This window comes from Ranitomeya variabilis, chromosome 4 (assembly GCF_051348905.1).
Source record: "Ranitomeya variabilis isolate aRanVar5 chromosome 4, aRanVar5.hap1, whole genome shotgun sequence".
In the NCBI taxonomy this organism is placed as follows: Eukaryota; Metazoa; Chordata; class Amphibia; order Anura; family Dendrobatidae; genus Ranitomeya; species Ranitomeya variabilis.
The window spans coordinates 768,119,692-768,180,639 of record NC_135235.1 but is presented as its reverse complement, the minus strand read 5'-3'; the positions used below and the strand labels follow the sequence as shown (position 1 = coordinate 768,180,639).

The window sequence follows — 60,948 nt, the reverse complement described above, 5'->3', positions numbered from 1 at the left end:
TAGGTTGGATTGCCGGACTGCCCCCTGCGTGACACAGGGGCACTACAGTACAGAAGTCCGACAGTGAACCAGTGGGATCATTACAGTGCATCAGATTGGTGAATCACTGGTGGACTTTGTTATATACAGCAAGCTAAAGCTAAGTGGGCAGAAGGACCTGGTGTTTTAGCTTACTAAGTCTGGTATTAAACCACTCACAGGGACCTGGTCCTTTATCCCACTGGGATGTAGCTTTCTCACAGAGAGCAGGCTAAATCCAAGTTGGCAGAAGGACCTGGTCCATTTGGCCAATAATTATAGTATTAACCCCTTCACAACGCATGATGCAGTTACGTCATCATAGAAATATAAGAAAAAAAATATTGCTTTTGCTCAATTAAACAAATACACAAATTTGGAATTGATGTGTTCAGAAAGGTCTGACCAATCAAAATGTAAAATAATCTGATCAGTAAACGGTATAACGAGAAAAAACTCGAAACGCCATAATGACTTTTTTTTGGTCGCCGCAACATTGCAATAAAATGAAATAAGAGGTGATGAAAACATGGTATCCGCGCCAAAATGGTATCAATAAGAACGTCCTGCCAAAATAAAAAAATTCCCAACGGCGATGTGGATGGAAAAATAAGTTATGGGAAGGAAATTTAAAAAAAAAAAAAAACGGAAAATCGCCCGAGGGTTAAAACACTCCTAGGTGCATGCATGGAAAAAATCTGTGGTTGTGTGATCTACAAAAATGATCACCAGTAAATAAAACGGGACGCGGATGAGATTGGTGCAGAATATTGTACACACTGGGATTAAGGGGAAAATTCGTGTGTATAATTGTCACATATAAATAAATGTGTAATCAGATGTCATATCTAGTCTGCGGCTCAATATAACTGCAAAAAATCACATAACAGGATTCATATATATCTATATACAATGAGGGTCCTTCTATCTGCTGGGATTTAGCATTCTTATATAGAGCAGGCGAAATCCAAGTCACTAAAGGACCTGGTCCCTCTGCCGACTGGGAAATAGCCGACTCTGTGTGAGAAAGCGAAATCCCAGTGCACAGAGGGACCTGGGCCTACAGCCAGTGGCGTAGGAAGGGGGGAGCGGGCGGCACAATGCCGGGGGCGGCTCCGACCCAGAGAGGAGGAGGAGGAAGAAAAAAAAAAAAAAAAGAGACGTGGGCCCTTTGAATCTTCGGGCGGCGCCGACCGCTGCCACGACCAGGCTCCCCCCCCCCCCCCCCCGATACCAGCGATGGCATTGGGCCCCCCTTTAATACTCACCTCTCCTGGTTCCTGTGGCAGCTGCAGCGTCTTCGGCGCCCTCTGACTCTGCGACGTCTCAGGGCAGAGGGTGCGATGACGTCATCACTGCGCGCTCAGCCTCTCTGTTCTGAGCGTTGCAGAGCCGGAGTGACGCTGAATGCACCGGACCTGCGCTGGGAACGGGAGAGGTGAGGATTTTACTTTTTTTTTTTCTTTATGTCTGACTCAGACAGACTGGGGGTAATATGCTGGAGACAGACTGGGGGCAATATGCTGGAGACACACTGGGGGCAATATGCTGGAGACACACTGGGGGCAGATTGCTGGAGACACACTGGGGGCAATATGCTGGAGACACACTGGGGGCAGATTGCTGGAGACACACTGGGGGCAGATTGCTGGAGACACACTGGGGGCAGATTGCTGGAGACACACTGGGGGCAGATTGCTGGAGACACACTGGGGGCAGATTGCTGGAGACACACTGGGGGCAGATTGCTGGAGACACACTGGGGGCAGATTGCTGGAGACACACTGGGGGCAGATTGCTGGAGACACACTGGGGGCAGATTGCTGGAGACACACTGGGGGCAGATTGCTGGAGACACACTGGGGGCAGATTGCTGGAGACACACTGGGGGCAGATTGCTGGAGACACACTGGGGGCAGATTGCTGGAGACACACTGGGGGCAGATTGCTGGACACACTGGGGGCAGATTGCTGGACACACTGGGGGCAGATTGCTGGACACACTGGGGGCAGATTGCTGGACACACTGGGGGCAGATTGCTGGACACACTGGGGGCAGATTGCTGGACACACTGGGGGCAGATTGCTGGACACACTGGGGGCAGATTGCTGGACACACTGGGGGCAGATTGCTGGACACACGGGGGCAGATTGCTGGAGACACACTGGGGGCAGATTGCTGGAGACACACTGGGGGCAGATTGCTGGAGACACACTGGGGGCAGATTGCTGGAACCACTGGGGGCAGATTGCTGGACCCACTGGGGGCAGATTGCTGGACACACTGGGGGCAGATTGCTGGACACACTGGGGGCAGATTGCTGGACACACTGGGGGCAGAATGCTGGACACACTGGGGCAATGCTGGACACTGCGCCTGTGCGGCCGCCCTGCTTGTGAATCCCAGCCCCGCACTCTGCATAATGCATAACACACTGCGGGGCTGGGATTACCAAGGTGGGTGGCCGCACAGGCGCAGTCTGCAAGCCTGGCTGTGACGTCAGATGGCCTGAGCTCTCTGCGCCTGCACCAAACAGCGATACACAGCGCAGGCACTGGATTTCATAGGTAAACAGTGCTGAGGGGGAGGTGCGTGACGGCAAGGGGGGGGGGGCGCCAAACTCGGAAACAACCCCGGGCGGCAAAAGCTCTAGCTACACCAGTGCCTACAGCTGACTGGGATTTAGCCACAACTGATCTCATTCCCTGAGGCCCCTGATCACGTGACCCCTGACTCCTCCCCCTGTGACCTCATCACAGGTCCTGTGCGCACAGAGCAGCCATATCTGTGGAGTGCGGCTCTGCAGGTGGAGGTATGTGGAGATTCCCCAGTACTGAGCGCAGCCGGGGACATTAACCCCTTCTGCACGGAGGAGACTCTTTATAAGAACCATAACGTTGTTGTTCTGTTTCCTGTAATAGATACATACGAGCCAACTATGGAGGACAGGAAGTGAGGAGCGGAGTGTTCTCCTAGTACAGGGCCCCTTTCTTGGCCCCACACAGTGTAATGCCCCCATTATGCCCTGTAAGCAGGTTCTGCCCCACACCCAGCTGCCTCGGGCACTTTACCAGGAGCTGGTACCTCAGATTCTTCCCCGCACCCCTTTCCTTTGTTGGCGCCAAATCTGTTCTGCCTTTGGGTCTCCGGCCTTTATAATCTCAGTAACTGCGCCATCAAGGTCTCCTGACCAGGTGCACCCTCTAGACTCTTCCCTCCGGAAACCCTCCCTTTTCCCATTGGTGTCACATGGTCCCGTCTGGACGGCAGATAGCAGTCTGTACAAATGCAGCACAGCCCGGAGGAGTCTTTTTTACGACTCTCCTTATTACACCCCTTATGTAATATATATGATGGCGCTCACACAGTATAATGTTTCCACAGTACTGGCATCTCTCGTAACAAAGGGATTTTCACACTACCGCCATACCCCCCCACACAGTATAATGTTCTCATAGTACCGCCATACCCACACACAGTATAATGTTCTCATAGTACCGCCATACCCCCACACAGTATAATGTTCTCATAGTACCGCCATACTCCCACACACAGTATAATGTTCTCATAGTACCGCCATACCCCCACACAGTATAATGTTCTCATAGTACCGCCATACCCCCACACAGTATAATGTTCTCATAGTACCGCCATACCCCCCCACACAGTATAATGTTCTCATAGTACCGCCATACCCACACACAGTATAATGTTCTCATAGTACCGCCATACCCCCACACACAGTATAATGTTCTCATAGTACCGCCATACCCCCACACACAGTATAATGTTCTCATAGTACCGCCATACCCCCACACACAGTATAATGTTCTCATAGTACCGCCATACCACCCCACACAGTATAATGTTCCTACAGTACCTCCATCCCACCACACACAGTATAATGTTCTCATAGTACCGCCATACCCCCACACAGTATAATGTTCTCATAGTACTGCCATACCCCCACACACAGTATAATCTTCTCATAGTACCGCCATACCCCCACACACAGTATAATGTTCTCATAGTACCTGTTACGGGGAGACTAGGTAAGCTAAGGCAAATTTCCCGGGCCCCTGCAATATCCCTCAGGCTAGGGAAAAACCCTGTCTGTCCCTCTCCCAGAATTTACACTAATGGTGTGCTTGTCTGGGCCACCAGGCCTTACCCGGACTCCTGTTTCAGCCCTATCCTGGAACCACCACCCGCCACCCAATGAAAAGACCTAACACCAAACTCCAGAGACAAAACAGACAGGGAAAACTTAAAACGCACCACACTGCAGACGCACAGTAAAACACAATAATGTGCGCAGGGCAAAACCAAAATACAAATAAGAAGGAGAAATTTAAACAAAGGATAATACACCACCAGATAATATTTCTTCTCCAAGATCACCACTCCAGACCGGATTCACGAGGCACAAGCTATAATCGGCGACGCCCAACGTCCAGAATGACTATTTATAGTCCGTGGGTGTGACTCAGCCTCCAACCCGAGTACCAGCTAGATTAACCCTGGACAACCTGAAACAAGTCTCGCCGACGCCACTGAGCATATAGTGGCCGTAAATGGAATTACCGCTGTCTGTCGGACGCCCTGGTGTGAATATCGTCCGTCATGACAGTACCCCGCTTTCTACGAGGGACCCCAGGACCCTAACGATTTCCAGGACCCGGCTTGTCCGGATGGCGGCGGTGAAACATACTGACCAGCCGGTCCGCATGAATGTCCAAGGCTGGTACTCAAGACCTCTTTTCCGGCCCATAACCACGCCAGTGTACCAGGTACTGTAATGTGCGGCGCACTACATGAGAGTCAACCACCTTGGAGACTTCAAACTCCAAATTACCATCCACCAAGACTGGAAAAGGCCTCAGCGCCACATCCACGGAACCCACCACCTTTTTTAATTAAGATCTGTGGAACACATTGTGTATCTTATATACTGTAGGAAGCTCCAATCGGAAGGCTACTGGGTTAATGATGGCAGCGATCCTAAACGGACCAATAAATCTTGGACCCAATTTCAGGGATGGAATTTTGAGTCTTATGTTTTTAGTGGACAACCACACCCAATCACCCACACTCAGGTCCGGACCTGGCACACGTCTGTCAGCCACTCGTTTGTACCTTGCACCCACGCTCAACAAGCGCTGTTTCACTCTCCTCCAAACAGATGACAGTTGTGCTCCTAGTTGGTCCTCCTCCGGGACTCCAGCAGAGCCCCCCTGATGTAGAGTAGAAAATTGAGGATGGTGCCCGTAAACACAAAAGAACGGGGACTCCCCAGACGATTCCTGGCGGTGATTATTTATAGCAAACTCAGCCAACGGAAGGAACGTCGACCATTCCTCCTGGTTGTCAGAAACAAAGCAGCGTAAGTACTGCTCCAAATTCTGGTTCATCCGCTCGGCCTGACCATTAGACTGAGGATGAAATGCCGATGAATGCGACAACTTAATCCCTATCCGTGAGCAAAAAGCTTTTCAAAATTTAGCCACAAACTGAGTACCCCTATCAGACACGGTCAGACGGAACCCCGTGAAGTCTGACCACCTCCTGCACAAATACCTGAGCCAGAGTGTTCGCGTTAGACAACGAAGGCAAGGATACAAAATGTGACATCTTTGAGAACCGATCGACAACCACCAAAATGAACGTGTTCCCAGCTGAGGAAGGCAAGTCTGTGATAAAATCCATGGAGATCTCCGTCCATGGCCTACTGGGTACCCCGAGAGGATGTAGTGTGCCAGCAGGACAAGAGCGGGACGTTTTAGCCCTGGCGCACGTGGTGCATGCTGATACATACGAGACCATGTCCTGTCGGATTTTGGGCCACCAAAATCGACGCAACACCAAATCCAAGGTACCCCTGACCCCTGGGTGACCAGCCAGGACAGCATCATGATGCTCACCCAACACCTTTAGGCGAAGATGGAGCGGTACAAATGATTTGTTGATGGGAAGCTCAGATGGTACCTCCTCCTGTGCCTCGGCAATCTCAGCCTCAACCTCAGTCGTGGGAGCCGAGACCACTACACCCTTTTGGAGGATGGGTACCAGATCTTCCCGAGGTTCTCCCCCCGGAAAACACCTAGACAAAGCGTCCACCTTAGTGTTCTTAGACCCAGGTCGGTAAGTAACAAAAAAGTTGAATCGCGTGAAAAAAAATGCCCAGTGAGCCTGCCTAGGGGACAGACGCTTGGCTGACTCCAAATACAGCAGATTCTTATGGTCGGTGATAACCGTTACCTGATGTACCGACCCCTCCAAAAAGTGTCGCCATTCCTCAAAAGCCAACTTGATAGCCAACAACTCCCTATTGCCAATATCGTAATTACGTTCGGCGGGCAACAGCTTCTTGGAGAAGAAGGCGCACGGACGCAACTTGCCCAAGGATGAGCCTTGTGACAGCACCGCCCCCACTCCAACCTCAGACACATCAACTTCCACAATAAATGGTTTCGAAACGTCTGGTTGCACCAGAATGGGGGCCGAGGCAAAACTGTTCTTCAGGAACTCGAATGCGCGCACAGCAGCCTCAGGCCAGACGGAGAAATTGGTACCTTTTTTTGTCATGTCAGTGAGCGGTTTAGCAATGATAGAGAAATTCTTGATAAACTTTCTATAATAGTTAGAAAACCCAAGGAACCGCTGGAGCTCTTTTAGGTTATCAGGCCGTTCCCAACGCAGCACCGCTTGCACCTTAGTGGCGTCCATTTTAAACCCTGAAGCGGACACAATATAACCCAAGAAAGGCAACTCCTGAACCATAAATACACATTTCTCAAGTTTAGCATAGAGCTTATTCTCTCTGAGTAGCTGTAACACCTGCCTAACATGCTCTAAATGAGAATCACGGTCGCATGAATAAATGAGAATGTCATCTAGGTATACAATAACGAATTTCCCTAGGACATGCGAGAATACATAATTTATGAAATGTTGAAATACAGCAGGCGCGTTTGTCAAACCAAAAGACATCACCAGATTTTCAAAATGACCCTCAGGAGTATTAAAAGCCGTCTTCCACTCATCACCTTGACGGACTCTTATGAGGTTGTACGCACCCCTGAGGTCAAGCTTAGAGAACCAATTAGCACCAGCCACCTGGTCAACAAATCAGGTATCAGTGGCATCGGGTATGGATCACGAATGGTAATCTGGTTTAACTCCCTGAAATCCAGACACGGGCGTAATCCGCCATCTTTCTTCTTAACGAAGAAAAACCCCGCTGCCACCGGCGAGGACGAAGGCCTGATGTGCCCTTTGCTCAGACTCTCAGCAATGTAATCTTTTAGGGCTTGCCTTTCAGTACCAGAAATGTTAAACATCCTAGCTTTCGGCAATTTGGCCCCTGGTTTCAACCTAATAGAACAGTCATAAGGTCGATGTGGTGGCAATTCTGAGCAACCTTTCTCAGAGAACACATCCGTGAAATCCAGCAGTGACTCCGGAATGCTAGGAGTCACAGCGGACACACAAGTGGCCAGGCAATTCTCCTGGCAGAATCCGCTCCACTGAATTATGTCCTGGGTTTTCCAATCAATCACCGGGTTGTGCATAGCCAACCATGGAAAACCCAGAACCCTTTGTGCAGGAAGGTTACTGAGCACCCCACACGTAACCAGGTCAAAATGTAGAACCCCAATGTGAAGTTTAACCTCAGCTACAAACTCCGTAATCTCCCCCTGTGGGAGAGGAGCGGCATTGATGGTGACCACCCGGATAGGATGAGGCAGTTTTTCGATCCTGAAAACGGCTGTGCGCGCAAACTCCTCATCAATGAGATTAGTGGCGGAACCACTATCCACAAAAACTGTGATTGGCAGCTCTCTGCCAGCGACCATTACTTTGGCAGGAAGCATACATTGAGAAACCACCATGGAGGATATGCATAAGCTCAGATTGGCCTCCTCCAGACCCTCTGAGCTTAGTAGTTTTCCGCCGTTACGCTTCTCTTAGATAGCAGAGGACAAACGTTAACATAATGACCAACTTTACCACAGCAAAAACAGGCTCCCTGCTTCCTGAGCGAGGGGGCTCGATGATGTGACACCCCTGCGATTTGCATAGGCTCCGTGGGCTCACCTGCAGCAACCTCACGTGCACCTACGCCTTCCCCAAAAAGCGTCCCCTGACGCAAACGGCGATCAATGCGGACAACAAGACTCATAGCAGACTCTAGAGAAGTAATGACAACACCAGGCCCACACGCTGAGCCTCATTACCTGAGGAGATAGGACGCATACGAAAATATAATTTACAAGCTTCACGAAAAATAACAAATTTACTGCGTTCCCCAGCAAACTTTTCAGGTAAAGGGATCTTTGGCTCCTCAACTCTACCTGCAGTTTCAGGTAGATACAACTAGGCCCTGTTGCTGAACCGCCCCCTTCAACTCGGTGACCTGTAAGGACAGTGCCTCCAACTGGCGGGTTATGGAAGTCATGGGATCCATTGAAAAACAAAATTTGGGCCGATTATAATGTTACGGGGAGCCTAGAAGGCTAAGGCAAATTTCCCGGGCCCCTGCAATATCCCTCAGACTAGGGAAAAACCCTGTCTGTCCCTCTCCCAGAATTTACACTAATGGTGTGCTTGTCTGGGCCACCAGGCCTGGCCCTGACTCCTTTTTCAGCCCTATGCTGGAACCACCACCCGCCACCCAATGAAAAGACCTAACACCAAACTCCAGAGACAAAACAGACAGTGAAAACTTAAAACGCACCACACTGCAGACGCACAGGAAAACACAATAATGTGCGCAGGGCAAAACCAAAATACAAATAAGAAGGAGAAATATAAACAAAGGATAATACACCACCAGATAATATTTCTTCTCCAAGATCACCACTCCAGACCGGAATCACTAGGCACAAGCTATAATCGGCGACGCCCAAAGTCCAGCACGACTATTTAAAGGCCGTGGGTGTGACCCAGCCTCCAACCCGAGTACCACCTAGATTAACCCGGGACAACCTAAAACAAGTCTAGCCGACGCCACTGAGCATATAGTGGCCGTAAATGGAATTACCGCTGTCTGTCGGACACCCTAGTGTGAATATTGTCCGACATGACAGTACCTCCATACCCCCACAAACAGTATAATGTTCTCATAGTACCGCCATACCCAGACACACAGTATAATGTTCTCATAGTACCGCCATACCCAGACACACAGTATAATGTTCCTACAGTACCGCCATACCGCAACACAGAGTATAATGTTCTTAATGTTCTCATAGTACCGCCATACCCCCACACACAGTATAATCTTCTCATAGTACCGTCATACCCCCACACACAGTATAATGTTCTCATAGTACCGCCATACCCCCACACACAGTATAATCTTCTCATAGTACCGCTATACCCCCACACACAGTATAATGTTCTCATAGTACCGCCATACCCCCACACACAGTATAATGTTCCTACAATACCGCCATACCCCCACACACAGTATACTGTTCCCACAGTACTGCCATACCCCCACACACAGTATAATCTTCTCATAGTACTGCTATACCCCCACACACAGTATAATGTTCTCATAGTACCGCCATACCCCCACACACAGTATACTGTTCTCATAGTACCGCCATACCCCCACACACAGTATAATGTTCTCATAGTACCGCCATACCCCCACACACAGTATAATGTTCTCATAGTACCGCTATACCCCCACACACAGTATAATGTTCTCATAGTACCGCCATACCCCCACACACAGTATAATGTTCCTACAATACCGCCATACCCCCACACACAGTATACTGTTCCCACAGTACTGCCATACCCCCACACACAGTATAATCTTCTCATAGTACCGCTATACCCCCACACACAGTATAATGTTCTCATAGTACCGCCATACCCCCACACACAGTATACTGTTCCCACAGTACTGCCATACCCCCACACACAGTATACTGTTCCCACAGTACTGCCATACCCCCACACACAGTATAATCTTCTCATAGTACCGCCATACCCCCACACAGTATAATGTTCTCATAGTACCGCCATACCCCCACACACAGTATAATCTTCTCATAGTACCGCCATACCCCCACACACAGTATTTTGTTCCCACATTAGTGGCTTCCCACAGACACAGGATAATGTTTCCACAGGACTGGCACCCCCCTCACACACAGTATAATGTCCCCACAGTACTGCCATCCCCCCACTTTCTAATGTTCCCACAGTACTGCCCCCTACATGCACAATATGGTACCATCCACCTCACTGACTACCTCCGACCTCCGACAATTAATAAATACTCACTTAGCCTCTTTCTTGGTGCAGATACTAATGAACCCAGGATCTATGAGATATTTACCATACGATATTTGGATAGGCAGGAGTGTATCATCCATAAAGGTAGCCCACTCGGTTGCTATGATGCCTATGAAGTGACAGGGCTCGGTGGGGTGTGGTATTGGTCACCCTCTCCTTCCCATCATCACAATTTCAGCGATATCCACATTCCCATGACGGTGAAACCGCTGAATAGATTAGTGAATCAGGGAGTGGAAAGCTCCTGATCCACCATTCAGCCTTCACTTCTGAGTCTGAGACTCCGTGCACTGCAGGCACAATGACGTCACTACATCACACCTGTAGTACGGAGCCTCAGTACTCACACCGCACAGACCAGAGCAGCGCTCCTCAGGAACCGGGTTGGCTGAGTAGTGTGTGGTTTTATATCAGGAATTGTGGGGGCATCATATTAAGAGAAGAGCTGTTGGGACTCTCATACTGAATGTGTGGCTGGTAGGGGCCATTATACTGGGGTTGTGGTGGACTGTAAATGCCTCCATACTGAGTGGGGGTTATTATTTTGTGTAGCAGGTTGTGGTGGCCATAATTAGAGATGAGCGAATATGTTTGGAAAACGGGGCTATATGAAGGGAAAAATACCAGCGCTCACAAACTAAATAGTGTCCTTAGCCGCTGGGATCAGAACAGCCAGGTGCCAAGGCTGTGATGTATTGTGGACATAAAGTACTATAAAAGATCTGATGCCGCGCTTAAGGATATTTGGAAAACGATCGCCAAACATAAATTCGGCAGGAATATGGTACATTCGGATTCATGATCGGTAAGACGAGCATTTTTCTTAAGATCGGAAAAAGTCGGTAACATTCGGTAATAGACATAATAGAAGCCGGCAATACATGTGTCGCGTTTAGTAAAATCACAGCCACCATAAAGCAGACACTGGCGCACTACTATTGCACAGATCCAAAATGAAGGGGTGCAGAAGAGTGGTAATGTAACATGACAAAGCAAAAAGAGAAAAAGAGCTCTCCAAAATACCGCACACCACTGCTGAATATAAATATAAAAGGGCAAACTTTTATTGAAGAAACAATTAACAACATCTAAAAATTCCCACAATCCCCAAGATGATCCCGCCAAACATGACAGAGGTCAGAAAATGCATATCTGTTATAGGCTTTTTATAATATGACAAAATATGATATAAAATACAATAACCATATACCACGTGTCCTCTTATGACACAAATAGCTGATAAGCCCCCGGGGTTGAAGATATAAACGCCATACGTATGCACCAGAGATAAACAGAAGACCCCTCTGGGTAACTGAGTACACAGTACAATGTTATATGTAATCTGGACCTGTGCCAGAGAAATTCTGATGTGCATAAGAATCAAAAACAATGGCGCAAAACAACGTTATGCCACAAATTGACAATGGGCGCAGCAATGTCAGCCAAGACCATATGCCCAATCATGTGCAAAACAAAGTTGCACCATGGTCTGTAAGCGTAAAGATGACTTCAATACGGTACCGATAAAGACCTAGGTGCAGCCATGTGTCAAAACCCAGATAGACTGAGGGCTACCACCGGGGGAAGAAAAAACAGGCAGGGATCAGCGTGGGGACGAACCCTACGCGTGTCGCCGTTACATGGACGGCTTCTTCAGGGGAAGGTGCAGAGAAAGCAATCAATGTCAGTTTAAATACCTTTTAGCATGGTCAGATACGCGCGTGAGGTATGCAGAGGGCCGGAACCGGAAATGAGTCGTGAAGAGCAGAGAGATTGCAGGCAGGCGTCTCTGCCAATAGTACACAGTGCACAATAGTAAAATCACAGCCACCAATGTGGGAGACTGGGGTACAAATCCTGGCTCTGCCCTGTTGGATGTAATATACCAGTAGTGGTCCATAACACTATGGTGCCTACCTCAATAAACATGAGTGTCACGAGCAAAGAGAGTCATGCCGGCTCAGACGTCACCTGGATTAACAAGGTCCGCGTCAGATGTCGAGGAACCAGGACAATCTGATGATAAATGGGCTACTGGACAAAACCATACATGGACAAGGCAAGAGGGAATGGGAGTCAGTGAATAGATTTGCAGAGGAGAGAAGCAGAGGAGTAGTGAGGAGAGAGATGAATTAGTCGGGCAGCAGAGTTAAGGATGGACTGGAGAGGTGCAAGGGTTTTATCAGGGAGGCCATAGAAAAGGATGTTGCAGTAGTCGAAGGGGGAGATCACACATACTGCATCCCATAGACCAGTGCCCATATACTTATCACACATCCTCCATCCCATAGTCCCGTACCCATATACCCATCACACATCCTCCATCCCATAGTGCCATGCCCATATACCCATCACACATCCAGCATCCCATAGTCCAGTGCCCATATACCCATCACACATCCTCTGTCCCATAGTCCAGTGCCCATATACCCATCACACATCCTCCATCCCATAGTCCAGTGCCCATATACCCATCACACATCCTCCATCCCATAGTCCTGTGCCCATATACCCATCACACATCCTCCATCCCATAGTCCAGTGCTCATATACCCATCACACATCCTCCATCCCATAGTGCCGTGCCCATATACTTATCACACATCCTCCATCCCATAGTCCCGTGCCCATATACCCATCCTCCATCCCATAGTCCCGTGCCCATATACCCATCACACATCCTCCATCCCATAGTCCCGAGCCCATATACCCATCACACATCCTCCATCCCATAGTCCCGTGCCCATATACCCATCACACATCCTCCATCCCATAGTCCCGTGCCCATATACCCATCACACATCCTCCATCCCATAGTCCCGTGCCCATATACCCATCACACACCCTCCATCCCATAGTCCCGTGCCCATATACCCATCACACATCCTCCATTCCATAGTCCAGTGCCCATATACCCATCACACATCCTCCATCCCATAGTCCTGTGCCCATATACCCATCGCACATCCTCCATCCCATAGTCCTGTGCCCATATACCCATCGCACATCCTCCATCCCATAGTCCAGTGCCCATATACCCATCACACATCCTCCATCCCATAGTCCCGTGCCCATATACCCATCACACATCCTCCCTCCCATAGTCCCGTGCCCATATACCCATCACACATCCTCCATCCCATAGTCGCGAGCTGGGTGGCGCTGAGCAGGGAGTTCCTGGAGATGTGCTGTTATGTAACCTGGCAGTGCGGCTCTGTGTGCGGCCGCTGATGATGCGATTTTCTACGCCGGTAACAATAGAGCGCGGCAGTAATAGAGGAGGGGGATTCATTTCTGTCATGTGCTCTCTGCTCCTTTCTGGGGGGCAGACAATGGCTGGAGCTTATGTTCCCAGGGATGCGAGATGTCTCCCACCCGGTCAGTGTCTGCTGAGGTGTTGTGGAGCGGGAAAACTGTTGGTCATAGCAACCAATCACAGCTCAGCTTCTTTTACACTGCTCTGGTGAAATGAAAGATGCTTAGTGATTGGTTGCTATGTGGAATGGGCGTGGCCTGACACACACACACATACACACACACACACATACACACACATACATACATACATACACACACACATACATACATACATACACACATACACTCAGCTTTATATATATATAGATTTTTTTCTTTACGTTGGAGGGCCCAATTCCAGCTATTGCTGTCGGACCTGTGATTTCTATCTCCTCCACTGTGTACAGGATAATAGAGTATAATAAAGTAGTTATGGACGCGACGTAACTAACATTGTGCAGTGACTCTGCTTTCCATATAGTGATGGATATTTCTTGTTGCTGACACTATGATGTTTTTCACTTTAACCCTTTGTTAAACCCCTCTGATCAGTGCGATCACACAACATACAAGCCTCTGATGGCTCCGGTGATGCCCTGTACTACTGTAGTGCCGTGTATCATCACTGCTGTCAGTGTAATACTAAAGGCCCCATACACAGGAGATAAGAGTTGGCTGAACGGTCATTTGGCAGACGGCCATCTCTCCCGACTCCCCCATACACACAAATATTCCAGCTTTCCTGGGGTCTGTATGACAGAGCCGCCTCCAGACTCCTCTAGCGGAGGATTATCTACAGGAAGAACAAACGGATTATCCTCTGAAATTCAGGATGTCAGATCCTTCTCTGCCCTGACATCATCTGTCGGGAGGCCCCAAATACATTATATAGTCGCCCAAACCCCCGAAATCAGTGATTTCATGGAACTTTAGTCTAATGTGTGTGGGGGCGGTAAAAGGTAACTTATTGGACGCCGCCTCTGGCCTAATAGACCTTCATACATTGCAGCCCAGACACCATTATTAGGCATGTAAGTATCGTAATAACTAGGCCGCCCCATACTATCCAGTACTTGGGGGCGGGGGGCATTCAGCCAAACTCTGTCACCTTCTTAAAGCCCTGTCTCACATAGCGATTTACCAACGATCACGACCAGCGATACGACCTGGCCGTGATCGTTGGTAAGTCGTTGTGTGGTCGCTGGGGAGCTGTCACACAGACAGCTCTCTCCAGCGACCAACGATCAGGGGAACGACTTCAGCATTGTTGAAACTGTCTTCAACGATGCCGAAGTCCCCCTGCAGCACCCGGGTAACCAGGGTAAACATCGGCCGTACAGTGAGAGCAGAGCGCAGCGGTGACGTCACTGCTGTGCTGTGCTCTCACTGTACGGCGGCACTCAGTCAGAGCAGGAAGCAGACGGCAAGGGACCTGACGGACACCGAAAGGCGAGTATGTACTGTTTGTTTTATTTTACATTTACGCTGGTAACCAGGGTAAACGTCGGGTTACTAAGCGCGGCCCTGCGCTTAGTAACCCAATGTTTACCCTGGTTACCAGTGAAGACATCCCTGGATCGGTGTCACACACACCGATTCAGCGATGTCAGCGGGACCTCAACGACCAAAAAAAGGTCCAGGCCATTCCGACACGACCAGCGATCTCACAGCAGGAGCCTGGTCGCTGGTACGTGTCACACATAGCGAGATCGCTACTGAGGTCGCTGTTGCGTCACAAAACTTGTGACTCAGCAGCGATCTCGCTAGCGATCTCGCTATGTGAGACGGTACCTTTAGATGCCATGTTTGCTTTTCACAGCAGCAAGCGGTTAAACTGCCAGGGTTTTTGTTGAAGCCTCATCTGTGCCGTCCCTGCGGTGCACATCTATGTTCTGGGCACAAAAAGATTAATTTTTTTTAGTAAAGGTTTAACATGTTAAAAATTATAAAATGTGTCTTCTGCTTTTTCCATGTTTTTTTCTTTTTACAAGAATTGTTGGAACCAATTTCCTTTAGAAACATTTCAATATCTGTTTTTTTTCTTGTGTTTTTCCTGTAATATCGGAAAGCCTAAGGCCAGAAATAAACCCCAAAAATCTCTGTACATGGAGACTTTGGGATCAGATCATTTCTGTCCGTGTTGATTGGGGAAACAAAAAATCTTTTCTAAAAGCCTCAAACTTCTGTGTGTGAATCAGAGCGGAGATCTAACGTGATAGAAGATTACAGTGCGGGGAAGACGGGAAACCTTCATATAGAGGCCGGTGGTGATGGAGTCAGTGACCGACTCTGGCCAAATATGTCTCTAGAGCCGTAGTAGAAGATGAAGATGTCGTCCTCATCATGAAGTAGTTATTTCTCATGTCGCGTGTAATGAATATCTCCTGCAGTATTGCTAATGCCGATTCCAGGGTCGGTAAATGAGACGAGAATTAGCGTTATGGAAGATGAGTCTATGAGGAACGTATTCAGCTGCTGACTCCGAGGAGGAAACTGCTTGTTGTCTGTGGCCTAAATATATAGGATTTATTAGTAGATGTAAAGAGGAAACTAAATACTGTAAAATAATAAATCTCCTCATATGTTTCCCTTATTATCTCCAGTAATTGTATTATTACACAGGATTCTTATGATGTTACATCGGCTCATCTTCTCATTCAGGTCTCTACAATATCGGATCCTCTCAGTGAAGATCTTCTACAAAAGAGAATTTTTCTTTTTTACCCATCACAGATGGATATGGACAGAGACAAGATGGCGGAGAGGATATTACACCTCACCCTAGAGATCCTCTTCCAGCTTACTGGAGAGGTGAGAGATTCTGATGACGTCACATTACATCATTCTTATCTATGGGAATAACAGATGGACAGAACTGGAGAGGTGAGGACTCTGGAAATGTCTGTAGTGAGATTTATTAATGTGTCTCTCCATTACCAGGATTACACAGTGGTGAAGAAGACCTCTAGTGATCGCTGTCAGGACCCTGTGTCTGAGGGATGGAGAAGACCCCTGAGCCCAATCACGGGGCCTCCACCTCACCCCCTGATCCCTGAGGACATCAATGACCAGAAGATCCTAGAACTCATCTACAAGATGATTGAGCTGCTGACTGGAGAGGTGACACTGCTGGGAATGCTGGGACATTATACAGTAACACTATGAAGGGATCGGGGGGATGACGGTATCATTGTATGTGTCAGGTTCCTATAAGGTGTCAGGATGTCGCTGTCTATTTCTCCATGGAGGAGTGGGAGTATTTAGAAGGACACAGAGATCTGTACAAGAACGTCATAATGGAGGTTCCCCAGCCCCTCACATCTCCAGGTAATAGACAGGACTAAATACACACGGCCTATAATTATCTGTATGTAAAGAATGAATTCACTCCCTGTATGTGTTTCCTCCAGATCTATCCAGTAAGAGGACAACACCAGAGAGATGTCCCCGTCCTCTTCTTCCACAGGATTGTAACCAAGAAGATCCCAATGCTCCTCAGGACCATCAGGTAGATGGAGAGAAGGTGTCAGGAGATCTCCCCTATGATGTGTAGACGCCGGTGAAGGTCTTGTGCTCAGTCTTGTTTTATCCACCAGTATTATATGTTTTATACTTGTGTAATGAGAACGGTGGAGATGGCAGGATTAGAGCTGGTCATAGATGTGACTTCTCCATCTGTCGGTGACTTTTATAATATTTGTTTCAGGGTGAAGATCGGACCCATATTAATACTACAGAGACATATGTGAGGGGGGATGAGTGGTGTAAAGAGGAGATTCCCACATATGACTACCCAGGTGAGTAGTGACCACTAAATGCAGAGAAGTCACAGATTCTTCTCATCACCGGCTGTGGCTGCTTTATCGGTGGTGTAGTCCGGCCGTATTACCATGATCACCATTTTACCTCTAGACCACAACATTCTCCTTCTATACACTGACCTGAGAGGCTTCCTGATCATCACTGCGCATGACAGGAAGCCTCTCAGGTCTGGAGACACAGATGTCGTCGTGACGACATCGGGTCTCCATGGCAGCGATCAGAACCAGCGTCATGCCACGGGGTCTAGGATCCAAAGTCAGAGTGGATGTTGGCCCATGTAGTGAGGGATCAGCGACCTGTCATAAGCCAATACAGATGCATATGTAATCAGAGCACGACATAAAGCCCCGCCCACAGCACCACATAAAGCCCCGCCCACAGCCCCGCCCCAGAGCACGAGAATGTCATCAACTAAAATCTACAAACACAGATTAAACAACAACCACAAGACTGATTTCATCACCAGGTATCAGTGTAATCAGTATAACGGCACCGACCTGACAGTGTCTGTAGTCACTGAGCACAATCCTGCTGACAGGTTCCCTTTAAGACATCTCCGCTCAGCACTATTATACACAGTTCTCTTTAACCCCTTAATGACCGAGACAATTTTTACAATTCTGACCACTGTCACTCTATGAGGTTATAACTCTGGAACGCTTTAACGGATCCCGCTGATTCTGAGATTGTTTTTTCGTGACATATTGTACTTCATGTTAGTGGTAACATTTCTTCGATTTTACTTGCGATTATTTATGAAAAAAACAGAAATATGGCAAAAAAAAATAAAATTTAGCAATTTTCAAACTTTGAATTTTTAGGCCCTTAAATCCGAGTGATATGTCACACAAAATAGTTAATAAGTAACACTTCCCACATGTCTACTTTACATCAGCACAATTTTGGAAACAACATTTTTTTTAAGTTAGGAAGTTATAAGGGTTAAAAATTGACCAGCAATTTCTCATTTTTACAACAAAATTTACAAAACCATTTTTTTTAGGGACCACCTCACATTTAAAGTCACTTTGAGGAGTGTACGTGACAGAAAATAACCAAGTGTGACACCATTCTAAAAACTGCACGCCTCAAGGTCCTCAAAACCACATTCAAGAAGTTTATTAACCCTTTACTTGTTTCACAGGAACTGAAACAATTTTGAAGGAAAAAATTAATATTTAACTTTTTTTTTTACAAACGTTTTACTTCAGAACCAATTTTTTTTATTTTTACAAGTGTAAAAAGAGAAAACGAACCACAAAATTTATTGTGCAATTTCTCCTGAATACGCCGATACCCTATATGTGGGGGTAAACCACTGTTTGGGCGCACTGCAGAGCTTGGAAGAGAAAGAGCACCGTTTGACTTGACAATGCAGAATTGGCTGGAATTGAGATCGGACGCCATGTTTCGCGTTTGGAGAGCCCCTGATGTGCCTAAACAGTGGAAACGCTCCACAAGTGACACCATTTTGGAATCTAGACCCCTTAAAGACTTATCTAGATGTGTGGTGAGCACTTTGAGCCCCCAGGTGCTTCACAGAAGTTTATAACGTAGAGCTTTGAAAATAAAAAAATCACATTTTTTTTCTACAAAAATGTTCTTTTTGCCCCCAAATTTTTATTTTCACAAGGGTAACAGGAGAAATTAGACCACGAAAGTTGTTGTGCAATTTGTCCTAAGTACGTGATACCCCATATGTGGGGGTAAACTGTTATGACCCCAGTGGACAGGGTCTCAGAGGAACGTGTAAGTCTGCAAGATACAAAAATCCAGCTCATAGGGCTGTGGTAACTGGGTAGACCAAATAGCTACTCCTAACGCCAACACTAGAAGTAGCCGGGGATCATGCCTACGGTGATCGCTAGATGACTCGCGCCAGCCGGAGAATCTAACTACCCCTAGGAGAAGAAAACAAAGACCTCTCTTGCCTCCAGAGAAAGGGACCCCAAAGCAAGATACAAGCCCCCCACAAATAATAACGGTGAGGTAAGAGGAAATGACAAACACAGAAATGAACCAGGTTCAGCAAAGAGAGGCCAGCTTACTAATAGCAGAATATAGCAAGATAACTTATCTGGTCAACAAAAACCCTATAAAAATCCACGCTGGAGATTCAAGAACCCCCGAACCGTCTAACGGTCCGGGGGGAGAACACCAGCCCCCTAGAGCTTCCAGCAAAGGTCAGGATACAGATAGGAACAAGCTGGACAAAAATACCAAACAAAACAAAAGCAAAGAAGCAGACTTAGCTTGAAAAACAGGAACCAGGATCAGAGGACAAGAGCACAACAGATTAGCTCTGATTTCAACGATGCCAGGCATTGAACTGAAGGTCCAGGGAGCTTATATAGCAACGCCCCTGAACTAACGGCCCAGGTGAGGATATAGGAAAAGACAGACGCTCCAGAGTCAAATCACTAATGACCACTAGAGGGAGCAAAAAGCAAAATCACAACAGTACCCCCCCCTTAGTGAGGGGTCACCGAACCCTCACCACGACCACCAGGGCGATCAGGATGAGCGGCATGAAAGGCACGAACTAAATCGGCCGCATGAACATCAGAGGCGACCACCCAGGAATTATCTTCCTGACCATAGCCCTTCCACTTGACCAGGTACTGAAGCCTCCGCCTGGAGAGACGAGAATCCAAGATCTTCTCCACCACGTACTCCAACTCGCCCTCAACCAACACCGGAGCAGGAGGCTCAGCAGAAGGAACCACAGGCACAACGTACCGCCGCAACAAGGACCTATGAAACACGTTGTGGATAGCAAACGACACAGGTAGATCCAGGCGAAAGGATACAGGATTAAGAATTTCCAATATCTTGTAAGGACCAATAAAACGAGGTTTAAATTTGGGAGAGGAAACCTTCATAGGAACAAAGCGGGAAGAAAGCCACACCAAATCCCCAACACGTAGTCGGGGACCCACACCGCGGCGGCGGTTGGCAAAGCGCTGAGCCCTCTCCTGTGATAACTTCAAGTTGTCCATCACAAGATTCCAGATCCGCTGCAACCTATCCACCACAGAATCCACCCCAGGGCAGTCAGAAGGTTCCACATGACCCGAAGAAAAACGAGGGTGGAAACCAGAGTTGCAGAAAAACGGCGAAACCAAGGTGGCGGAACTAGCCCGATTATTAAGGGCAAACTCAGCTAACGGCAAGAAGGTCACCCAATCGTCCTGATCAGCAGAGACAAAACACCTCAAATAAGCCTCCAAAGTCTGATTAGTTCGCTCCGTCTGTCCATTAGTCTGAGGATGGAAAGCAGACGAAAACGACAAGTCAATGCCCATCCTACTACAAAAGGATCGCCAGAATCTGGAAACGAACTGGGATCCTCTGTCTGACACAATATTCTCAGGGATGCCGTGCAAACGAACCACGTTCTGGAAAAACACAGGAACCAGATCGGAAGAGGAAGGCAGTTTAGGCAAAGGAACCAAATGGACCATCTTGGAGAAGCGATCACATATCACCCAGATAACAGACATGCCCTGAGACACCGGAAGATCAGAAATGAAATCCATGGAGATATGTGTCCAAGGTCTCTTAGGGACAGGCAAGGGCAAGAGCAACCCGCTGACACGAGAACAGCAAGGCTTAGCTCGAGCACAAGTCCCACAGGACTGTACAAATGACCGCACATCCCTAGACAAGGAAGGCCACCAAAAGGATCTGGTCACCAGATCTCTGGTGCCAAAAATTCCTGGGTGACCTGCCAACACCGAGGAATGAACCTCGGAAATGACTCTGCTGGTCCACTTATCAGGCACAAACAGTCTGTCAGGTGGACAAGAATCAGGCCTATCAGCCTGAAATCTCTGCAACACATGTCGCAGATCAGGAGAAATAGCTGACAAGATAATACCATCCTTAAGAATACCAACAGGTTCAGCGACTCCAGGAGCATCAGGCACAAAGCTCCTGGAAAGAGCATCGGCCTTCACATTCTTTGAACCTGGTAAATACGAGACAACAAAGTCAAAACGGGAGAAAAACAATGACCAGCGGGCCTGTCTAGGATTCAGGCGTTTAGCAGACTCGAGATACATCAGATTTTTGTGATCAGTCAAGACCACCACACGATGCTTAGCACCCTCGAGCCAATGACGCCACTCCTCAAATGCCCATTTCATGGCCAACAACTCCCGATTGCCCACATCATAATTTCGCTCCGCAGGCGAAAACTTCCTGGAGAAAAAGGCGCAAGGTCTCATAACAGAGCAACCAGGGCCTCTCTGCGACAAAACGGCCCCTGCTCCAATCTCTGAAGCATCCACCTCAACTTGAAAGGGAAGCGAGACATCAGGCTGGCACAAAACAGGCGCCGAAGTAAACCGACGTTTCAACTCCTGGAAAGCCTCCACGGCAGCAGGAGCCCAATTAACCACATCGGAGCCCTTCTTGGTCATATCCGTCAAAGGTTTCATAATGCTAGAAAAGTTAGCGATAAAACGACGGTAGAAGTTAGCGAAACCCAAGAACTTCTGAAGACTCTTAACTGACGAGGGCTGAGTCCAATCAAGAATAGCTCGGACCTTGACTGGGTCCATCTCCACAGCAGAAGGGGAAAAAATGAACCCCAAAAAGGGAACCTTCTGTACACCAAAAAGACACTTTGAGCCCTTGACAAACAAAGAATTTTCACGCAAAATTTTAAAGACCATCCTGACCTGCTCCACATGCGAGTCCCAATTATCAGAAAAAACCAGAATATCATCCAGATAAACGATCAGAAATTTATCCAGATAGTTCCGGAAAATGTCATGCATAAAGGACTGAAAAACTGAAGGGGCATTAGAGAGCCCAAAAGGCATCACCAAGTACTCAAAATGACCTTCGGGCGTATTGAATGCGGTTTTCCATTCATCCCCTTGCTTAATGCGCACAAGGTTGTACGCACCACGAAGGTCTATCTTGGTAAACCACTTGGCACCTTTAATCCGGGCAAACAAGTCAGACAACAGCGGCAAAGGATACTGAAATTTGACAGTAATCTTATTTAAAAGCCGATAGTCAATACAAGGCCTCAAAGATCCGTCCTTTTTAGCCACAAAAAAGAATCCCGCACCAAGAGGGGAAGAAGACGGACGGATGTGTCCTTTCTCCAGAGACTCCTTGATATATGAACGCATAGCGGTATGTTCAGGTATCGACAGATTAAACAGTCTTCCCTTAGGAAATTTACTGCCTGGAATCAAATCTATTGCACAGTCACATTCCCTATGAGGAGGCAATGCACTGGACTTAGACTCGCTGAAGACATCCTGATAATCAGACAAATACTCCGGAACTTCCGAAGGCGTAGAAGAAGCAATAGACACAGGCAGGGAATCCTCATGAATACCACGACAGCCCCAACTAGACACTGACATAGCCTTCCAGTCCAGGACTGGATTATGGGTCTGTAACCATGGCAGCCCTAAAACAACCAAATCATGCATTTTATGTAGAACGAGAAAACGTATCACCTCGCGGTGTTCAGGAGTCATGCACATGGTAACCTGTGTCCAATACTGCGGCTTATTTTCTGCTAATGGCGTAGCATCAATACCCCTAAGAGGGATAGGATTTTCTAATGGTTCAAGAATAAAACCACAGCGCTTAGCAAATGAGAGATCCATAAGGCTCAGGGCAGCACCTGAATCTACAAACGCCATGACAGGATAAGATGACAGTGAGCAAATCAAAGTTACAGACAGAATAAACTTAGGATGCAAATTACCAACGGTGACAGGACTAACAACCTTAGATATACGTTTAGAGCATGCTGAGATAACATGTGTAGAATCACCACAGTAGTAGCACAAGCCATTCCGGCGTCTATGAATTTTCCTCTCATTTCTAGTCAGGATTCTATCACATTGCATCAAATCAGGTGTCTGTTCAGACAACACCATGAGGGAATTAGCGGTTTTTCTATCACATTCCATCACATCAGGTGTCTGTTCAGACAACAACATGAGGGAATTTGCGGTTTTTCTATCACATTGCATCACATCAGGTGTCTGTTCAGACAACAACATGAGGGAATTTGCGGTTTTGCGCTCCCGCAACCGCCGGTCAATTTGAATAGCCAGGGACATGGTATCATTCAGACCTGTGGGAATGGGAAAACCCACCATAACATTCTTAATGGCCTCAGAAAGGCCATTTCTAAAATTAGCGGCCAGTGCACACTCGTTCCAATGTGTCAGCACGGACCATTTCCGAAATTTTTGGCAATACACCTCAGCCTCGTCCTGGCCATGAGACATAGCCAGCAAGGCTTTCTCTGCCTGAATCTCAAGATTGGGTTCCTCATAAAGTAAACCGAGCGCCAGAAAAAACGCATCAATGTCAGCCAATGCCGGATCTCCTGGCGCCAACGAAAAAGCCCAATCCTGAGGGTCACCCCGTAAGAATGAAATAACAATTTTTACTTGTTGAGCAGAGTCTCCAGACGAACAAGGTTTCAGGGACAAAAATAATTTACAATTATTCCTGAAATTCCTAAACTTAAATCGGTCTCCTGAAAACAGTTCAGGAATCGGAATCTTGGGATTAGACCTAGGATTTCTGGTAACATAATCTTGTATACCCTGCACACGAGCGGCAAGCTGGTCCACACTTGTAATCAAGGTCTGGACATTCATGTCTGCAGCAAGCTTATGCCACTCTGAGGTAAAGGGGAAAAGAAAAAAAAAAAAAATGAGAGAGGGAAAAAAACCCTCAAAATTTTCTTTCTTATAATCCCACTTCTGCAATGCATTAAACATTTAATACTGGCCTGGCATACTGTTATGACCCCAGTGGACAGGGTCTCAGAGGAACGTGTAAGTCTGCAAGATACAAAAATCCAGCTCATAGGGCTGTGGTAACTGGGTAGACCAAATAGCTACTCCTAACGCCAACACTAGAAGTAGCCGGGGATCATGCCTACGGTGATCGCTAGATGACTCGCGCCAGCCGGAGAATCTAACTACCCCTAGGAGAAGAAAACAAAGACCTCTCTTGCCTCCAGAGAAAGGGACCCCAAAGCAAGATACAAGCCCCCCACAAATAATAACGGTGAGGTAAGAGGAAATGACAAAAACAGAAATGAACCAGGTTCAGCAAAGAGAGGCCAGCTACTAATAGCAGAATATAGCAAGATAACTTATTTGGTCAACAACAACCCTATAAAAATCCACGCTGGAGATTCAAGAACCCCCGAACCGTCTAACGGTCCGGGGGGAGAACACCAGCCCCCTAGAGCTTCCAGCAAAGGTCAGGATACAGATAGGAACAAGCTGGACAAAAATACCAAACAAAACAAAAGCAAAAAGCAAAGAAGCAGACTTAGCTTGAAAAACAGGAACCAGGATCAGAGGACAAGAGCACAACAGATTAGCTCTGATTTCAACGATGCCAGGCATTGAACTGAAGGTCCAGGGAGCTTATATAGCAACGCCCCTGAACTAACGGCCCAGGTGAGGATATAGGAAAAGACAGACGCTCCAGAGTCAAATCACTAATGAGCACTAGAGGGAGCAATAAGCAAAATCACAACAGTAAACCACTGTTTGGGTGCACGGCAGACCTTGGAATAGGAGTTGTGTTTGACTTTTTCAATGCTGAATTGGCTGGAATTGAGATCGGACGCCATGTTGCGTTTGGAGAGCCCCTGATGTGCCTAAACAGTGGAAACCCCCCACAAGTGACCCCATTTTGGAAACTAGACCCATTAAGGAACTTATCTAGATGTTTGGTGAGCACTTTGAACCCCCAAGTGCTTCACAGAAATTTATAACGTGGAGCCGTGAAAATAAAAAATCCTTTTTTTTTCCTCAAAAATGATTTTTTCACTCACAATTTTTTACTTTCTCAAGGGTAACATGAGAAATTGGACCCCACAATTTGTTGTCTGGTTTGTCCTGAGTACGCTGATACCCCATATATGGGGGGGTCCACTGTTTGGGCATACATCGGGGCTCGGAAGGGAAGTAGTGATGTTTTAAAATGCAGACTTTGATGGAATGGTCTGCGGGCGTCATGTTGCATTTGCAGAGCTCGTGATGTACCTAAACAGTAGACACCCCCCCACAAGTGACCCCATTTTGGAAACTAGACCCCCCCAAAGAGCTTATCTAGATGTGTGGTGAGCACTATGAACCCCAACTGCTTCACAGAAGTTTATAATGTAGAGCCATGAAAATAAAAAATCATATTTTTTCCACAAAAATGATATTTTCACCCCAAAATTTTTACTTTCACAAGGGTAACAGGAGAAATTGGACCCCAAACTTTATTGTGCAATTTATACTGAGTACGCTGATACCCCATATGCGGGGGGGACCACTGTTTGGGCGCATGGCAGAGCTCGGAAGGGAAGGAGCCCCATTTTGGAAACTACACCCCCCAAGGAACTTATCTAGATGTGTTGTGAGAACTTTGAACCCCCAAGTGTTTCACGGAAGTTTATAATGCAGTCGTGAAAATAAAAAATATTTTTTTCCACAAAAATGATTTTGTAGCCCCCAATTTTTTATTTTCTCAAGGGTAACAGGAGAAATTGGACCCCAAAAGTTGTTGTACAATTTGTCCTGAGTACGCTGATACCCCATGTGAGGGGGGGGACCACTGTTTGGGCACACATCGGGGCTCGGAAGGGAAGGAGCGCCGTTTGGAATGCAGACTTAGATTGATTGGCCTGCAGGTGTCATGTTGCATTTGCAGAGCCCCTGATGTACCTAAACAGTAGAAACCCCCATATTGGAAACTAGACCCCCCCAGGAACTGATCTAGATGTGTTGTGAGAACTTTGAACCCCCAAGTGTTTCACTACAGTTTATAACGCAGAGCCGTGAAAATAAAAAATAATTTTTTTTCCACAAAAATGATTTTTTAGCCCCCAATTTTTTTTATTTTCGCAAGGGTAACAGGAGAAACTGGACCCCAAAAGTTGTTGTCCAACTAGTACTTAGTATGCTGATGCTCCATATGTGGGGTAAACCACTGTTTGGGCGCACGGCAGAGCTCAGAAGGGAGGGAGCATAATTTGACTTTTTGAGCGCAAACTTGACTGTCTCGTTTGGAAACCCCCTGATGTACCTAAGCAGTTGAAACCCCCTAATTCTATCTCCAACCCTAACTCCAACACACCCCCCCAACCCGATCCATAATCCTAATCACAACCCTAACCCCCAAAACACCCCTAACCCTAATCCCAACCCTAACTATAACCCAAATCAAAACCCTAAACCCAACACAACCCTAATCCTAGTCTCAACCCTAACCTCAAAACCTAACCCTAATCCCAAAACACCCCTAACCCTAATCCTAACCTTAACCCTAATCCCAAACATAACCCTAATGCCAACCCTAATCCAAACCCTAATCCCAAATCTAACCCTAACTTTAGCCCCAACCCTAACCGCAACCCTAACCCTAGCTCTAACCCTAATCCTAGCTCTAACCCTAAATGTAACCCTAGCCTTAACCCTAACCCTAATTGGAAAATAGGAAAAATTAATAAAATAAGAGAATCTTCTCTGCTGGCCGACAGATCACGGCGGGCGCACTGCTCATGCGCCCGCCATTTTCTTACCAGAGCAAGAAGCCGACGGCTAGGAGAGGAAGCAGGAGGACCCAGGGACACCGGTAAGTATAACAGGGTCCCCGATCCCCCTATTGTGTGCGATCACATCAGAGGACAGAGAATGACAGATCGCTTTTTTTTTTGCGGCCGCCGGTAAACGGTTAATTACCGGCGATCGCAAAACAGGCGTCGGTAAAAACCGACCCCGATCATGTTCTTTGGGGTCTCTGCTACCCCCGGCAGCCGAGACCCCAAAGATCTGCCAGGTCCCGGGCAGCGGGCACACTGCGCACAGCGGGCACACTGCGCATGTGCCCGCCATGTTTTTCCCGGAACAACATGGTGGCCCCCATCGGGAGCCACGAGGAGCACCGGAGGAGACAGGTGAGTATCGGGGGGGCGATCGGGGACCCCTTTTCTCTGTCCTTTGATGTGAGATCACATCGGAGGACAGAGAAATTAAATGGCAAATCGCGTTTTTTTGATGTTGTTGCGACCGCCGGTAAACGTTAATTACCAGCGATCGCAACTCGGGGGTCGATAAACCCCCCCTCCCCCCCGAATCATGTTCTCTGGGGTCTCGGCTACCCTCGGCAACTGAGACCCCAGAGAGAATCCGACTCTGGGGGGCGCTATTCACTTTTTCTACAGCGCCGTTAATTAACGTGGTTTAAGTACCCTTAACTGCCACCGTTAAAAGGCGTATCGGCGGTCGTTAAGGGGTTAAATGTGTAATATTTCTTCTTGAAACTCATCTGACAGAAACTATTGGAGCTTCCGATAGTTTAGATTGTGAAGTCACCGAGCCCCGTGCTCTAATTACCCCAGAGAGGTTTCACCACTAGCTCCTCATTTATTACTGATGGAGACTGTTCAGTTTGAGCATTTCAGTAGATGTTATTGTCTATAGTCAGTTTTTGATTACAGTAGTGTCCACAATCCTCTGATTTATCCTCTTCCCGCAGCCAGTTTTGTGTTCTTAATCAGGCCCCATTTTTACAATCTGACGTGGTCACTTTATGTGGTGATAACTTTGGAATTATTCACAAAGGATAATAGAAAACAAATGGATCTTACAAATTATTTTCCAACTTCTCACAATACCCTACATACGATTGTACACTACTCTCTGGGCACATGGCAGTGTTCAGAAGGGAAGGAGCGCCATTTAGCTATTTGAATGTAAAATATGTTGGAATAATTAGTGGTTGCCATGTCGAGTTTGGAGAGCCCCTGATGTGCCTAAACATTGAAACACCCCACAAGTGTTACCATTTTGGAGACTAGACCCCTTAGGGAACTTATCTGGATGTGTATTGAGCACCTTGAACTCACAGATGCTCCACAGAAGTTTATAATGTAGAGCCATGGAAATAAAAAAAAATACATTTTTCACAAATAAATCTTTTTAGCTCCGTATTTTGCATTATCGTAAGGGTAATAGGAGAAATTGCTCCATGCAATTTGTTGTGCAGTTTCTCCTGAGCACAGCGATATCCCATATGTGGGGGAATACTACTGTTTGGGCGCACGGCAGAGCTTGGAAGGGAAGGCGCGCCATATTGGAGAGCAGATTTTGCTTGAATTGTTTGTGGGTGACATGTCATATTGTCAGAGCCCCTGACGTGTCTAAACAGTGGAAAAACCCAACAATTGACCCCATTTTGGAAACTAGACCCCCCAAGAAACTTATCTAGATGTGTGGTGGACACTTTGAATCCCCAAGTGCTTCACAGAAGTTAATTACGTAGAGCCGTGAAAATAAAAAAAATCATATTTTTTTCTATTAAAAAAAATGATCTTTTTGCCCTCAATTTTTTTCCAAAGGGTAACCGGAGAAATTGGATGCCAAAAGTTATTGTGAAATTTCTCTTGAGCATGCCGATATGCCATATGTGGGGGTAAACCACTGTTTGGGCGCATGGCAGAGCTCAGAAGGGAAGGAGCGCCATATTGGAGAGCAGATTTTGCTGGAATTGTTTGTGGGTGACATGTCACATTGTCAGAGCCCCTGAGGTGCCAGAACAGCATAAGCCCCCAAAAGTGACTGCATTTTACACAATACTTCCCTGAATGAATTCTTCTAGTGGTGCAGTGACCATACTGACACCACAGCTGTTCCATAGAAAATAATACCATTGGGCAGTGAAGAAAAAATAATTACATTTTTACCACTAAAATGTTGTTTTAATCCCAGATTTTACATTGGAAAATACGTAGATAGGTAAATGGTCACTACACCCATAGATGAATTCCCAGAGGGGTGTGATTTCCAAAATGGGGTCACTTCAGGGGAAATTATGCTGTTATGGCACTTTGGAGAGCCGCTAAGTGCCAGAACAACAGAATTTCCCCCCTGAAGTGACCCCATTTTGGAAATGACACCCCTCTGGTTATTCATCTATGGATATAGTGACCATTTTCACTCCACAGATGATTTCCAAAAACACGTAGTGGAAGTTTTAGAGCAAAATTGTCATTGTAGTGCCCAATATATTGTGCCCAGCTTGTGTCTCTGGAGATCCCCCCCCACCTACCCCCGGAAATTGTTAAGTCAGCTCTACTCAAATGTGTCTGTCACTAAATAAACCAAATGCTTGAATGTCAAAATAGTGTAAAAACGTGGTTCTGTGTGGAAGATTATAAATCAGTCATGGAGGCATAAGGCCGGCAGTGATGGGCATTGTGGGCAATAATAGCGGGTATCATGCCTCATTCCTCTCTTGGATCATACACGACATCTTCTCTGGGGGTTCTTTTTTGTTTCAGTTGCTGGAATGAGTGCGATAAAATGTCTCTCAGTGAGTCTTCTGACATCTTCAGATTATAAAGGATTGGCGGGGACAACATTTTCAAATAACAGGAATACTGCAGGAATTCCGATACTGCAGGTAACCATGTATGTGACACATGTACTGCTGCAAGTCATACAGTCACCAATAACCATTGTCTCAGGCCTCCCTTAATAAATTGCTTGGTATTTCCTGCATATTTACATGCTCCACATCTGCCCCCGCAGCTGAAGAAACCTTTAGTAGACAACCAGGACGTTCTACCAGGACCATCCATCAGCAGATTAGGAAGGTGGGAGCTGTCCTTGTGGAGAATAAACCCCCTCCTGAAGAATACTCTCCAGTATTCTACATGGTTACCTGCAGTATCTGTGACCTCTCCTATATCGGGGGCACGAGACCTCCGGCAGCCTCAGTGAGCCCCTCAGGGATCAGTGACCAGAGATCTAATCCCTCCAATGTATCCAGACATTTTATCAGGTGCACGGCGGTGATCTGAGCGGTTTCCAGTTTTTCGGAATGGAAAGGGTCAGTAAGCCCAGAAGGGGCAGAGCTTGGCGACAAACTCCTTAGCCAAGAAACCCACTGGATCCTGATGATGGAGACCGCCCGTCCCACCGGTGTAAATAAGCGCAGGAAGAATATTGTGTTATTAATATTGATCACCGACCTCTTGACTGTGTATAATGACAGCAGCAGATTGTTGGGTTTAAGTTTGTATTTTTGTACTGGTAGAAGAGTTTTAATGTTGTGGGTGTGAAATAACTGAACCCTGTGATGGGCGTTTTATATAAACCCTGACTCCCTGGTATAACACTAGGTTATGACTAAGGGGCATATTAGGCCCTGAAACGTGTAACCCGGTGTCTGGGACCCCTGCTATTTATGCCATTTTTCTACTGTCGGTTGTCCATGCTTTTAATGAAGATTTTGCAGTAAAGCTTATTGGACTGCAACCTCTTGGTGCTGGATTTTTTACTACCTGTTGGATTTTCCTGGGATGGTGGCCATGCACAGAGGGGACAGGTGAGCTGTAAAGGACTTTTTTATTTACTTAAGATTTTCAGTGACCTTTTCCTGATAATCAAGGAAAGTATCTGCATTTCCGGCTTTTTTGTATAACACATAAGAATTATATGAGGCCACCTGAAACAAATAAATGATTAACTTCTTATACCAGGTACATGACTTTCTTGATACCTGGTATGGCTGTAGAACCTGGTCTGCAAGGTCCACACCCCCCATATATTTGTTGTAGTCAATGACAGACACAGGTTTTGGAGTAGTGGATCCCTGTTGGTCTGCAGTGGCCCTTGTGGCCTCTGTGTGGATCGAGCTCAGGATGAAAATATCTTTGTTATCCTTATACTTAAGGGCAAGCAGCTCTCCATTGTGTAAAGCCCCTGACTGCCCCTTTCAGGACTTTTCATTGACCAATGATTGTGGAAACCCCTGACGGTTTTTGCGAGTGGTCCCACAAGCCCCCATGTTATGTTCAACCAGACTTTTAACCCCTTTACCCCCAAGCATGGTTTGCACGTTAGTGACCGGGACAATTTTTACAATTCTGACCACTGTCCCTTTATGAGGTTATAACTCTGGAACGCTTCAACGGATCCCGGTGATTCTGACATTATTTTCTCGTGACATATTGTACTTCATGTTATTGGTAAAATTTCTTTGATATTACTTGAGTTTATTTGTGGAAAAAAAGGAAATTTGGCGAAAATTGTGAAAATTTCATTTTTATGCCCTTAAATCACAGAGATATGTCATACAAAATACTTAATAAGTAACATTTCCCACATGTCTACTTTACATCAGCACAATTTTGGAACCAAAACTTTTTTTTGTTAGTGAGTTATAAGGGTTAAAAATTGACCAGCAATTTCTCATTTTTACAACACCATTTTTTTTTAGGGACCACATCTCATTTGAAGTCATTTTGAGGGGTCTATATGATAGAAAATAACCAAGTGTGACACCATTCTAAAAACTGCACCCCTCAAGGTGCTCAAAACCACATTCAATAAGCTTATTAACCCTTCAGGTGTTTCACAGGAGTTTTTGGGATGTTTAAAAAAAAAAAAAATGAACATTTAACTTTTTTCACAAAAAATTTACTTCAGATCCAATTTGTTTTATTTTACCAATGGTAACAGGAGAAATTGGACCCAAAAAGTTGTACAATTTGTCCTGAGTACGCCGATACCCCATATGTGGGGGTAAACCACTGTTTGGCCGCATGGGAGAGCTCGGAAGGGAAGGAGCGCCTTTTGACTTTTCAATGCAAAATTGACTGGAATTGAGATGGGACGCCATGTCGCGTTTGGAGAGCCACTGATGTGCGTAAACATTGAAACCCCCCACAAGTGACCCCATATTGGAAAGAAGACCCCCTAAGGAACTTATCTAGATGTGTGGTGAGAACTTTGAACCCCCAAGTGTTTCACTACAGTTTATAACACAGAGCCGTGAAAATAAAAAAATATTTTTTTTTCCACAAAAATAATTTTTTAGCCCCCAGTTTTGTATTTTCCCAAGGGTAACAGGAGAAATTGGACCCCAAAACTTGTCCAATTTGTCCTGAGTACGCGGATACCCCATATGTGGGGTAAACCACTGTTTGGGCGCATGGGAGAGCTCGGAAGGGAAGGAGCGCCGTTTTACTTTTTCAACGCAGAATTGTATGGATTGAGATCAGACGCCATGTTGAGTTTGCAGAGCCCCTGATGTGCCTAAACAGTGGAAACCTCCAAATTCTAAGTCCAACCCTAACCCCAACACACCCCCTAACCCTGAACCCAACCCTAACCACAAACCTAACCCCAACACACCCCTAACCCTAACCACACCGTAAATGTAATCCAAACCCTAACTTTAGCCCCAACCCTAACCCTAATGGGAAAATGGAAATAAATACATTTTTTTTATTTTATTATTTTTCCCTAACTAAGGGGGTGATGAAGGGGGGTTTGATTTACTATTTATAGCGGGTTTTTATGGTTAGCAGCCATCACACACTAAAAGACGCTTTTTATTTCTAAAAATATTTTTTGCGTTACCACATTTTGAGAGCTCTAATTTTTCCATATTTTGGTCCACAGAGTTATGTGAGGTCTTGTTTTTTACGGGATGAGTTGACATTTTTATTGGTATGATTTTCGGGCACATGACAATTTTTGATAGCTTTTTATTCCGATTTTTGTTAGACAGAATGACCAAAAACCAGCTATTCATGAATTTCTTTTGGGGGAGGCGTTTATACCGTTCCACGTTTGGTAAAATTGATAAAGCAGTTTTATTCTTCCGGTCAGTACGATTACAGCGATACCTCATTTATATCATTTTTTTATGTGTTGGCGCTTTTATTCAATAAAAACTATTTTACAGAAAAACTAATTATTTTTGCATCGCTTTATTCTGAGGACTATAACTTTTTTATTTTTTTGCTGATGATGCTGTATGGCGGCTCGTTGTTTGTGTGACAAGATGATGTTTTCAGGGGTACCATAGTTATTTATATCCGTCTTTTTGATCGCGTGTTATTCCACATTTTGTTCGGCGGTATGATGATCAAGCGTTGTTTTTTGCATCTTTTTTTTTTTACAGTGTTCACTGAAGGGGTTAACTAGTGGGACACATTTATAGGTCCGGTCGTTACAGACGCAGGGATACTAAATATGTGTACTTTTGTTTTTTTTTAATTTACATAAATAAATGTATTTATTGGAACTAATATATACCCGAGTATAAGCCTAGGGTGGGAAATGCAGCAGCTACCGGTAAATGTCAAAAGTAAAAATAGATACCAATAAAAGTAAAATTAATTGAGAAATAAGTAGGTTAAGTGTTTTTGAATATCCATATTGAATCAGGAGCCCCATATAATGCTCCATACAGTTCATTATGGCCCCATAGATGCTCCATATAACAATGTGCCCCATATAATGCTCCATACAGTTCATTATTGCCCCAAAGATGCTCCATATAACAATGTGCCTCATATAATGCTCCATACAGTTCACTATGGCCCCATAGATGCTCCATATAACAATGTGCCCCATATAATGCGCCATACAGATCATTATGGCCCCATAGATGCTCCATATAACAATGTGCCCCATATAATGCTCCATACAGATCATTATGGCCCCATAGATGCTCCATATAACAATGTGCCCCATATAATGCTCCATACAGTTCATTATGGCCCCATAGATGCTCCATATAACAATGTGCCACATATAATGCTCCATACAGTTCATTAAGGCCCCATAGATGCTCCATATAACAATGTGCCCCATATAATGCTCCATACAGTTCATTATGGCCCCATAGATGCTCCATATGACAATGTGCCCCATATAATGCTCCATACAGTTCATTATGGCCCCATAGATGCTCCATATAACAATGTGCCTCATATAATGCTCCATACAGATCATTATGGCCCCATAGATGCTCCATATAACAATGTGCCCCATATAATGCTCCATACAGTTCATTATGGCCCCATAGATGCTCCATATAACAATGTGCCTCATATAATGCTCCATACAGATCATTATGGCCCCATAGATGCTCCATATAACAATGTGCCCCATATAATGCTCCATACAGTTCATTATGGCCCCATAGATGCTCCATATGATAATGTGCCCCATATAATGCTCCATACAGTTCATTATGGCCCCATAGATGCTCCATATGACAATGTGCCCCATATAATGCTCCATACAGTTCATTATGGCCCCATAGATGCTCCATATAACAATGTGCCGCATATAATGCGCCATAAAGTTCATTATGGCCCCATAGATGCTCCATATAACAATGTGCCCCATGTAATGCTCCATACAGTTCATTATAGCCCCATAGATGCTCCATATAGCATTGTGCCCCATATAATGCTCCATACAGATCATTATGGCCCCATAGATGCTCCATATAACAATGTGCCCCATATAATGCTCCATACAGATCATTATGGCCCCATAGATGCTCTATATAACAATGAGCCCCATATAATGCTCCATACAGTCCATTATGGCCCCATAGATGCTCCATATAACAGTGCCCCATATAATGCTCCATACAGATCATTGTGGCCCCATAGATGCTCCATATAACAATGTGCCCCATATAATGCTCCATACAGATCATTATGGCCCCATAGATGCTCCATATAACAATGTGCCCCATATAATGCTCCATACAGTTCATTATGGCCCCATAGATGCTCCATATAACAATGTGCCACATATAATGCTGCTGCAATAAAAAAAAATTACATACTCACCTCTCGTCGCTGCCTGCTGTTCCTCAGCGTCCCGTCTCTCCACAGTGACTGTTCAGGCACACTAATACGTCATCGTGCCCTCTGACCTGAACAGTCACAGCCAGAAGACGCGGAAGACCGAGCGGCGGTGGAACGAGGGAAGGTGAATATGAAATACTCACCTGCTCCCTGTGTGGTCCCTGGCAGCTTCTCCCTGACAGATGGTCCCCAGCGCCGGCAGCTTCTTCCCCTGTTCAGCGGTCACTGGTACCGCTCATTACAGTAATGAATATGCGGCTCCACCCCATATGAGAGTGAAGTCCATATTCATTACTTTAATGAGCGGTACCACGTGACCGCTGAACAGGGGAAGAACCTGCCGGCATCGGAGACCACGGGAAATGCAGGGACCGCGTCAGCAGGGCCAGGAGCAGGTGAGTATGTGACCGTCGTTGCTCCCCCTCGTACGCCTACCCCCCCGCCGACCATGATTCAAGTATAAGCCGAAAGGGGCACTTTCAGCCCATTTTTTTGGGCTGAAAATCTCGGCTTATACTCGAGTATACTGTATACGGTATATATATATTTTTTTTATTTAGGTTTTAAAAAAAAAAAAAAAAACATGTAAATTTTTCTTTTTTTTAATTTGTCCCAGGGTGGGACATCATGCTATAGTGTCAGATCGCTGATCTTACACTTTGCACAGCACTGTGTCAGATCAGCGATCTGACAGGCAGTGCTGGAGGCTTGCCGGCACCTGCTCTCAGCAGGCACTTGCAAGCCACCCCCCTGCAGGACCCAGAAGGAGCCCCGCAACCATTTTGGATCCAGGGCCTACAGGGAGGAGACACATCGCGTTGTTCCGAGGGTCTCAGGGAAGCACCCAGGGAGCTCCCTCCCTGTGCGATGCTTCCCTATGCCACCGGAGCGCTGCGATCATGTTTGATCGCAGTGTTCCGGGGGTTAATGTGCCAGGAGCAGTCCGTGATCAAATGCTCTTTTTTTTTTAACAAGCACCATAGCGAATGTAAGTCTTAAAAATGTTTTCATTTCTAGGACATTAGTTGGTGTCCATAAATTTGACCTAGCATAATAGGATCGTGGATTCTGGCTGATGAATTGGGACACATATAAATTTGTTTGTAGGATAATATGCTCTAGCAAGCTATCTGTCATAAACAAATGAAAAAAATTAATTGGTCCAAAATTTTCCACCTCCACATTTATACTAGGAATGGCATTAAAATTAGGGATGACTGGAGTAGCCGAATCCGAAGCCTTCCATCTGGGAAATGATACATCAAGAGGCAAAGCCACTTGGACATTTACGAGCACTAGGGACAGCGCTAGCACTGGGCATTGTTCCCTGAGTTGGAGACATTTCTCCAGAAGCGCTATTTGTCCTTCTTGTTGTACTGGTCCTTGTGTGCGAGGATGGACCAGAATCACTGCTCATTTCTGAGCTATCACTGTCACTGCTACTAAAGCCCTCGAAATACACATCGCCATCTGGCACTGCACTTTCTTCACTGTCAGAACATAAAAGTGCATAGACCTCCTCTGAACTATAATACTGATGGGCCATTTTATTCCTTTTTATTTATTTTTTCCGGAAATAAAAAAACTCTGACGTGACTGACGTGACCAAATTTTTGGGGAGACATTTGAGAAAAGCCTAATTCTTTAGCCTAACCCTAACTTTAGAATAAACTCTAACCCTAACTTTAGCCTAAAAGTAACCCTAACAGTAAGGCCGGGGTCAGACTTGCGAGAAACACGGCCAAGTCTCACAAGTTAATACCCGGCACTGCCGCCGACACTCGGGAGCGGAGTGTGTGGCTCCATGTATTGCTATGCGGCCGCACACTCCGATCCGAGTGCGGGCAGCAGTGCCGGGTACTTGCGAGACTCGACCGTGTTTCTCGCAAGTCTGACTCCGGCCTAACCCTAGCTTTAGCCTAAGGCCATGTGCACACGTTGCAGATTTTCCTGCAGATCCGCAGCGTTTTTGACGCTGCGGATCTACAGCAGTTTTCCATGCGTTTAACAGTAGCATGTTAACCTATGGAAAACCAAATCCACTGTGCACATGTGGAAAAAAACGTGCGAGAACGCAGCATTGTTTTTTCCGCAGCATGTCAATTATTTTGGCGGATCTGCAGCGTTTCTGCACCCATAGACTTGCATTGATTCAGGCACATCCGCAGCAAAACCGCAGATGTACAAAAGATCTGCGGTTTGGTTGCGGGTGAAACGCTGCAGATCAGGAGGAGGGAGTGTGTGGGCGGTGACTGTGTGCGTGTATGTGTGTGCGGGCGGGGTCTTCAGGCTGTCCATGGGTCTGCCAATGCGTCTGCGAGCTGTCCGGGGTTTTGCAGGGCTGTCTGGTTGTATGCGGCGCTGTCCAGGGGTCTGCGGCTCTGTCCAGGGGTCTGCGGGGGTGGGTCTTTGGGGGGTTATGTGTGTGTGTGCAGGCATCATCCGATGGGACTACAAGTCCCATCGGGCTTTACCTGCTACAGTGGCAGTTATTGACACATTAGCCAATGATAGGACAGTAGGAGTCCTATCATCCGGCTAATGTGTTGAATGTAAAAAACAAAACACATACATAGACATACAGTACATACAACATATACAGGGGTTGGACCAAATAATGGAAACACCTGGAAACATCAACAAAAGTTAGTGTAATATGGTGTAGGTCCACCTTTTGCGACGATTACAGTCTCAATTCTCCGAGGTATGGATCCATACAAGGTGTGAATTGTTTCCATAGGAATTTTAGCCCACTCTGCAGTTAAAACACCCTCCAGTTCTTTGACGGCGGCGGAAATCGACGTCTAACTTGAATCTCTAAAATCGACCATAAATGCTCAATAATGTTGAGATTTGTGGGGGCCAGATGAGATGCTCAACTTCATTAGAATGTTCCTCGTGCCATGCTTTAACGATTCTAGCTGTATGAATTGGTGCATTATCATCCTGAAAGATGGCGTTCCCCTCCGGGAACAGTGCTTGAATCATTGGATGCACTTGGTCGCCCAAAATGCCTAAATAATCTCGGCTGTTAATTCTTCCATGAAGGGATATCATTGGCCCGGCAGATCTCCACGAAATAGCACCCCATCTGTCTCTTTCAATTGTGCCCTTTGGAATTCTCGCTCTGTGTGTAATAAACTCTCCTTCATTCATGACTTCTTCCTTTCTAATTCTCTTAATCTCCTGGCTCTAAGGGTACCGTCACACATTGAAATTTTCATCGCTGCGACGGCACGATTCGTGACGTCGCAGCGTCGTATAATCATCGCTCCAGCGTCGTAGACTGCGGTCACACGTTGCAATCACGGTGCTGGAGCGATGCCGAAGTCCCCGGGTAACCAGGGTAAACATCGGGTAACTAAGTGCAGGGCCGCGCTTAGTAACCCGATGTTTACCCTGGTTACCAGCGTAAACGTAAAAAAACAAACCGTACATACTCACCCGTCGGTGTCCTTCAGGTCCCTTGCCGTCTGGTTCCTGCTCTGAGTGCAGCCGTACAGTGAGAGGAGAGCGCAGCACCGCTGTGATCTGCTCTCACTTTCCGGCCGGCACTCAGAGCAGGAAGCAGACGTCAAGGGACCTGAAGGACACCGACGGGTGAGTATGTACGGTTTGTTTTTTTACGTTTACGCTTGTAACCAGGGTAAACATCGGGTTACTAAGCGCGGCCCTGCGCTTAGTTACCCGATGTTTACCCTGGTTACAAGCGAAGACATCGCTGGATCGCTGTCACACACAACGATCCAGCGATGTCAGCGGGTGATCAAGCGACGAAAGAAAGTTCCAAACGATCTGCTACGACGTACGATTCTCAGCAGGGTGTCTGATCGCAGTAGCGTGTCAGACACAGCGATATCGTAACGATATCGCTAGAACGTCATGAATCGTAACGTCGTAGCGATGGAAATTTCAATGTGTGACGGTACCCTTACTGAAACCTGGATCCAGCAGTCAGACACCACCGCTGCTGCTGCTCTTTCATATGGTGGACTACACTTTTCTCATACCCCAAGATCAGACAATAGAGCAGGTGGAGGCGTTGGTCTGCTCCTTTCACCCAAATGTACCTTCCAAGTTATCCCCCAAGTACCCTCACTTGTATTCCCTTCCTTTGAGGTCCATGCTGTCAGACTACGTCCCCTTCTCCATGCGAGTTGCGGTGGTGTATCGTCCTCCCGGCCCCTCTCATCAGTTCCTGGATAATTTTGCCACCTGGCTTCCACACTTTCTCTCCTGTGACACCCCCACCCTTATCATGGGTGATTTCAACATCCCCATTGCTTCTCCCCTCTCCCCATCTGTTTCTCACCTTTTATCTCTAACCTCCTCTTTCAGCCTCTAGCAGCATACTAACTCTCCAACGCATGAAGATGGAAACTCCCTTGACTTGGTTTTCTCCCGGCTTTGCTCACTGGATGATTTCACAAACTCCCCTCTCCCGCTCTCTGACCACAACCTTCTTTCATTCTCTATCAAGAACTGCCATCCCGCTCAGGTCACCACCACTTTCCACACTTATAGAAACATACAGGCCATTAACACCCAGACACTTATGAAGAACTTGCAGTCCTCATTGGCCCCAATCTTCTCCATCTCATGTCCTGATTCTGCTATGAAGCATTACAATGAAACCCTGCAAAGTGCCCTGGATGAAGCTGCACCTCCTATACATAGAACAACTCGGCACAGACGGCGACAACCGTGGCACACGCTGCAAACACGTTTCCTGCAGCGGTGCTCCAGGTGCGCCGAACTTCTGTGGAGAAAATCTAATCTACCCGAAGATTTCATCCATTATAAGTTCATGCTAAAAACATACAACTCTGCCCTTCACCTCTCCAAACAAACCTATTTCAACACCCTCATCACCTCGCTGTCCAATAACCCTAAACGTCTCTTCGACACTTTCCAGTCCCTACTCAACCCAAGAGAGCAGGCCCCAACCACGGATCTCCGCGCTGACGATCTGGCCAATTCAAAGAAAAAATTGACCACATTCGACAGGAAATCATCTCCCAATCTCTTCATACCATGCACTGTCCTCCCTCCCCCACTGCATTTAGTTCACTCTCTGACTTTGAACCAGTTACAGAAGAAGAAGTAAGCAGGCTCCTTGCATCTTCTCGCCCGACCACTTGCACCAGTGACCCCATTCCATCACATCTCCTCCAGTCGCTTTCCCCGACTATCACCTCTCACCTAACAAAAATATTCAACCTTTCCCTCACTTCCGGTATTTTTCCCTCCTCATTTAAGCATGCCATCATACATCCATTACTTAAAAAACCCTCCCTTGACCAAAATTGTGCCGCTAATTATAGACCTGTCTCTAATCTTCCCTTCATCTCTAAACTCCTCGAATGCCTGGTCCACTCCCGTCTTACCCGCTATCTCTCAGATAACTCTCTTCTCGACCCTCTTCAATCTAGCTTCCGCTCTTTACACTCGACTGAAACTGCCCTCACTAAAGTCTCTAATGACCTACTAACAGCTAAATCTAATGGTCACTACCCCATGCTAATTCTCTTGGATCTCTCCGCAGCATTCGATACTGTGGATCATCAGCTCCTCCTCACTATGCTCCGCTCCATCGGCCTCAAGGACACCGTTCTCTCCTGGTTCTCCTCCTATCTCTCTGACCAATCCTTCACTGTATGTTTTGCTGGTTCCTCCTCCTCTCACCTTCCCCTTACTGTTGGGGTTCCTCAAGGATCAGTCCTAGGCCCCCTCCTCTTCTCTTTGTATACTGCCCCTATTGGACAAACAATCAGTAGATTTGGTTTCCAGTACCATCTCTATGCTGACGACACCCAATTATACACCTCTTCTCCTGCTTTCACGCCGACCTTCTTAAAAAACACCAGTGATTGTCTTACCGCTGTCTCTAACATCATGTCCTCCCTCTATCTAAAACTGAACCTGTCAAAAACTGAACTCCTCGTGTTCTCTCCCTCTACTAACCTACCTTTGCCTGACATTGCCATCACCATGTGCGGTTCCACCATTACTCCAAAGCAACATGCCCGCTGCCTTGGGGTCATCCTTGATTCCGAGCTTTCATTCACCCCCCACATCCAATCACTGGCTCGCTCTTCCTATCTGCATCTCAAAAACATTTCTAGAATTCGCCCTTTTCTTACTTTCGACTCTGCAAAAACTCTTACTGTCTCACTTATTCATTCTCGTCTGGACTATTGTAACTCTCTACTAATCGGCCTCCCTCTTACCAAACTCTCCCCGCTCCAATCTGTCCTGAATGCTGCTGCCAGGATCATATTCCTCACCAACCGTTACACCGATGCCTCTACCTTGTGCCAGTCATTACACTGGCTACCCATCCACTCCAGAATCCAGTACAAAACTACTACCCTCATCCACAAAGCACTCCATGGCTCAGCACCACCCTACATCTCCTCTCTGGTCTCAGTCTACCACCCTACCCGTGCTCTCCGCTCCGCTAATGACCTCAGGTTGGCATCCTCAATAATCAGAACCTCCCATTCCCGTCTCCAAGACTTTACACGTGCTGCGCCGATTCTTTGGAATGCACTACCCAGGTTAATACGATTAATCCCCAATCCCCACAGTTTTAAGCGTGCCCTAAAAGCGCATTTGTTCAGACTGGCCTACCGCCTCAACGCATTAACCTAACTATCCCTGTGTGGCCTAAATAATAATAAATAAAGATAAACATAATCAGGTTCCTCGCATCATGTTCTCATTCACTTCATGCAGTTAATAGCCCTCTGTGTCTGTACTGCTACATACTTAGGCAGTTAACTGGTTCATGCAGCTTTACATGAACACCCGAGCCTCACACTATGGCTGGTCCAAATAACTAAAGCAATTGTTACCGTCCACCTCTCGTGTCTCCCCTTTTCCTCACAGTTTGTAAGCTTGCAAGCAGCAGGGCCCTCATTCCTCCTGGTATCTGTTTTGAACTGTGATTTCTGTTATGCTGTAATGTCTATTGTCTGTACAAGTCCCCTCTATAAGTTGTAAAGCGCTGCGGAATATGTTGGCGCTATATAAATAAAAATTATTATTATATTATTATCACAGAACCTCCACCATGTTTTACGGTTGGGAGAAGACAGTCTGGATGGAATGCTTCTTTCAGCTGTCTCCAAGCGTACACTTGGCCGGAGGTCGGAAAAGATGGTAAACGATGATTCGTCTGAGAATATCACATGTTTCCACTGCTCGAGGAACCAATTCTGGAGGTTTCTACACCACGCTAAACGCTTGGAAACATTTGTCTTTGAGAGCAGCGGTTTTCTAATTGCAGCTCTTCCATGGAATCCAGATTTGTGCAGCTCCCGACGAACAGTTCTCGTGGAAACTGGGTTCTGTAGGTGTTCATTGAGCTCAGCAGTGATTTTCAGAGCCGTGGTTTTGCGATCCTCTCTCACAATTCGCTTTAGAGTCCAACGGTCTCTCTCAGTCAACTTTGACTTTCGGCCTGACCTGTGTTTTGCTGCGGACATTTTTCCTTCTCTTTCAAACGCAGTCATTACTTTGGAGACAGCACCTCTTGACACGCCAAGCATTCAGGCACTTTCTGTTACACTAGCGCCTGCCATACGAGCACCAACAATTTGGCCTCTTTGAAAATCCGAGAGGTCTGCCATTGGTATCAGGTTCTCATCAATGTTCTTACAATTCTGCAAAACAAACAGTTAATTTACATACACATATCACTTAATACAAATATTCAACTACAAAACATTACCATATGTAACGGTTTGCATGTTTATAACATGTTCAAAGATTATGATGCCAAAAACGTTAGCTGTTTCCATTATTTGGTCCAACCCCCTTAACATACAACATACAGTACATACAACATACTGTACATAAAACATATAACATACAGTACATAAAACATATAACATACAACATACAGTACATACAACATACAGTACATAAAACATATAACATACAACATACAGTACATACAACATATACAACAGTACACAACATACAGTACATACAACATACAGAACATGCATTACATTTATTATTATTATTATTATTCATTTTTATAGCGCCATTTATTCCCTGGCGCTTTACATGTGAAATACGGGGCAAATATAGACAAATACATTAAACATGAGCAAAAACAAGGCACACGGGTACATAAGGAGGGAGGACCCTGCCCGCGAGGGCTCACAGTCTGCAGGGGATGGGTGATGATACACTAGGAGAGGGCAGAGCTGGTTGTGCGGCGGTTCAGTAGGTTCAGGATCACTGCAGGTTGTAGGCTTGTCGGAAGAGGTGAGTCTTCAGGTTCTTTTTGAAAGTTTCTATGGTAGGCGAGAGTCTGATGTGCTGGGGTAGAGAGTTCCAGAGTATGGGGGACGCATGGGAGAAGCCTTGGATGCGGTTGTGGGAAGAAGAGATGAGAGGGGAGTAGAGAAGGAGATCTTGAGAGGATCGGAGGTTGCCTGTTGGTAGGTACCGGGAGATCATGTCACAGATGTATGGAGGAGATAGGTTGTGGATGGCTTTGTAGGTCATTGTGAGGGTTTTGAACTGGAGTCTCTGGGCGATAGGAAGCCAGTGAAGGGCTTGGTATAGGGGAGAGGCTGGGGAATAGCGGGGAGACAGGTAGATTAGTCGAGCAGCAGAGTGTAGGATGGATTGGAGTGGTGCCAGAGTGCTAGAGGGGAGTCCAGAGAGTAGGAGGTTGCAGTAGTCGAGGCGGGAGATAAGGGCATGCACTAGTGTTTTTGTGGTGTCACGGTCAAGGAATGCGCGGATCCGGGAAATGTTTTTGAGTTTGAGGCGGCAGGAGGAGGCAAGGGCTTGGATATGTGGCTTGAAAGAGAGGGCAGAGTCGAGGATCACCCCGAGGCACCAGGCGTGTGGGACTGGGGAAAGTGAGCAGCCATTGACATTGATGGATAGGTCTGGTGGAGGGGTAGAGTGAGATGGGGGAAAGATGTTGAATTCTGTTTTGTCCATGTTCAATTGTAGAAAGCATAATTGTAAGAACATTGATGAGAACCTGATACCAATGGCAGACCTCTCGGATTTTCAAAGAGGCCAAATTGTAGAAAGTTGTATATGCAGTACAAGCAACATATAACATGCAACATGCAGTACATGCAACATAGAGTACATACTCGCCAATCACCTTGATCCCAAAGCCCTTGCTCACCAATAAAAAAATATTAAAATAATAAACCAACAATATACTCCCTGATCCTCAGATATCCAATTAATACGAGTGTCCCACGACGATCTCCGGTGGAGAGCTGCCACATCAGCTGATGCGACCGCTTTCCAGGGGCTCCGGCGATACAATGGCGGAAGGTATCCCTCCGCCGCTGTGAGAAATAGTTCCTACTCTCACTTGTGACACTGCTGTGTGGGAAAAGTCTCACGCAGCTTTGCCATAAAGTGAGATCCTGAACTAAGGTAACCTCTTCAGTGATGCACTGCAGGAGCCATTGTCTCCTGTCAGTGTGTTACTGGAGGCCCTATAGAGCCGTGACATCACCCGATGTCACTGTCCCCTATAGAACAGTGACATCACCCGATATCACTGTTCTATAGGGGAGATCGTCGAGGGACACTCGTTATTAATTGGACTACAGCAGAAAGAGAGTATACGATTGGTTTATTATTTTTACTTTTTTGCAGGCGATCGAGGGCGTCACAGGAATTAGGCATATTTGTAAGTATGGTGAAATTAAGAATATTAAAATACTTTTTTCTGGCTGTCTGTTTTTTTTTTTTTTTTACTCTTTCAGTACTTTCAGATCGGAGGTTGCGTGCAGGTAAGTACCGGGAGACGAGGTCACAGATGTATGGAGGCGACAAGTTGTGGATGGCTTTGTATGTCATGGTTAGGGTTTTGTACTGGAGTCTCTGGGCAATGGGGAGCCAGTGAAGGGATTGAAAGAGGGGAGAAGCTGGGGAATAGCGGGGGGACAGGTGGATTAGTCGGGCAGCGGAGTTTAGAATAGATTGGAGGGGTGCTAGAGTGTTCGAGGGGAGGCCACAGAGCAGGAGCTTGCAGTAGTCAAGGCGAGAGATAATGAGGGCATGGACTAGGGTTTTTGCAGATTCTTGGTTGAGGAATGTACGGATCCATGAAATATTTTTGAGTTCTAGTCGGCAGGAAGTGGAAAGGGCTTGGATATGTGGTTTGAAGGCGAGATCAGCATCAAGGATTACCCCGAGGCAGCGAGCTTGTGGGACTGGGGAGAGTGGGCAGCTGTTTACTGTAATGGATAGGTTCGTTGGGGGGGGGGGTTGCGTGAGATGGGGGAAAGATGATGAATTCTGTTTTGTCCATGTTAAGTTTCAGAAATCTAGCGGAGAAGAAGGTTGAAATAGTGGACAGACATTGAGGGATTCTGGTTAGTAGGGAGGTGATATCTGGTCCAGAGATGTAGATCTGTGTGTCATCAGCATAGAGGTGATACTGAAAACCGTGAGATTCTATGAGCTGTCCCAGGCCAAAGGTGTAAATGGAGAAGAGCAGGGGCTTGTGGGACTGAGGGTGAGGATGTGGTGTGTGAGTGGGAGACTCTGAATGTCCGGTCTGTTAGGTATGATGAGATCCAGGATAGGACCAAGTCTGTGATGCCAAGGGATGAGAGGGTCTGTAATAATAGGGAATGGTCCACTGTGTCAAAGGCAGCGGACAGGTCCAGGAGGAGGTGGACAGAGTAGTGTCGCTTGCTCTTGGCGGTTAAGAGGTCAATGGTGACCTTAGTTAGGGCAGTTTCAGTGGAGTGGTGTGACCGGAAGCCAGATTGTAAGCGATCGAAGAGGGAGCAAGAAGAGAGATGGGAGGACAGTTCAAGGTCGACGTGTTGTTCCAGTAGTTTGGAGGCATAGGGGAGAAGTGATATAGGGCGATAGCTAGATACAGAGGATGGGTCAAGAGAGGGCTTTTTGAGGATAGGTGTGATTGAGGCATGTTTAAAGCTTGAGGGGAAAACACCAGTTGTTAGTGATAGGTTGAAGAGATGGGTTAGGGTTTGGATGAAGACTGTGGCGAGGTTTGGGATGAAGTGGGATGGGATGGGGTCAAGTGCACAGGTGGTGAGATGCGATCTTGAGAGTAGAGTGGAGAGTTGATCTTCTGTAATGGTGGAGAAGTTGGTTTTGAAGGTGGAGGGCTGGGAAGTCGGGAGGAAGGGCTCTGGAGGTTGTTGACCAAAACTATCTCTGATGTTCTCAATCTTCCGCTTGAAAAATGAGGCAAAGTCTTCAGCTGAGATAAGTGGGGAGGGAGGAGGTGCTGGGGGACGGAGGAAAGAATTGAAGGTGTTGAATAACTGTTTAGGGTTGTGAGACAGGGAGGATATGAGAGATGAGAAGTAGGCTTGTTTAGCTGTGGCGAGTGTGGTCTTGAAAGTTGTGAGGGACTGTTTGAATGTGATGAAGTGCTCGTTGGAGCGGAATCTTTTCCATCTCCGCTCTGCAGCCCTGGAAGCTCGCCTCAGTTCTTTGGTCAGGCTGGTGTGCCAGGGCTGTCTGTTGATTTTGCGAGCTTTGGTATGTGTAAGTGGGGCAGCAGATTCCAAAGCTACAGCTATTGTGGTGTTATATAGAGCGGCAGCATCATCTGCATTGTGTAGGGAACTTATGTCTGTGAGAGGGAGGAGGGATTCAGAGAATGAGTGTAGGTCAAGGTGTTTAAGATTTCTGCGAGGGTGTGAAAGTTTGTGGGGTGGGGATTGTAGACATGGAGTGGAGAGGGAAGAGAATGTGAGAAGGTTGTGATCAGAGAGAGGAAGAGGTGAGTTAGAGAGGTTAGATAGGGAGTAGACACGGGGGAAGATGAGGTCCAGTGTGTAACCATCTTTGTGGGTGCTGCAGAAGACCATTAAGTGAGGCCGAAGGAGGAAGTGAAAATAGAAGTTTAGTGGCAGCTGAGAGGGAAGTGTCAATGGGGATGTTGAAGTCGCCCATGATGATAGTGGGGATGTCCGCGGAAAGGAAATGAAGTAGCCAGGTGGTTAAGTGGTCAAAGAAGGTGGTGCCTGGGCCTGGGGGTGGTAAATGACAGCCAGTTGGAGGTTGGAGGGGGAGAAGATGCGCACAGAGTGCACCTGAAAGGAAGGGAGGGTAACAGAGGGTGGCAGTGGCATTGGGGTGAAGGAGCAGTTATCTGACAGGAGAAAACCAACTCCTCGCCCATGTTTGCTGCTGGGGCGGGGTGTGTGAGAAAGGTGGAAGCCACCATATGAAAGTGCAGCAGGGGAGGCTGTGTCAGAAGGGGTGAGCCAGGTTTCGGTGATGGCGAGGAAGGAAAGTTTGGTAGCAACAAAAGATCATGGATGTAGGAAAGCTTGTTGCAGACAGCAAGTGTTCCATAGAGCTCCTGTTAGTGGGACCGGGGAAGCAGGGGCTGTGTGAATGGGTATAAGGTTAGAGAGGTTACGGAAGTTTGTGATAGAGCGTGGATAGGAGGTAGAAATGACTGTGGATGTGGTGAGGAGGGCCAGGATTTGGAGAGATATCACCAGCAGTGAGAAGGAGCAGAGAAAGTGTTAGCAGGTGGGAGCAGGAGAGGGCATGAGGTGGCTGTCTGTGTTTAGAGACAGAGGATTGTATGTTGAGGAACAGTTCTGAGGAGGAGGTGAGATGGATGGGGGAGGATTGAGGAAGAGATGAACAGTCCCTTACATGGTGTAGGGATTAGGGGAGTTAGCAGAAAGTGAAGGATTATAGGGGTGAGAGTGAAAACAAACAGAAACATTGTTTAGAGTGACTGGGCAGTTATCTTTAGTTCCCTTCTGGTTCAATTCTGGTTTTAATTCTACTGTAATCTTCACACTTCTAGGACACACTTATAGGAATCACACTGCAGACTAAAGTCTTTGCAGACTTGAGCTATGCAATATATCTGCCACAAAGTGCATTCAGGTGTGAACCAGAGAGGAGTGGTCTCTGTTCATCTTGGTCAGAGAATTAAGAGTGGACCAGATGCATATAATCAAGCCAAAGTAAACAAGGTCATAAATAGCACGGGTGGAGGGGGGGTTTGGGTGAAGCTGGGGTTGGTTGAGAGACATACCAAGTGGAAGATAGGAGTAGAGGCAAGTCTATGTGGAAAGATGGATGACACTACATGCACTTCATAGACAGACAGAGCAGGAGAGCTGAGTGGATCAACATACCATGTGAATGCTAGGTGCAGGGGCGAGTCTGTGTGAAAAGCTGGGTGATGTAGTATATGCACTTCATAGACAGAGAGCAGGAGCAGGAGAGCTGGGTGGATCAACATACCTGTAGGAAGAATATGCATGCTTGTTATCTATGTATCTATCTATCTATCTATCTATCCATCCATCTCATTCCTTCTATCTATTATCTATCTATATTTATGTCTATCTATTATCTATCATCTATCTATCTGTGTGCATAATGGAGTGTGGGTTGGACAAATGTAAAAGAGGAGGTTCGACAAGAAATTACATAACAAATCTTTTTTTTGTTCAATAATACATCTTTATTTAGCTTTCAAAAACAAATTAAAAACGCGCAAAAAACGCATCAAAAACGCACCTACGTTTTCTGCCAAGAGATGCAGATTCAGTGCAGAAAAATACATTGTGCACTGGATGCGTCGGTATTTGGCGGACCGTCGTTGCGAAAAAACGTTCAAGGGAATGTTTTTCGCACGTCGGGTCCTGCATTTCCGTCCGCGCTTGTGCTGTCGGAGCTCCGCCCCCTCCTCCCCGAGACTTTACAGTGGGCAGCGGACGCTTTCAAACACTGTGTCCGCTGCCCACGTTGTGGCGAATTTGCACGTCGTCGGTACGTCGGGCCGACTTTTAGCGACGGCCCTGTACCGACGGAAGTGTGAAAGAGGCCTAACTTTAGCCCCAACACTAACCCTAACTATAGCACTAACCCTAACCTGCCTTATCTGTTTTTTTTTACTTTATAACTAGATCGCTGACTGACACAGCTGTTGCCAGCAGCACTTGTAACACTATTTCTCCTCTAATCTCTCACTGACATCTGAGGAGAAACAGCGTTTTTATGAGGCAGATCGCCCGGGAAAGTTCATTGCTACAACACACTTTCATAGTGATTTGTCTCATTGGCTGGTGTGATGCTGATGTCATCAGGACCTGAACCAATCGGGTCTCGATAAGGTCGGGGGTCACAGTAAGGGTTGTGCTCCGGAATCCCATCATTATAGCTAGCGCCGATGTTTATCTATCGTTGGCGGTCACGAAGCATTTAAGTTAAGGGTACCATCATTTCTGTCCAGGCCTATTTCATGAGTTTTTTTTTTTTTTATTTCTGTGGAAGCATGGTTAAAAAGCAATGTCTGACTTTCATTTGTTCATTCTCATAGATTTTTGATTTATCATTATTTTTGTCAGATTCAAGTTATTTCTGTGACCATTGTGGGTTTTTCTGTCATTAAACCAGGGATACCAACAATTTTGACCACGTGTGTAGGAGGAATGAATATTTTGACTCCACAGCCACTTTCTGGAAATCAGCGCAAAGTGGATGTTGGAGAGTGAAAATTACAATTTGCCATTTTATTACCCAGCACATAGTGCCCAGATTGTGCTCCAGGAGACACACACTGAAATTAAGTGGATTCATCTCACTATATAATATTACTAAATACAGAGATCCTAACTGTTGTTTGAGCACACTGCAAGACTCAGAAGTGAGAGTGGAATTTGCTGGATTGGTTTATAGAAACTCTGTTACTTTTCAACAGCCTTTGAGCCACTAGTAGTGTGGGAACCTCTGTTTCTACATTGACAGATGATGGACCTGAGTGGGGACTTGGCTTTTTGTGAGATGAGAATAGGTATTATTTTCGCCTACATAACATTGATTGGTTTCTTATTATTCGATAGTTGGGAGGCAGAATGAACAAACAGTTGAACACCACGCACTACTGGCTCATCCAACAAGGTTTTCTATTAGACTGTGAACTGTCATTGTCTTGATGAATAATTAAAGGGAACCTGTCACCCCCGAAATGGAAGGCGAGCTAAGCCCACTGTCATCAGGAGCTTATCTACAGCACTCTGTAATGCTGTAGATAAGCCCCCGATGTTACCTGAAAGATAATAAAAAGAGGTTAGATTATACTCACCCAGGGGCGGTCCCGCTGCGGTGGGTGTCGCTGGTCCGGACCAGCGCCTCCTATCTTTATTCCATGACGTCCTTTTCTGGTCTTCACACCACGGCTCTGGCGCAGGCATACTTTGTCTGCCCTGTTAAGGGCAGAGCAAAGTACTGCAGTGCTCAGGCGCCAGGAAAGGTCAGAGAGGCCCAGCGCCTGCGCACTGCAGTACTTTGCTCTGCCCTAAACAGACAAAGTACACCTGCGCCGGAGCCGCGCTGTGAAGACCAGAAGAGGATGTCATGGAATGAAGATAGGTGGCGCCTGACCGGACCAGCGACGCCCTTCGGACGGGACCGCCCCTGGGTGAGTATAATCTATCCTCTTTTTATCATCTTTCAGATAACATCGGGAGCTTATCTACAGCATTACAGAATGCTGTAGATAAGCCCCTGATGACTGGGCTTGGCTCACCTTCCATTTTGGGGGTGACAGGTACCCTTTAAAGTTTTTTACATAGCTTGCCATTTTTATGGACAGTTTAAGTAGAAATGTTCAAAAATATAAAACTCAAGGATATTTTATAAAAAAAAATGTTTTTTTTTTGTCTTGGCAGATGACTGTACCAGGATATCAGAGGGACAACTGACATCTTCAATTTTTAAATCTGATAATCTTGAGATCCTACAAGATACAACTAAAGTGATTGCTGTTACTCCAGATATATCATCATCCATTCACAGCAAAGATCTGTCATCCGATCGTATGAAACAGGTCCCATCTTCTGATTCATTACTGACTACTAAGGAAAATCAAAATCACAAAGGAGGCATTAAAAAACAAACTGCTCCTAAAGCAAAGAAGTCATTTTCATGTTCAGAATGTGGGAAATGTTTTAACAAGAAATCAGATTTGGTTAATCACCGTAGAATTCACACAGGGAAGAAGCCTTTTTACTGTTCAGAATGTGGGAAATGTTTTAACCAGAAAGGGAATCTAGTTAGTCACCAGAGAACTCACACAGGGGAGATGCCTTTTTCCTGTTCAGAATGTGGGAAATGTTTTAACCAGAAAGGGAGTCTAGTTAGTCACCAGAGAACTCATACAGGGGAGATGCCTTTTTCCTGTTCAGAATGTGGGAAATGTTTTAACCAGAAAGGGAATCTAGTAAGTCACCAGAGAACTCATACAGGGGAGAAGCCCTTTTCCTGTTCAGAATGTGGGAAATGTTTTACCCACAAAGAGAAACTTGTTACACACCAAATAACTCACACAGGGGAGAAGCCTTTTTCCTGTTCAGAATGTGGGAAATGTTTTAACCGGAAAGGGAATCTAGTTAGTCACCAGAGAACTCATACAGGGGAGAAGCCCTTTTCCTGTTCAGAATGTGGGAAATGTTTTACCCGCAAAGAGAAACTTGTTACACACCAAATAACTCACACAGGGGAGAAGCCTTTTTCCTGTTCAGAATGTGGGAAATGTTTTAACCAGAAATCAGATTTGGTTAATCACCGTAGAATTCACACAGGGGAGAAGCCTTTTTCCTGTTCAGAATGTGGGAAATGTTTTAACCAGAAAGGGAGTCTAGTTAGTCACCAGAGAACTCATACAGGGGAGAAGCCCTTTTCTTGTTCAGAATGTGGGAAATGTTTTACCCACAAAGAGAAACTTGTTACACACCAAATAACTCACACAGGGGAGAAGCCTTTTTCCTGTTCAGAATGTGGGAAATGTTTTAACCGGAAAGGGAATCTAGTTAGTCACCAGAGAACTCATACAGGGGAGAAGCCCTTTTCTTGTTCAGAATGTGGGAAATGTTTTACCCACAAAGAGAAACTTGTTACACACCAAATAACTCACACAGGGGAGAAGCCTTTTTCCTGTTCAGAATGTGGGAAATGTTTTAACCAGAAAGGGAGTCTAGTTAGTCACCAGAGAACTCATACAGGGGAGATACCTTTTTCCTGTTCAGATTGTGGGAAATGTTTTAACCGTAAAGGGAATCTTGTTAGTCACCAGAGAACTCACACAAGGGAGAAGCCTTTTTCCTGTTCAGAATGTGGGAAATGTTTTAACCAGAAAGGGAGTCTAGTTAGTCACCAGAGAACTCATACAGGGGAGAAGCCCTTTTCTTGTTCAGAATGTGGGAAATGTTTTACCCACAAAGAGAAACTTGTTACACACCAAATAACTCACACAGGGGAGAAGCCTTTTTCCTGTTCAGAATGTGGGAAATGTTTTAACCGGAAAGGGAATCTAGTTAGTCACCAGAGAACTCATACAGGGGAGAAGCCCTTTTCTTGTTCAGAATGTGGGAAATGTTTTACCCACAAAGAGAAACTTGTTACACACCAAATAACTCACACAGGGGAGAAGCCTTTTTCCTGTTCAGAATGTGGGAAATGTTTTAACCAGAAAGGGAGTCTAGTTAGTCACCAGAGAACTCATACAGGGGAGATGCCTTTTTCCTGTTCAGAATGTGGGAAATGTTTTAACCAGAAAGGGAGTCTAGTTAGTCACCAGAGAACTCATACAGGGGAAATGCCTTTTTCCTGTTCAGAATGTGGGAAATGTTTTAAATGGAAACCGCTTCTTGTTAGACATCAGTGCAGTCACACAGAGGAGAACCCTTTTTCGTTTTCTTAATGTGGGAAATATTTTACTTGGAAATCAACTGGTAATAAACATCAGAGACGTCACATAGGGGAGAAGCCTTTTTTATATTCATAATATTGGAATAGTTTTAACCAAAACTTAATCTTCTTAAAGGGGTTGTCTCTTGTCATTCCTCGTGTTTGCTGACAAAAGGATAAAATTAAACGTTATTAATTCCAAATGTAAAACTATACCCATAATTCACCCCCTTAAGGTTAGTCAGTAGATGACTAATAGAAAAAACATGTACCCCACAGTTCAGTATATAGGGTGAGGTGACGTATATATGCAGCGCCCCAGAGTCCTGGTCATTGCAGTACTGTGGTTCCGCCGCTAAGGGGAGCTATGGTACGTCTGATGGCACTGAAGGAGTTCATCTGATCAGGTATCACAGACACCAATACATTTCACCGCCGGGCCTCCAGGGGGAGCTAAGGGTTCTATTTACTAGGCCACTCTCCACACACAGGTAAAACGGGGGGTCAGGCAGGAAGTTAGACAGAAAGCTGACTGGGTTGGAACCAGGCAACACCTTGTGGCAGAGGGTGTTGCGGGAGAAGATTCGGTAGGGTCTCTGTCAGGGGTGGGATCCTGACAGAGACTTGGTGACAAGAGCGAACGTAACGGGATCGCGCCTGCTCAGGATAGCGGCGGTGCCCAAGAAGGGATTGGAAGCGAGATAGATTGTGCTGAGTGAGAAACGAGATCATCGCAGAAGGAGAATACCAGTAGGGGTCGTGCACGCCGAAGGAAGTATTTCTACATACAGCTTCAGGCAATACTTCGAACCTACGGCAGGACAGTCAGTCTCAGGCGGGCTGTCTCACCTAAATCACCTATGCAGTCTTGGGGGGCAACTTGTGGAGAGGGGCAACTCTAGGGTCCCGGAAGAGCTCCGAGCCTACCCGTCAAACGGGTGCCGTCCTAACCGCAACATCAGGGAGGGACGGAAGATTAGCAGAAGATCATCTAATCGAGTTGTGAGGGAACTTAAGAAACAGACACAACAGTTGTGGGGACTTTCCGTAAGCACAGCAGGGAAGGACTACAACACATAGCGCTAGAAGGAAGGCACAGATTTCCACCTATTAAGAGAACTCTGGAGGTGCCATTGGACCGGTCGGACTTGCGCAGCCTGGTGATCCGGATTCCGGACTGAGGACCCAGAGATCTTCAGTAAAGAGGTAAAGAGACTGCAACCTGGTGTCCTCGTTATTTACTGCGACCTGCACCCCACAACTGCACCGCACCGCTACAGCCTCACCACTGCCATCATCTACCCATCACTACACCACTCTTAGTTACCGGACGTCCCCCACTGACCGGCAGGGCCACGGACCGGGTCTAGCCACCGTGACAACCCCAGAACAGAGACTCTCAGAGGCCCGGTGCCGGGTACCCCTCGGCCCTGCGGCGGTGTGGGGGCGCTCCATATATACACTCACTCTCCAAGCCTCTCATTTCTATGGGCTTCATCGTCCTCACCAAAGGCGACTCATCAGGAGACTATTTAATATTGACCTATATTGAAGCAAGACTAGACGAAAAAAAAACAAAATCAGGTATCATGTTATCCGAAACAGTCAGAAACCCAGCCACATATTGGCAGATCCCAGACCTCAAACTATACACTAAGTAAGTTTATAAGCCACTCCACTGTCAGGAATAGATAGTATGTGACAATACAGTATAATTCTTGTGTTTTTCTCCTATAGGGACTGCCCTAGTTTGGTAGTGTAACAGCTGTTAATTAGTAGTGCAGACAAATTGTCCTAGACTAAACTCCATTTTCAGACGGCCCAATATGTACCACTCAGGGAAACTTACCTGCTGCAAAGATCAATAGCAGCTTCTAACTAATGGCCATGCTGCGGTCTGTCAAGGAATACAATATCGTTATAAAGACTAGGGATGTGTGCAATCATAATGTCTGGAAGATCTGTGCCATTATTTAGTATGAATATGGAGATTATCTCTGAAAGTTCAGTGTTCCCTGAGCGGTATATACTGTATTGTCACATACTATCTATTCCTGACACTGGAGTGGTGTATAAACTTACAAAATATATAGTTTGAGGTCTGGGGTCTGCCAATATGTGGCTGGTTTTCTGACTGTTTCCGATAATATGATTTTAGTTTTTTTTTGTCTAGTCTCGCTTGAATATAGGTCAATATTAAATAGTGTCCTGATGAGTCGCCTTTGGTGAGGACGATGAAACCCGTAGAAATGAGAGGCTTGGAGAGTGAGTGTGTATACGTCACCTCACCCTATATACTGAACTGTGGGGTACATGTTTTTTCTATTAGTCACCTACTGACTAACCTTCAGGGGGTGAATTATGGGTATTTGTACATTTGGAATTAATAAAGTTTAGTTTTATCCTTTTGTCAGTGAATCTTCTAATCAAGGGATCATTTTATATATAATTATATCTTAGAATTTTTTTCTCAGTGAGCTCATTCCTCATGTTTGGCCTCATTAAAATAAAACCACTCATACTCCGCTGGCGGCCGGCTCCACTTCAGCGGTGTCGAGACTCCCTGTCCCGGGGCTTATGTGAGGTTGTTACATCACACGAGCCCTGCACTCACTGTTCCTTCCTTCGGACGTATTGAACATGAGCAGGAAGCCAGGGCCGCGGCTGCTCTCTGCCTCACGATGCTTGATTTGTCCGAAGGTGGGGACAGTGACGTCAGCGCTGATTGGGCACAGGGCTCACATGACGTAAAAACCTCAAAAGAGCCCCAAGAACACAAGCGCCAACACCAGTGAAACGGCGCCACCATGGGAGGTTTGTATGAGGATTTTTATTTTAACAGGACCAAACAGGAATGAGAAGGGCTTGTCCAACTAGTTGTCAACCTTTATAAACAGCAAAAATCCCACACAGGGAAAAGCCATTATTATACCTAGAGGGTGAGAAATGAATGACAGGAAAATCGTATTTTCCTCAGACTGCGAGAAACTGCCATTTTCTGATACCCGTCGCGTCTACACTTTTCATGATCTCGGGTTGGGTGAAGGCTTATTTTTTGTGTGCTGAGTTGATTTTTTTAATGATACCATTCTGGGGGTAATTTTTTTTTTATTGATAGATCGGGCAATTCTGAATGCGGTGATACCAATTATGTATATGTTTGATTTTTTTTTTAATTGTTTTATTTTGAATGGGGTGAAAGGGGGTGATGTGAACTTTTATATATTTTTCATTTTCTCTTCGCCACGACAGCACCCACTGAGAGAGGGGATCCGCCCCTAGGAACAGGAAACCCTACGGAGAGATAAAAGGGGCGGCCCCCCCCTCGCTCCCGCTGTTTGGTTTCCTGTTCCTACGGGAATCCACGGAGAGAAGAGGATACCCAGCCTGGATGCCGCATGCGCAGTTTACCTTAGAGGACGGCAAGGGCTCCAGAGCTGGAAGCAGCGTCGGGGGTCCTGGCTCAGTTTCCCCCCTCTGCTGGCAGACGCCGTGAGGCCAGGATGTGTGGTGGCTGGCTCACGGGACACCAGCCGGATTCGTCTGCGGGAGCAAACGCTGTGGTACGGTCAGTCGCGCCGTCCTCGGCGGGCGCATACACAGCATGGAGCCCCAGTGTATTCCCCCGGAAGTACAGGTAAGCTTCCGGGGTGATGGAGGAGGAGGACGGCGCCTGCGCTGACACCGGCGGCAGCGCAGGCGCATACAGTATGGCCGCAACCCGGAAGTGACTAGCGCTTCCGGGTACAACCGGAAGAAGATGGCGGCCCCCATATGAAAGGACGCCGGCGATGTCGCTCCGGCGTCCACTATGGATTCTGCGCAGGACGCTGTGATGTCTTCCTTAGAAGCCACCGCATCCACTCCACGCAGCCATGCCAGCACCAGCCGCTCTAAACAGAGCGGATCTTCTAGGAAAAGCAAGTCGGATCGAGCTATTCCTCAACCCGTGCCTCAGTCTCCTCCTCATCAGCCGGTACCTTCACAAACAGCTTCACTGGGTGAGTGTATATCTACCCTATCAGGCTGATTATTGTTCCCTCTCCCTCACACCCTAGGCCAAAAGGACTGAAAAAACGAAACACAGACAGTGTGCGTTATGTCTCCAGCCCCTTCCGGATAGTCACAAAAAGAGGCTTTGTAAACCGTGTATTGACTCTACCTTACGGGAAGAAGCCTCGGTTAAATCAGAAGACATTAAAGTCATGATCAGGGAGGAATTACGAGCCCTACATAGTTCTGACAAAGAGCCGCGTACTAAGGGAAAAAAGGGGTACGTTTCCCCAATATCTGACCAGTCGTCTGATAGAGAAAATGCAGACTCTGACATTTCCCGTGAATACGTTTCCTCAGATGAGGATCAAGATACATGCTTTCCCACCGATAGCATTGATAACCTGGTAAAGTCCGTTTGCAACACCATGGGCATTGAAGATTCTAAGGTCCCTAAAACGCAGCAGGATATAATGTTCGCTGGTATGTCAGAAAAGAAAAGGCCCTCCTTTCCTGTAATAGCAGCGGTAAAAGATCTAATCAAAAAAGAGTGGGAAAGCCAGGGGCAAAGGGGTTTACCACCAACCTCAAAAAGACGTTATCCCTTCAATGATGAAGAGTTCTCATTATGGTCAAAAGCCCCAAAGGTGGATGCAGCAGTGGCATCCACATCCAAAAAATCCTCACTGCCCGTGGAGGATTCGGGCTCATTACAAGACCCACTGGACCGTAAAACCGACTCTCTTTTAAAAAGAGCCTGGGAGTCATGTACGGGAGCCTTTAGGCCGGCAATATCGGCTACATGCACCGCCAGGTCCATGCTAGTCTGGCTGAATGACTTGGAGGAGGGACTAAAAAGCGGTCTCTAGAGACAGATTAATGTCCTCTAATACCCCTGATTAGAGGGGCTACAGCCTTCCTGGCGGACTCATCTGCTGACTCCATACGCTTGGCGGCTAAGTCAGCAGGCCTCACGAATGCAGCACGTAGAGCCCTGTGGCTTAAAGGATGGAAGGGTGATCCCCAGACAAAATCCAAATTGTGTGGCCTCCCATGTCAGGGTGAGTACCTGTTTGGTACTAAACTAGACGAGATCTTAACTAAAGCGGGAGAGAGGAAGAAGGGCTTCCCTAATGTTAATTACCTTCCATCCTATAGGAGAGCATTCCAGAAGCCCGTGTTTAATAGAAGGAAAGATTTTAAGAACCAAGACCGCTGGGCCACTAGAGACACCAAACAAAGGGGTGCATCCTTTGGGAAGCGCCCTTTCAAACCTGAGGACAAACCCCGTTAGAGCGGATCTACCTGTGGGAGGTAGATTATCCTCCTTCTCAGATAAATGGCGGCCGATAACATCAAATAGTTGGGCAAATGATCTTGTCACCTCCGGCTTAAAATTAAAATTTTCCAGAGTCCCTCCGGACTCATTTCTATTGACTTCATTAAAATCTCAATCACAACAGGAGGCATTGGAGCAGGAAGTAATGAGTCTTCTGTCCATGGGGGTTTTGGTGGAAGTTCCACTTCTTCAGGAGGGCAAAGGATTTTATTCCCCTTTATTTTTAATACCAAAACCGGATGGATCATTCAGAACCATTATAAACCTTAAAAAACACCTTCTTAGAAAATCAAACCTTTAAAATGGAGTCTATCCGATCCACCATAAAACTCCTGTTTCCCCATTGCTTTATGACGGTTCTGGACTTGAAAGATGCGTATTACCATCTACCAATTTTTAAAGAACATCAACAATATCTCCGCGTGGCGGTTGTGATGAAAGGATATATACGGCACTTTCAGTATACAGCAATGCCCTTTGGACTATCAATTGCTCCAAGGGTATTCACTAAACTAATGTCAGAGGTCATGTCATATCTAAGATTAAAAGACACCCTCATAATCCCATACCTAGACGACCTTCTAGTAGTAGGAAAATCCCCCTCACAATGTCAGCAAAGATTAAGTCACATGATTTCATCCTTGCAGAACTTAGGATGGTTAATAAATTGGGAAAAATCTAGGCTGATCCCAACAACTCGGCAAGTATTTTTGGGGATTATATTAGATTCTATAAGTCAAAGATGTTTTCTCCCAGAATCTAAACAGATAACAGTGAGGAATAAAGTTCAGTCTATACTAGATAAACCTATAATTTCCCTTCGGGAAGGCATGTCCTTACTTGGCTCCTTCACGTCATGTATCCCAGCGGTTCCATGGGCCCAGTTCCACTCGAGGTGCTTACAGTATGCAATTTTACATGAGGAGATAAAATTACAAGGGCGATTAGACGGTAAAATTTCCCTTTCTAGTGACGTAATCCAATCTCTAACCTGGTGGCTACAACCAGACCATCTAGTTAGCGGGGTTCCCTGGGAGGTTAAACCCTCAAACATAATATTTACGGATGCCAGCCCTCATGGTTGGGGGGCACACTTAGGGGACCAGGTTGTCCAGGGGCTGTGGTCGGTTACAGAATTAGACGACTCGTCTAATAAAAAAGAACTAAAAGCCATCTATCATGCCCTATGTGAATTCCTCCCACAGCTACACGGAACACATACCAGGGTACTCTCAGACAACATGACATCAGTGGCTTACGTCAATCATCAAGGAGGAACGAGATCAGGCACTCTCATGTCTATAACCGAAGACATCTTGACTATAGCCGAAAATCATCTTCTGTCCTTATCAGCGCTACATGTCCGAGGGATAGACAACTCAAAAGCAGACTTTCTCAGTCGTCATACCCTCCATCAGGGGGAGTGGGTGTTAAATCATCGGATATTCAAAATGATAACTATAAAATGGGGTATACCCGACATAGATCTCTTCGCTACAAGAGACAACAGGCAAGTAAAAACATTCGCCTCAATGTTCCGAACCGACAACCCCGATGTTCTCGACGCCCTCCAGATTCCGTGGACATTTCAGAAAGCGTATGCCTTTCCCCCGATGATTCTTCTTCCAACAGTAATCAGGAAGATAAGGGAGGACAGAGCGAATGTGATCTTAATTGCCCCGTTCTGGCCAAAGAGACCATGGTTTTCTCTGCTCAGAGCCATGTCCATCTCGGATCCATGGATTCTCCCAGAGAATCAAGATCTGCTTTTCCAGGGGCCCTTCAACCACCCTCATGTGAAGGGTCTGCGGTTGACAGCCTGGGATTTGAGAGGCAGCTGTTAAAACTAAGGGGCTTCTCTGATAAAGTAATTGATACCCTATTGCTGAGTAGGAAAAGATCCACTACATCGATCTATGTAAAAGTATGGAAAAAAATTTTAAGCCTCTATCCCTCAGCCCTGTCAAAGGAAATTCCAGTCTCTATTATTCTCGAATTTCTCCAAAAAGGACGTGATTTAGGCCTTTCAGTTAATACCTTAAGAGTGCAAGTTTCTGCGCTAGAGGCTTTGTAAAGTCACAACGTTGCGGGAGATAGGTGGATATCCAGATTCATTTCAGCCTGCCAGAGAGCAGAACCAGTCCATATTCCCCACTCACCTCCTTGGGATGTTAATCTGGTCCTTGAAGCCTTAACAGATCACCCATTTGAGCCTCTACATTCTGCTCACATTAAACATGTCTCCCTCAAGACTGCTCTTCTTGTCGCCTTAGTATCGGCAAGAAGGGTAAGTGACATACAGGCACTATCAGTAGATCCTCCATTTATGTCAATATTGCCAGATAGGATTGTCCTAAAAACAGACCCTTCCTACTTGCCTAAAATGTGTACTAAATTCCATAGATCTCAAGAAATTCTTCCTACCTTCTATAATAACCCTACAAATCAGGAAGAAGAAAAGTACCATACTTTAGATGTGAGAAGGGCTGTAATAGCTTATCTAGACAGGACTAGTCCCTGGAGGAAGAGCAGGGCTCTCTTTGTTTCCTTCCAGGGTCAAAGGAAAGGAGCTGGTGTTACAAAAGGCACATTATCCCGATGGATTCGGGAGGCGATATACCTGGCCTATTCGTCTAAAGGGGAAGATCCACCTGAGACTGTAAAGGCACATTCCACCCGGGCGATAGCATCATCCTGGGCAGAGCGAGCAGAGGTTCCGATAGAACTCATATGTAAGGCCGCAACCTGGTCGTCTCCTACGACCTTCTATAGTCA

At 46.3% G+C, this 60,948-nt stretch overlaps 1 protein-coding gene across 1 annotated transcript; it reads left to right on the top strand.

Moving 5' to 3' along the window:
- Nucleotides 1-2,688: 2,688 nt before the first annotated feature.
- LOC143766926 (uncharacterized) lies at nt 2,689-53,065 on the top strand. The gene is made up of 7 exons (XM_077254934.1): nt 2,689-2,831; nt 16,292-16,441; nt 16,571-16,750; nt 16,834-16,957; nt 17,041-17,138; nt 17,337-17,427; nt 50,825-53,065. Exons 2-7 carry the CDS (start codon nt 16,364-16,366, stop codon nt 52,852-52,854), a joined length of 2,601 nt encoding a protein of 866 aa, XP_077111049.1. The 5' UTR covers nt 2,689-2,831; nt 16,292-16,363; the 3' UTR covers nt 52,855-53,065.
- Nucleotides 53,066-60,948: the final 7,883 nt, after the last annotated feature.

Excerpts from the sequence above, each read along its gene's own strand:
- LOC143766926 (XM_077254934.1), top strand. The coding sequence starts at position 16,364 with ATGGATATGGACAGAGACAAGATGGCGGAGAGGATATTACACCTCACC. Across the intron at positions 16,751-16,833 it reads TTGAGCTGCTGACTGGAGAG|GTTCCTATAAGGTGTCAGGA; the intron begins GTGACACTGCTG and ends TGTATGTGTCAG. Across the intron at positions 17,139-17,336 it reads ATGCTCCTCAGGACCATCAG|GGTGAAGATCGGACCCATAT; the intron begins GTAGATGGAGAG and ends TATTTGTTTCAG.